Source organism: Lactuca serriola, chromosome 4 (genome assembly GCF_051521515.1).
Source record: "Lactuca serriola cultivar US96UC23 chromosome 4, Lser_US96UC23_V15, whole genome shotgun sequence".
NCBI classification, from domain to species: Eukaryota; Viridiplantae; Streptophyta; class Magnoliopsida; order Asterales; family Asteraceae; genus Lactuca; species Lactuca serriola.
This window is the reverse complement of record NC_136411.1, coordinates 19646237-19718325: the sequence shown is the minus strand read 5'-3', so window position 1 is coordinate 19718325 and position 72089 is coordinate 19646237. Positions and strand designations below refer to the sequence as shown.

The window sequence follows — 72089 nt, the reverse complement described above, 5'->3', positions numbered from 1 at the left end:
CCAAGGCATTTTCCATGGCTTTCCTTCTCCATTTGATTCTCAAATCATCAAGGCATCTTCTTAGTGTTCTTGAGTGGAACACATCTTTTCTTCGACATTCATCCACTAAAATCACACAAGGTGAGTTCATAACCCTGTATTTTCATGCTTTCTTAAGTTTTAAGGGGAGAATACAAGTTAAAACACCAATAACACAACTAAATCCTTCTAACAGCTTTCATCAGAAAAGTTGGACTTCATTCACGGACTATTTTGGTAAACTTAAACATTTTATTTTTCAAAACTGTATTAGGTGAAAATAGTTCAGGTTATTAGCTTTAAAATGACTATTTGCACATCTCCATACGATTTTTCTACGATTTATGGCGATTTTTACAAAAATACCTATCATTTCATAAATGAATTCGGACCAGTCTGTGAATATGAACATTTTAACACAAGTTAAAGACTTCCAAAAATCATAATAAAAATTCTGAATAAACTAGACACATTTTATGAACTCGCAAAATTTACGGATTCAGTTTTCGACTTCGTATGATTTTTCTAAAATAGTGCTGAAAGGTTAAAAACTAGTTAACAGCTTACAACTTGCATAACACTTTGTAATATGTTGAGCAAAGTGTATAACCATAAGTTCTAAATATTGAATGTATTATCTCGTTAGTTTATCATCATAAACTGAAATTTAGTCATTCATGATAGGGTTTACTCATTCATTATGAACACATATAATAAACTCCAATAAGCATAGTTATGTTCACTACATTACAAACTTTTATAAACTATAATAGGTATAGTTTATGATCCATTTACTTTTCATACTCATTACACCGCTTTATTCATAAGTGGGTTACAACTATAAAGTGTCGGTTTATTCATAAGTGGGGTGCAACTATAAAGTGCCAGTTTATTCATAAGTGGGGTGCAACTATAAAGTGTCGGTTTATTCATAAGTGGGGTACAACTATAAAGTGTTGGTTTATTCATAAGTGGGGTACAACTATAAAGTACCGGATATTCTCATAAATGGGGTACGAATACAAAGTACCGGGGTACATTACAAAGTACCGGATATTCTCATAAATGGGGTACGAATACAAAGTACCGGGGTACATTACAAAGTACCAGTTAATCTTAGTATAGTTATAGTGACTCACATAAGGAGTTAACAAAACATAAAGTAAACGGGATTTTATAAATCAAAAAGGGTTTTTTATGTTGATTTAAAACCACTTTTAATAACCATAAGTATGGATTTTACTTGTACACTTTCAGGCTCAATACTTGAGATCACATAACACAAAACTCACTCGCACATCCAGTATTGGGTTTTAAGACTACATATCGTTTTATAAGGAAAATATTGGATTTTCTCAGTAACATACAACTCATTACAAAGACCGGTTTTCAAACTCTTACTTTCAAAAGCTTATGAACTCACCAACTTAATTTTTGACACTTTTTCAAAACTAATTGTATTCTCAGGAATTCAGTGAAACAGGAAATCAACAGCGTTTTGAGGATGGGACGATAAATCGTCAAACAATTCATTTTGTCATCATAATGTAATTGATTTGAATCATGTAAACATATACTTTGGTGTAACTTTTTCAATTATATTTATGATGGTTGTATTTACATTGAGCACTATTATACTCGTTGTTGTGATACTACATGAAGTCCTCCACCCCAGACGTTTCCGCCATCCTTGGTTTGGGGGTGTGACATTAGTAATAGTGAATGCGAACCTAACCACTATAGTTGGTAACCAATATCAATTAATTTATCACTTTATCATAACATTAACCATAGGAGTGAATTGGTTGGACCTAAACAAAAACCCTTTATTAAATTTGGTGAGTTTTTACTTGTTTTTAGTTGTTTAGCTAATTACTTGTTAGGTGGTGTGTTTAAGTTTCTAGTCTTGTTAAACTAGAGAAAAACCCTTTACTTTTATTACTTGTTTAGTTAAAATTAGTTATTAGTTTAATTCCTGTTCCATGAGTTCGACACCCTACTTATCCAACTATACCACTAAAAGACAGGTTCACTGCCTTTGTGTCCTAAATTTATATTTTTAAAGTAGGAATAAAACCAGTCATTTTACACACATCACTCGGCGAGTCTGGTCTGGGTTGGGAAACCCTAATTCTGGGACTTGGTACCCTATTTAAGCGTCTAATTCTATTCCCTATGGTTCATTCTAAGCCTCTCTCGTCCAGAACCCAAAACCCTAGCCACCCAACTCCATTGTTTGAGCTTTTGAAGAAGATTAAGGGCCATTGGAGTGCATCTTGGAAGCTTGGAGGGAAAAGGGCAAGGAAGGAAAAGCAGATACGACCTCCATATCAATTTGGCAACTATTAGGAGGTAAAAGTCTAAATCTTGAGCTTTCAGTTGATAGATCTCTTTCTAGATTTTCCTTTTGTCACAATTGGACCATTTCCAAGTAGAATCTGGGTGATAAGCCTTTGAGGATGGAATGGATAGTAGATCTGTACACTTTTGAGTTTTGGAAGCTCAAAGTGGTTGGCTTTATGTAGTTAAGGTTCCATTTCTTGACCTTGACCTTCATAATTAGCTTGGATTTGGTGTTCTATCCTCATAACACCTTGCACGCACGTAAAGCTAGCAACTTTACGTGCAATGCTAGCATAAGGAGTCCAGATATATGAGTTGGAGGTGTTGGGATGGACTAAAATCAACAGAGTAGAGATGTCTCAAGGAGGACTCGACGAGTCAGTTCATGGACTCGGCGAGTCGGGTCGCAAACCTAAATCCTTATGTTTATAAGTCGGATCAGTAAGTGGGGTTAAGGAGGATTCAGTCAGTCAGGACCCATAATGGTTATGAAGATCATAGCACTCGACGAGTTCAATGAGGAACTTGGCGAGTCCAAGACAATCTTCTTAGTTATGAAGATGAACTCGACGAGTTGTTCATACAACTCGGTGAGTCAAAGCCTAGACTTTCATGCGATGATGATGAACTCGACGAGTCGGTTGAAGATGGTCCTGAAGGGTTAGTTGAAGGAGAACCCGTCGAGTTATTGCCAGACTCGACGAGTGGAGTCGGGGTTGTTTTGGAGTTAGAAGGGCATGGACTCGGCGAGTTGGTAGAACAACTCGGCGAGTCAGGTCAACTGGAAAGTTGACTTTGACCAAAAACTTGACCAGAGCTGACTTAGTTGACCTCAGGAGGACAGTTTGGGCTAAGTTTTATTATTTGGTGTTGATAGCTCGTAGAGCTAGGAGAGCAACGCTTCAGAGAATAGTCAATCAGCAACCAGAGTATTATCAGCAGAGTTCAGCAGTACAGGCGAGTCTTCCTTCCAGTGGGAACGGATCTACGGCCACAACGCCGATCCGTTTAGTTAGCAGTAGTTCCGAACTTCGGCCCGATGCAGTAGTTCAGTGTGCTTGATGTCTTTGTGATTCAAGCAAGTCCTTGTGTTATGTGTTCCAGACTTCGGTCCGATGCAGTATGTAGTATATGTGTTTATGCTAGTAGTTATGATTATGCTATGCTATGTTCAGTTAGTTTCCGGAATTCGGTCCGATGCAGTTTCCGGACTTCGGTCCGATGCAGAGGGCAAGGCCCTGGTTAGTTCCAGACTTCGGTCCGATGTAGAGGGCAAGGCCCTGGTTAGTTCCGGACTTCGGTCCGATGCAGTTTCCGGACTTCAGTCCGATGCAGTGGGCAAGGCCCAATAGTTGCTTTATATGTTATTGTATGGTATGTGGTAGTTTGGGGGAGCTCACTAAGCTTCGTGCTTACAGTTTCAGTTTTGGTTTTAGGTACTCAGTTTTCAAAAGAGGAGCTCGGGAAGATTGTTGTGCACACACCATCTGTTCAGCCTGGGGTGTTTATACTCTGATATTTTGACGATTGTTACGATATTTTGAGATACACTGTTTAAGATTTTTATATGATGTTCGATGAATATGGTTTTATTATTAATTTAAAACGAAAATTTTAGACTGTATTTTTGGGATGTTACAACTTAAGCTCAAAATGAAGATACAAATCCAAGTTCAATAAAAAAAATCAAACGCCGCCTGAAAGTCAAATTTGGTGAATGAAGAATTGTGTGATATGATACTTGTGGCTCTTGAAAAAGTAAAAGCATAGAAGTTGGGCCCTTTCGGTGGGCTCGTTATTTCAGCAAAAGCTGATTCGTCGTGACGGGTTCTTAAGGATGTGTCGATTCTGATTCTTGGCCATCTAGTCTAAAGGACATGAGATCCGAACTGTGTTATTTTCGCCCATAAATTTAATTAAGGTATGAAGTTTAAATAAAACTATGGTTGGATTATTGGGTTACACCATTTCGGGTCTTCCTCACTTTGAGAGTCTGTGATATGTGGAAGGAAGCAGGATGGTTGCCTAGGTGTTAATGATTGGAGCCACATTGACGTAAAGTCTGATCGTACTTATATAGATAAATTACTTGTGTTCTTAAATTTCTCTTTGATACATTTTGTTTCTTTTATGCTTTTGTACATATTTTTCTTTTTCATGGTTTTCATTGCATGCATTTATTTCTAACCTTTAGGATCTTTTTGTCCCTTTTTACTCTATGTTTCTTTTTGCCATCTAGAAATCGTCCCGTTCATCTGATTCTTGTTCTTTCTTGAGGACAAGAAAGGTCTAAGCTTGGGGAGATTTGTTAGGTGCATTTTGTGCACTTTTTTTTGCACATCTTTTAGTCCCTTTGTATGCATCTATTTAGTATAATTGTTTTTCATTTGTCTTGCATTTCATCATGTTCATGTTATGTAGGAACCCATTTTTATAACGAACAGTGGATGCAGAAGTAAGATATCTCAAGATTAATCGTGTTTTTGTAAGTATGAACACGAAGAACATATTATGAGTTCATGGAAGAAAGCTAAGAACAAAGAGAGAATAATAATATTCATGAATGAAGAACATGGTGGGAGAGAAACTCTCCCTGGGTGGGAGAACCCACCACTTTTCTCTCTCTCTAGATTACATTGTAAGAAAGTAAACGTAATCACTAACTAAGAAAAATTGAGCTAGCTAAAGTAAGAAATGACCAACTCTCCCTTTATATAGGAGGGAAAGTATTTACACCATAAAATACAATAAAGGGAAAATACAACCTAACTATCACTCATTATTTGTAGAGCATTTCCATGCTCCAACATTCTCTCCCTAAATGCTTACAAATTATGAGAGATACAACAAGTGATACAAGGCTATAATACAGTAATCCGAATAGCAAGTGTGGTAATAAAATGAAATCAAGTGCTGAAATGTCTCTGAAACTCTGAAGTGTCTGTGAAGTCTGAAACTGGCCATGAATCTCTAACAATGAAGGTCTTCGGCTTCAAAGCACAACCAATGAAGCAGAAAAAATAAGATCCAAATCTTCAAACCAGTCATAATCACCCGAAGAAGGAGGTCACCATGAGCAAGTAGAAGATCCAATAAAAGCAACACTTCGGCTTCAAAAAGTCTGAAAAACATCTTGAGTTCTCGAATCATAATACACCGAAATTCTTCAAAGAATAACCTGCTAAAAATGTGAAGCATCCATAAAATGTAGTCCGGATAAAAATAATGTGAGTCCAAAGACATGGTCCAGCAATGTCAAAAATTTGATCCAAGGATCAAAAATAAGTGCCACGTCACATCACCAAAATAATCTTCGTCTTCAACATGTCATAAATCCAAACTCGTGAAACCATAAGATCTGAACCGGATGCGTACACAAAATCGTCATGTGATAGAGTCCGAATAATCAATAATCTGAATCGGAAAACATCAAGTAACGCCAAAAATTTGATCCGTGAAGACCAAAAATAAGTGCCATATCGCATCACTATATAAATAATCGTTTTCTGAAGTCTTCAAAAATGCAAACTCAAACAATCATAATAACCAAATCCGGATGATATTCTCTCCCTATTTTTGATAACCAATGACCGGATATCAAAAATCAACAAATCATCGGATGGAGAGTGTCGGATACCAAGAGCTAAGAGAAGCTCTCCCTAGATGTATGAAGGGTCTCGATAAGAAACGAGAAAGAGTAAAAGAGATACTCCTGCGGTCATGAGAAGGTGGGTGACATAGTTGCCGAAGTTGTGCTGAGAAAATAATCTGTTGTGCCAAAAATAATATCCAAATATCCAAACTGCGGTTCCGGAACACTTGAAATGGTCTTCAATAGAGAATAAATTCCACATGCTCAAGATACATGATTCTGTTGGATTAGTGTCTAAGTCCATAACTATTTTGGTATGTACTTGACCCGATTGTGCATGGTCCTTTTGGGTTGCCTTCACCAAAGCAACTTGATAGGATGAATTATGGAGAGAGAGGATTAATTATGATTTATTAATATATTATGAGAATAATATATTAAAGGAGAAATCATATTGTTTAATTAATATTAGTCAAGAATTAATTTTGTGGCTAAAAAATATTAATTAAATAAAGGGGACTAGAACCGTCAATTGTGTGATAGTTGAATATTGGGCTAATGGACTCCATAAGGGATGGAGTGGACGAATTCTATTGGGAAACCCATTAGAAATCGTCCAAGGCCTTTAAGGAAGGAGTCCATGGGTTGCTTAGGGCCTAAGCAGTCAAATTAGGGTTTCCTTGTTAGATAACCCTAATAGCCTCACTATTTAAGGATCCCTAGGGCACCAAAAACGTGGCCAACTAATTCCTTAGGGTTTCTACACGTTTTTGGGTGCCTCCTCTCTTATCATTCTTCATCCTCTTGCTCTTGGTGTTTGTGAGCCATTAGAGGAGTGACACTTATGACTCTAAGCTTTCTAAAGCCATTAAAAAGGAGGATTTGAGATTGTTATTGCTACATAATAATCAAGGTAAGATCTAAACCCCAATCTTATGTTAATATGATTAATTGTATGCTAGATCTAGGGTTTATAGCTTTGGATATTCAATTGCATGTTCATTAGACAAACTAGATCCAAAAGCTATTAGGGTTTGCATGTACACCATAGGAATGATGTTTTGCTCATAACCCAACATATTCGTCAACCAAAAATCAAGAGCGACAAGTCATAAAATCCCATAAAGTGAAGAATGCAAAACAACTTTGTTGATCAATCGCGGTTGCGGTGCAAACATCACAAAAAATAATATGAAGTCCGACTATGGTAGGAGTATTCTTCCAATAATAACCGACATGAAATGAACCAATGTGACAATCCAATGTTCGGTTGTGGCAAAAATTGGTGTTAAAAAAAATTGGTATTAAAAAAATGGCTAAATAAAAAGATTTGTGTTAAAAAAAATAATTGGCTAAATAACAAAAAATTAATTGGCTAAACAAAAAAAATTGGCAGAAAAAAAATAATAAAAAAAAATGGCTGAAATAATTAAAAAAATGAAGTTAAAATAAAAAAAAAAGGTATATAAGGGGGGGGGGGGTGATGAGAAGGGAGGAAAAAAGGAGGGGAGGGGAGGAAAAAGGAGGGAAGGGAAGGAAGGGAAGGCTAGAAGAAGGAGGAAGAAGGAGGGAGTTGCAGGTCAAGGGAGGGTGCGGTCAGATGGGGGAGGCGGAGGTGGAGTTGCGGATGGAAGGGTTCTTCGGTGCGGACGGTGACCTGGGTGCGGATGCAAAGGAGGACAAGGTTGTCGTATGCGAAGATCAGGTGAGACTGCGGTGCGAGGAGAAAGTAAAAGAGACTGCGGGCCTAGCACAGGTGCGGTCCGAACCGAGAAGGAAGCCTGCGGTCCGAGGTTGCGGTCCGAGCCAGCAAAGATCCGAACCAAGGGCAACATAAGAGGTTTGATTGCGGTGCTAGGGCTGCTGACCGAGGCTGCGGATGGGACCTGAGAGGACTTCGGATCAAGGCTTAAGAGGGGTTGCGGGGAGGTTTCTTAGGAGACTCCGGTAGGCAGTTTTTGGCTGCGGTTCGGGGCTCCGAGAAGGGTTGAATATATGACGAAAAATGCTATTTTCCATGAAAAATGGTACTGCAAAGGCCATTTATTCATATTTTATTGAGTGAAATATTTTTTACAACATTTTAAGTCAATAAGTGGTATTGGGAAGGCAAAGATAAGGAGTGTACATGTGGGTTTTAGGGACAAAAGGTGATGGGATTGGACAATGTCACATGGTTTTTGTCTTTTTGAGGGAGTAAATAGTGGAGTACTCTTTACCCAAAAGAGTAACAAGGACAATATGCTTTATGCAAACACTTAAACACGTCCATATGCACTAATTTGAAGATTCACAACAACAAATAAAAGGTAGAATGTATGAATATCATAACTTTTTTGATGATCATAATAAACATGCTGTAGAAAAAAATTCTTCTAGAAAAGGTTGCTTTCCTCCACTATCTTCAAGAATAATAAGCCCATAATTTTTGTGTCTTCACTTCCAAGAAAAAGAACCTCCTGGAGAATATCTTCAACATTTTAGAGACCACAAAAAAAATAATTTCTTCTCCTATTTTTTTCTTTATTTCTTCAACAGCAAAAATAATAACTTTTTAAGAGCATTTTCTTCCAGCAATAATAGAACGAGCAGCAGCAATAATTTATTTTTACTAAGATAGAATCACCCAGAAGATAGAACTAAGAGTGAACTTCATAAAAAAATTCCGGTTTAAAACCCGAAATTTTTTCTTCCAGAAACATAGAAAAATCACAAGATAATCACCGAACGGGAGTCGTTCCCTTGAACTAATCGTGAGATCTTCAAGGTACGGCTCTGATACCAATTGTAGGAACCCATTTTGTAAGTACCTAATTTGCTTGTGTATCAGTCAGATCCGTTTGATGGTGTGAAATCCCAATCAAACGGATGATGCCAGATCACAATAAGAAGAGAAGGAGAAGAAGAATATTAAGAATCTTGATTGTATAATGATATGAATGAAATTCCTTACAATAGATTCTTTCACACAATATGCTCTCTCTTCCTCTCTCTCTTGGCCATACAATCTCTAGGGTTTTTTAATCTCTACTCCTCACCCTAACACCTATATTTATACTTGGAGAACATGGGCCGGATAACATGGGCCGTAAATGGGTTTACGGTCGTAAGGTGTTTACGACCGTAAACTCAACCGTAAACATGACCGTAAACTCCAAAAATATTACAGAAAAATATAATTGCCCAGAAAAGCAAAGTATAAACCATATTTTGACCCAACAATCTCCCCCTTGGTTTATAGCTTTCTTTTCTTAATTGACCCAACAAGCTCCCCCTAAAAAGTAGCTAGCTTTTCTTGTTAATCTTCATTGGAAGCTTGGCTTCAACATTTATCATCAATGAATGACTTCATCTTGATCACTTGGGCAATTCTTCAAAATTTGGCATTGAACGCACGTTAGGTGAGGAGGTTTGACGTACTCATTCTTGAGAAATAGCGCTTTCAGCTTGAGAGTCTTCAGAGAGAACAAATCTTCTGGATCACTTCAACAGGTACAACAATAGCAACAGACTGATTGAGGAGGCTTCAATGCAATCTGTCACATAATCTTTAATTTATGCTTCACCTTGCTTCTGGGGTTGAAGGATTGAATGTCGAAAGAATAATATTCATTTCTTTCTCCTTCGAATGAGAATTCTTCGATGCTCACGGACGAAGCCTTTGGCTCAGAAATCTTCAACACAAACTCCATGAGTTTCATCTTCACCTGAAATCACTTTTCAATACAAAACAAAACTAAAAGAAAACTTAGAACAAAAGTAGAACAGAAATAACACTATTTTTTTGATTTTGAATTTTTTTGATTTTTTGTTTTTTTTTTGAATTTTTGTTTTTTTTATATTTTTTTTATATATATTTTTTTTAATTCTCCCCTTTTATTTAAATTAGAAGAACACTATGAACAAACTTAACAAAAACAAAAATAATAGCTGACTTTAAGAGTGATTTGGGATCAAAGTTGTTGGACAGCCTTATTCCACTTGTCGGTACCCTTATATTCACATATTCGTTTGATCGATCGTCAGTATTGTGGTCCACTTAAACACGAAACATTTGTGACAAGATTTGGACAATTTACCAATGACATGATACATTCATATATCTAATTATAACTTTATTATCATGATTGGCCCTAATTATTAAATAAATTTTTCTTATGACCATTTAACTAACTACAACCAGGGATATTGTTGTCCACCTAAATCGAGCAACGAGATCTACAGACAATTTGTATGTGTTCAATTTTAAGTGTACCAGAACATGTTTCCCGCTTCCTGATATGCCCCAGCCATCAAAAACTTCCAGAGTACTCCTTACACCGGGTGAGCAGACAACCATTCAGAGAGAGGATAGATTCAGAATTCTATTACTTATTGTTTCAGAGGGGTTGAGAAGTAGAAGGTTGCATATGTTGTGTTCCAGGTCGGATTGGAAGTCACGCAAAGGAGACAGCATATGGCTAACAGATAAGAGGAATTTCATATATAATATGCAGAGAAATAGAGTTGCATATGTTACAGTCCAGGTCGGATCTCCCGATCATGCAGAGGAGGCAACATATGACTAACAGACAGAAAGAAAGAAAACAATTTTCTACAGACCTAATTTATCGGAATTTACCAGTCGCCCCATCAAACCAGAATTAAGGACAGAATCCGCACATCAAGGAAAAGTGAATCCACAGTTCTAGATACAGGTTATTTAATGTGACCGGTAGATTCCCATGTATATCTCCCTGCTCAACCTATCTGAGCGTCGTGACATCAGGTTAAACGAATCTAACTACGTCAAAGTTTGTTAAGTCCTTAAATTCATTAGGTTCAACTCTCCTAGTCAAGTCCATTTAAAATTTTTCGTGCCTACCAGCGCATCGAACACAGATCATAGACGATTCAACTTAGGTACGTTACGCCGATTCAGATTGCCCGTTTATCACTTGCTAATTTCATTTCCCAAAACATCACCCTCAAGCACATTTCATAACCAACATATATTTTTTTTTATTTTTTTGATTTTCTAATGTTTTTGGATTTTTGAAACTTTTCTTTGAAACTTTTCTAATTTTTGTTTTGTTTTTATTTCTCCCTCTAAATTTGTGCATAGGAGAGAAACGAAAGTAAATGCGCAAATTTAAACTATCCTAAAACAAAAATTTGTCTTTAAAGTGAATCAGCTTAAGAAAAACTCAGGAGTATAGAGAAGAAAACTCAAACCGTAAGTCACCGATTGAATTTGCATCCAGAAGGTCTGAGAATAGCACGCGTAATCTCAGAACAAATCCGAAAATTCTTCATGTCATTAAGCACTAACCCCATTTGTGATCTCTTCCATTCTTCCTTTCCCGCAAAAGGACACATACTGTCAAATAATGTTCTGAGTGTTGTACAGTTGAGAGATGTCCCCTATCATGTGCCTGGAACAGCCACTACCAACAAACCAAAGTCTGATGATATGCCTCCATAGCTGCTCCGACACAGAGCGGGATCAGTTGGTCTTTGGAACCCAGCCCATTTTGAAACTGGGTCGACCTTTTTCATCAACACACGGTACTTTCTCCCATGACATATCCTGCTTATCACAAACAGAAGACGATGAAATATAAGAATCATTAGAAGATTTTGGAGTTTTCACCTTTGGTACCCATCTATATTCGGGTTTAACCCATTTCTTGTTCGATCTGATGAGTGCCTCAGTACTTGCTTTTGAAATCGAAGTCGGACGTTGAGATGACTTTGACTTTGGCTTTATGGGAGCATCTCTAGGATTGGGCTTGTTGGCTGACATTTCCTTCTTGCCCTTGGGATTTAGATTCTTGGCCTTATGGGATTGATTCTTAGCCTTCTGCGCATTCCAGTCACCATTGTCTGAACGTGACCTGGAAGGGTTTCTTTTGAAGTATCTCCCACTTGGCGCGTTTTTCCATCCTTGTGCGTTGTAGGGAACGTAAGCGCGATTTGGACAGTTTCGGGCAATGTGTCCAGGTGTTCCACAGTGAAAGCATGTATTTTTCTTCACTGTAAAGTTACTTCTTCCTGCCCCTGGTGGCGTATCCTTGCCTTGTCTCTTATTTTTCCCACACGCACAGTTGCAACAGGCACTTTGTTTAGCTTGAAATGGTGGCCTGTATTTACCAACGGCAGGTTGATTAGAAGCAATAGATTTAGAGTTCAAGGGGTCGTTTGTTTGTTCAGAAGAACTCTCCTTGTTCTCATCCTCTGCTACTTTACCTGCACATGTAACAGAAATATAAGTATTTTCAACATTAATAACTCCTCCTGACACAAATCCAGCTTGTTTGCCATATCGAAGATGTGGCTCCCTGTCAGTTTCGTCCTGTGTCATAGGGATGGATGTGTAGTTATGATTATAAGGAGGAGGTACACTATCATACCCTAGACCCTTGTTTTGATTTTCTTTGAATTTTAATTGGGTTTCATATAAGGACTCGACTGTCTGACTTGACGCAGTATAATTTTTGAAACTGACATCAGTTTTTCCACACTTAATTTTAAAGCGTCAAGTTCTTCAGTTACAGCAGCAAGTTGTCTCTTAACATAATCATAATTTTCACACTTGTTGTTATACTCTTCCTGAAGTTTCCTAAAGTCCTTGGTTTTTGCTTCTAACTCAGCGTTCAGGGGTTTCTGTCCTTTCCTGAGTTGATATCCTGCATATCTCAGGTCCTCAACTTCTCTTTTAAATAAATCAATTTGTTCCCGAAGAAATTTAATCGTAGCTTCACAAGCTGGAGTACATGTAACTTCAGTGACCGGAATGTTTTCAGAACTCATTGTTTCTCTACATTTCAAAGCATCAAGTTCTTGAATTACATCAGCAAGACTAAGATGATTGAAATCTTTTGTCTTCTTGATGATAGCCACGTTCATATCCCACGATTTCGGAAGTGAATTTAGCAGCTTTTTGTTTATCTCGGACTTAGTCAAGAAGATCCCGGCTATATTCATCTCAGTAGTGAGTGTGGTAAATCGCTGCAACTGAGTTTCGAGGGTTTCTCCAGGGATATAATCGAAAATGTTGAAATTTTGTCTTAACATATCCTGACGACTCTCTTTCATGTTTCAACTCCCTCGTAGACCTTAAAATCAATTAAAAAGCACAACTAGAAGCTAAGAAAAAATTAAACGTCAAATTTAAAATGCCCTTTTTCTCAATAGTCAAACTTAAAAGTCAAACCGAAAAGTTAAATTTGAAAATTTAAAAGTTAAACGAAGAAGTCAAAGTTTAAAATCAAAGGTCAAACTTGAAAGTCAAGGTCAAAATTTGAAATAAAAAGTCAAAAATAAAAGTCAAAAATAAAAACAATTATTTATTATTATTATTTTATTATTTATTTTATTATTATTATTATTATTATTATTATTATTATTATTATTATTATTATTTATTTTGGATGAAAATAGAATTTAAAACTAAAAGAAAGTGAATTTTGGGTTAAAAGTGTAAAAAGTGTGAAACTTGAAGCGAAAAAGATGGATTATGTTTCAAACTTCGGAGGAATGACACAAGGAGCTTGCTAGCTGAGATGGTAAGACGCTTGGTTGAAGACTTTGAGGTCACAGGTTTGAAACCTAGCAACCTCAAAATTGCGCCCCCTTTTTTTTATTGAAGCACTGATGCGAGCTGCTGCTTAGCCGGCCACTGATCCGAGTCGCAAATTCCGAGCTGTGATCCGAGCTGAGCCGAGGCCGCAAGCCGCCGGCGACCGTGAACAGTTTTCGACCGCAAATTCCGAGCCGTGATCCGAGCCAAGCCGAGGCCGCAAACTCCGGCCGTGAACTGTTTCCGCCAGTAATCCGGCAGTAAGCTCCGACCGTGAACTCCGAAACCCTAGCCGCCGGCCGTAAACTCCGATCAAAAACACTGATTTTTCGACTTTGAAGCTCCAAAACTTGATCAAAAACCTTTTTTTATGAAAAACACAAAGAACAAACCCCCTTATTTTTCAGAGATCTATCCAAAAACGCAAGAATATTTCGAAAATAAGATCAAATAATGCTCCAAATCTGACAAAATTGACTGATACAACTTGGCTCTGATACCAATTGTAAGTCCCTAATTTGCATGTGTATCAGTCAGATCCGTTTGATGGTGCGGAATCTCAATCAAACGGATGATGCCAGATCACAATAAGAAGAGAAGGAGAAGAAGAATATTAAGAATCTTGATTGTATTAATGATATGAATGAAATTCCTTACAATAGATTCTTTCACACAATATGGTCTCTCTTCCTCTCTCTCTTGGCCGTACAATCTCTAGGGTTTTTCAATCTCTACTCCTCACCCTAACACCTATATTTATACTTGGAGAACATGGGCCGGATAACATGGGCCGTAAATGGGTTTACGGCCGTAAGGTGTTTACGGCCGTAAACTCAACCGTAAACATGACCGTAAACTCCAAAAATATTACAGAAAAATATAATTGCCCAGAAAAGCAAAGTATAAACCATATTTTGACCCAACACATTTTTATAATGAACGGTGGATGCGGAAGTAAGATATCTCGAAATTAATCGTGTTTTTGTAAGTATGAACACGAAGAACATATTATGAGTTCATGCAAGAAAGCTAAAAACAAAGAGAGAATAATAATATTCATGAATGAAGAACATGGTGGGAGAGAAACTCTCCATGGGTGGGAGAACCCACCACTTTCTCTCTCTAGATTACATTATAAGAAAGTAAAAGTAATCACTAACTAAGAAAAAGTATGCTAGCTAAAGTAAGAAATGACCAACTCTCCCTTTATATAGGAGGGAGAGTATTTACACCATAAAATACAATAAAAGGAAAATACAGCCTAACTATCACTCATTATTTGTATAGCATTTCCATGCTCCAACATGTTAGTCTCTAGAACAACCTTATTTGCACACTTTCATGCCTTTTCAGGTAAACCGGAGGTTGGAACGCGCTTTGAGAGGTGCCGGGAAGCATTGGTGAAGATTTCGGGATGATCGGGCGAAGAACATAAAAGTTGGAAAAATCAAGTTTGGATTCGGAGTCAGAGGAGTACACGACCCGTGTTGGATTTACACTATAGAATGGACACGAGCTGTGTTGACCAGATTGGGAGTTGTTGACTTCACTGAACACGACCCGTGTCAGTTTAGCCTAATTTGACACGGGACGTGTTGGTCTTGCTGAGCAGTTTTGAGCATCAAACTTTGGATTTGGAATCGAGGATTGAAGACCATTTTCCATTCAACACAACCCGGGTTGATTTACTCTATTTTGAAATGGGTCGTGCTCGACCCAAAAACTGCCTTTTGGCAGTTTTTCCTATTTTTCATATCTCGGGATTTGGGTCATTTAGGGGGACACACAACATATCAGAGCACATTTTGAGAAGGGATTTCGAAGGTTTTTGCAAGGGTTTGATCAATAATCATTTGGAAACATTATTTCTAGTATTTGTAAGTTGTAACTGCACATTATTTCCATATTTTAAACTTGTGATCTTGTTATAGCCATGTGTGGCTAGGACCCTAGTTTCTCCAATTTCATGTTTTGACTTCTTGGTAGTGACTTCAATCATATAACCTGATGTTTGTTCTTAATTTTTATCTAGTGAATTTGATTTAGCTTTAATCGAATGTTTGATTCTAATTGTGATTCTTATTGGCCATTTAAATTAGGGTTAGGTCATTCAAGTTATCTCTTTTACAAAATCCGTAATTGTTTTGTGAAATTGAACAAGTAACAAATATTAAATTGATCTCTATTGAATGAATTTAGTGTAAATCTTATTCATACACTTTTACACTCCCAAGCTTGTGAGGAGTATTGAATGTTGTTGGGAACATTCACATAAAGCTTCATGTAATCTTTTAATCTGATTCTAATAGCTTGTTTAGATTAGGTTAGTAAGGTTAGGGTTAATCAAAGAGCTTGTTTTAGTTAATTAATGTGGTGAATGGGAAGTGTTGGAGCTTGTTAACACTTTCAAGTACCAACTTATATAGAACTGAACGAATATTGTGTCATCTTTGAATCACAACTGCTAAGTTGTCATACATGAAATTGGAGCCCTTACAAATTATGAATTTAATTCACTCATTTAGCTGGTTACTTGTGTTTTTAATTTGTTTGTTTAATCATCGCATTCAAAAACCCCCCTTCTTTAATCTTTTGTGAACAAATACCTTGCGCAAAGAGGTATTAGACCAATTGTCCCGTGTCTCTGTGGATTGACCGTACTTGCCTTGTACTACCTTTTAGTGCAATATAGTAGTGTTCTTAGGAGTATATCATACCCCCTTATTTGTTGGGTTTGACACGCCCAACAATGGTTCAAAACATGGTCTTTTTACAGAAAAAAATACTCACTATAATTGAAATAGAAATCAACATGAGTTTTAGCAACAACAAAGAAGGAAATGATTCCAAAACTTTGAGCATTTCATGGACTTGATTAATAATCCTTTTGAGAGTGTTCATGAACATATTTTGGCTGCCATTAAATCACCAAAACACACTCATTAAGATTGAAAAATTAACCACACATAACAACAAGAATCAAGAGTAGAAAGCATCATGATCAAGGATAGAGAATAGGAAGCAATTGATCTCCACACATAAAAAAACAAGCAATCAAAATAGAAAACATATTCTAAGTTTCATATTTTGAAGTTTCATAGCCCGACCCATGCTCAGTGTTTTGAGCATAAAACAGAATATACAACTTCAAAAGGGTGTTATCAGACTTTCTGGAAACTAGACTCGATTTCATACAATTTTATCTCTCTAGGGCATTGTCTAATTCGAACCAGATCGAGCCCTATATCGCTCGCAAAACAGATCAACAATTTTGTCCAGATTTCTAACTTTGACAAACATCAACTAATACTTCAACGATTAAGACAAGGACTCGAAAAATAGAGATGGATGGTAAGAAATTCATTTATACCTCTGAAATGGGACGAATTTCTAGGAGAATAAATAAGGAAGAAGTCTTGAACCCAATAAAAAAGTATCTCTAATTGAAAGCACTAAAATCACCACCACAAATTCTTATATTTCCACCACGACGTCAAGAAAGGAAATGTTCTCAAGTAGGCCTGACAATCGTGTCGTGTTCAGGTTGACGTGTCACGGGTTGTCGGGTTAGCGGGTCAAAATATACTAACCCAAACACGGCCCATTTAAATATACAGGTCACGGGTTGGCGGGTTTGGAACATAAACCCATATATGACCCGCCAACCCATTTATTTATACGGGTTCACAAGTTGGCGGGTTCGTGGGTTAGATTCCATAAATAAAATTGACAATTAAACATGAATAAATTCTTGATGGTTGATGCAAACATATCGGAATTTTAGATACTTAAGTCTTAAACATCCAAATGAAGATTAAAAACATTCATAGAAACATGTTCAAACTAAACATTAAAATAAACATAGATAATTCAAGTGCTAAAGTAATAGCCACAATTCCCATTTTTTTCTCCCAAAAAACAAAGTCAATTCACCAACACCATATCGATACTTGATTTCAATCACTTAGTAATAGAGGGGAGAGTGAGAATGTGGGAGACTGGAAGTCTGGAAGAGGGAGATACGCTCATACGCGATTTGATTTTGAGATATTATTTAGGGCAAATGGGCAAAATGGTTACAGACTTAGCCTTACAGGTTATGTCTTATGACCTTAGGCCATCCACCACGAGTCAAAATTTCAAAACAGTCAAATGGTCTATGAATCAATGGAATACATTATATAAGACTTATTAAATAATAATACTTGACACATAAATACATTTAAAAATAAATTAATTGTAGCACCTGATTCCTGGTACGTAAATCTTATTTGAGTATTTCTCTTCTTTTAGCCTTGGACTCGGCGAGTCACAGGTCCGACTCGCCGAGTAGATGCGGGACCCGGGACACGTTTAAGTTGTCGACTCGGCGAGTCCATATCCTGGACTCAGCGAGTCACAGCTGTTGGATGAAACCCTAAGTTTCAGGGGTTTGCACCCTATTTAAGCAACACCTCCGCCCCAGGCCAGCCCCCATTCTCTCCCCAGAGCTCCCAACCCTCGTTTATGTTTTTTCTTTGAGGAATTGAAGCTTTGTTGTGTGCTTTTGAAGGTTTTAAAGGAGGAAGGAAGTAGATCCAGAAGAAGGGAAGCCATCCAGGCATTATTGTGTTCTTCCAGTAGTTCCTTTGAGGTATAACCCGTTTTCCCCATGATTCTATGCTTAGTACTTCATTTAGGTCTTTCTTGGACAAATCCCCAAGCTTGTATGTGCATTATATGTCGTAATAAGATGTTTGGCCTCTGGATCTAGGCAAGATTGAGCTCCAGGAGCTCAGATCTGTTAGCTTTATGGCCCCATGTTGCTTGTTCACCCTAGATCTACCCTTTTGAGGCATTTTGAGCCCTAAAATCCATATTGGTGAATATCCACACATAAAGTTGGAAACTTTACGTGTGATTCGTGTCCTAGAAGTCCAGATCTGTGAATGGCATGGACTAGAATCGAGCAAATCTGTGTATTTAGTGGGTGCATGGCAACGACTCGGCGAGTCGTTCATATGACTCGGCGAGTCTGTTCGCGAGTCTCCGAGTTTGTCCCCTTTTCGTAGTGTCGAGTGAGCAGTGGGTCACGGGGTGTGACTCAGTGAGTCGGAAGCTGAACTCATCTATGGAGGTACTCGGCGAGTCAATGCCCTGACTCGGTGAGTTCAAGGCAATCTCCTTAGATCAAGAACAGACTCGGCGAGTTGTTCATACAACTCGGCGAGTCTTAGCATAAGTGTTCATCGGATGAAGATGAACTCGACGAGTTGTTCATACAACTCGGCGAGTAGGATGAAGGACTTGAATATCAGTTTAGAAGGAGAACTCGTCGAGTTGTCGCCTAACTTGACGAGTAGGAACGGGATCCAGGTCAATCGTTTGGGTGGTGACTCGGCGAGTTGGAAAGCCAACTCGGCGAGTCGGGTCAACTGAAAGTTGACTCTGACTTTGACTTAGGGCATGGTTAGGGGTAAAATGGTCATTTTACCCAAAGGTCAGTGAGCAGTGTTTGATTGAGTATGTTGTGGGAATTGCAGCCGGAGGATTTCCGGAGCAGCAGCAGCAGCAGTAGGCAGTCAGTTCCCGATCAGATCAGCAGCTACTTCGAGGTGAGTTACCTTCCAGTAGCGGTGGGTCTTCGGCCACAATGCCGGCCCACCAGTAGGAGTTGTATGTTAGATGATTTTCTTTGTGATATCATCTAGGTTTGCTACTACCTGATATGTTGTATGCTGGCATGATATGTATATGTGATAGTTGTATAGTTCGGTTGTTAGGATCGAAGGGTAGGTCGGACACCCCATATATGTTTGACAGTACGTGATGATATGATTGCATGCTGGCTTGTTATGTTATATGAGATAAAGGTGGTAAGAGGGGACTAGCCCCCGAAGATCGGTTGTTAGGACCGATGGGTAGTCAGCACCCCAAAATGGCTTGACATGGGTAGTCAGCACTCCAGAATGGCTTGACACGGGTAGGACGGCACCCCAGAACGGCCGTACCGGGTACTCAGGCACCCCAGAATAGCCTGGCAGTAAGTATGTTATGTGTTTGTATGGTATGTGGTACGATGGGGGAACTCACTAAGCTTTGTGCTTACGGTTTTCAGTTTTGGTTTCAGGTACCTCCTCAGCTAGGGGAAAGGAGCCGGCGCGGTAGCAGTATGTCACACACACACACACACTCTGGTTTCCGCATTTACGAGCTTCACTGGGATTTGTACTCTGATATTTTGATTGGTTGTATGTTTTGGTTTTCAGACATGGTTCACTTTATGTTATGGTTGATCAAACGATGTTTTTTTTAGCTATTTTCTAAAGTAATGTTTTTAAACAAAATTTTTGGTCATGAAAATTTGGGTCGTTACATTAATTTTTTTTATTAAAAATATAAACGGGTTGGCGAGTCAACCCGTTTATTTTTTGAGAAACCCATATATGACCCGTTTAATAAACGGGTTGGCGGGTTGAAAAACTAAACCCAAACCCATTTATTTCGTGTCGTGTCGCGGGTCGTGTCGAGAATTGTAAGCCCTATACTCAAGAACTCACTTCAAAGTAGTGTGGAGGCTGCCAATTAGGGTTTATTCTTGTCTTTAGGGTTAGGGGTTACTTAAATACATCATAACTTTCATTATTGGCCCTCAAAGTATCACAAAATGACTCCTAGACCCATATACATGATCAAGGTTCATTTTATTACGCTTTGGCCCTCCAAAGATAAATTTAAACAATTGAAAATGTTAGTTTAAAAATAAGACTTAATGTGACACTAACAACGATGGCGGATAGAAATTCGGGTCGTTACACTTTAAATTGATTTTAATATTTAAAAAATTAATTAATTTGTAACAATAATACACATATCCAACAATCCTAAACATAATGATTGAAATTTGATGCAACTAATCAATTATGGTTTATATCTTCATGAACTTGCCCAATAATATCAACGGATTGAAATGAGTTTGAGTCCCAAATTCAAAATCCGACATGGAACTTCCATGAATCTAAACACATTCATCAACCAAAATATATTGTCGACATTGATATCTACTTCCAACATGTCGGTCGATAATAAAATTATGGTTGATTGAATTCACCTATTTGGAATTGCAAAACCACCATTACCTATCCATTTCATAACAAAATCTTTATATGAGAATCATCAGATGTCTCTTAAATCGGTTGTAGCCTTGTAGGAGATGAAATATATTATTTAGCAAACGATTACGAATATATAATTGTCAAGTTTTGTTAACCGATTATGCATAATGTAGAACGAAAAATAATTAGGTTGTGAATAACCATATCAGAGTAAGGAGATCTATTATGAGAAAGATTGCAAAGGGGTATTTTAGTAATTTAGTTATAACCTAATTTAAAGATGATTCTTAAAATTTTAAATAGATTAATGACAATTAAATTAAGTATTCGGTATATATGTGAGTTTATTGGTTTTATACGATATACATGTAATTTAAGGTTTTACAAAGATATAAACGTAATTATGAAAATTTATAAAGAGATAGACGAAATTCACCCAAAAACTATAAAGTTTCTTTTATTTTTCTACCATGAAACAATCAGTTCAACAAATCCAAATCATGCTAGCAAATATGTGCTTAACAATTGTGTTTTATCTTTCTTGCCAAGTTGAAACGACGTGTCTTCGTCTAATGTGCATAACATTCGCGTTACGACAATAATTGACTAAGCTACAATACTTCTTCTTCTGGATACTGCTGTAATGACCCGACTTTTCTTAATAAAATATTTTGGGGTTTATCAAGTTTTACTATAAACTTTCAAAAAATCCAGAGTTTTAAAAACTTTTTACATCCCATAATACATTCGGGTTTAGAACATATCTTAACCATGATTTAAAGCAACAAGTATATACCAAACAAAATATACATCTAGTCCATGTCCTTGGTGCTATTGTCCCCTCTCGTACTTTGACTACTACCTGAACCTACAACACATGACAAACTATAAACATTAGACAACACTTTCTGGTGAGCTATAAAACACTTTATTCTCGTCTTCTCATGCTCTTCCATTTTCTTTTCTCATTAAGATCTAAATGGTCTAGTCACATAAAATAATTATGTTTATCATGTAAAGTGACATCATAGTTCTAACCTTACCGGTGTACAATCATCCAAACTCAGGCCCCTTACTTTGATCCCTCGTGAATCCTTTGGCAACATTTCTTTTCTATAATCCCTCACGGATTCCAATGATCGCTCATGGAGCCACTACGTATACCCCTTACAGATTAAAATGATTCTCATGACTCCACTACTCTTTCTGACTTGTTTTCTTTCTCTCTTTATACGTCATTATCTATTTTTGTATCTCTATCTTTTCTCAAACTCTTCTTATTCTTTCTATCTTTATCTTTTCTCATTATTTCTCTTTCTCTAACTCTTCTCATTCTCATTCTCATTATCTATATCTCTTCTCATTATATCGCTATCTGTAATTCTTCTTATTCTCTATTTATATATTTTATTATTATCTCTTTATCTCTAATTCTTATAATCCTCTATATCTTTATTTATTCTCGTTATCTTGCTATCTCTAACTCTTAACATTATCTCTTTTCATTATCTCCCTATCTCTAACTCTTCTCATTCTCATTCTCTCTACCTCTTATCATTATCTCTTTATCTCTAACTCTTCTCATTATCTCTATCTCTATCTCTTCTCATTGTCTTTTTATATTTAACTCTTATTATTATCTCTATCTTCTATCTCTTCTCATTAAACACATACTCACTTTCCAGAAGGACTTACATATCTTTATTTTCGAAGGAATCACAAATCTCTATTCCAGAATGAATCATATATCTATATTCCTGAAGGAACCAAATATCTATATTCCCGATGGAATCATACATCTCTATTCCCGAATTAAAAAATAGAATAAATAAAAAAACTTCAAATTGAGTTTAGTTTTAATAAAAAACAAAGTTTTAAAAAATTAAAAAGTTTCAGAATTTTGAGTATAATTTAATATGATTAAAAGTTTAATGGTTAAATTAAGTCATTTTATTACCCTATTTAGGCCACATAGGAAGGAAACATGTTAGGTGTATGAGGTTGGAATCACCAAAACCAAAAAAGTTCATACTTTAAGATCTAAATTTAGCTTAATGAAATCAAGTTTTTTTCTTTTATTTTTTTATTTTTATTTTTTATTTTTGAGAGTTTGATAGTCCTTTAAATCAAAACTTAATTATTTTAAAAACTAGCTTATAGATTATTTTTCGTTTTATAAAAGATAACAAGCTAATAAAACTCAAAATATAAAACTATCTTATTTTTGGGATATTTTAGATTTCAACTTGATAAAGAATTGTTTTTTGTTTTTTTGTTTTTGTTTTTGTTTTTTTATGAGAAAAACATTATAAATATAAATGATTTTTAAGAAAAAAATAATAGAATAATTTTGATAAAATATTAAAGATATATTGCTTCTATGAAAAACTTCATTTTCTAAAAATGAAAAAAATAATAAGCTGGGCATAACAAAATCCATAGAGACGTGATGAAGACTACAACAGTCGCCAATGAAAATCCAAAACCCTTTGCCAATTCGATGCAATCGAATGTGGGAATGAATGTCGACGGCGACGGCGACGGCGACCACGAAGTAGTCCAATAGTTTTTAATTGGTAGTAGAATGTTCAGAACTCCGACAACTAGTGTTGGCGGCAACGGCGGTGGTATCCCGTTAACTACCACCACCTCCGCTCAATCACCAAACCCGTCGGACACGGGTGATCAAAGCCACCATCGGTCTGCTGCTTCGAGAGCTATCCAGTTTCACCCGGCCAAACCCGCCATCATCGACCTATTCAACCTCTATCTCGGTGTACGTTTTATTTTTTATAAATCAAAGTATCAAACGACCGTTCGACTTCGCAATTCACGAAGGAAAATGTTCATTCGCTTTAGAATAGTCTTTTTCTCACGTTTTCGTCTATGCTTTCATCTACGCATTTTGATTTTCGTCTGTCAATCAATTATAATCTTTGCAGAGAAATGGCCGCCATAAGTCAGACGATTCGATCCGAGAACCTCCGTAAGTCAATACGCCGCTCATCTTTCTGTTTTTTGTTTGCATTTGAAGAACAGAGGATTGCGATAAAGCTAGAAGTAATTTATTGTAGCACATTGATGATTTGTGATAAATGTTCACTATTTATGAAAATCAACTACAGGAACAAGACACAAAAGCGAGTTATTGCCCTCAATAGAGACATTCACATTCCTCCGTGCGATGGACAGTTTCTTTTAGACTTTGAGCAACTTCAGAGTCAGTTTCCTGTAGGTTTCTAACTACAGAAAGCATTTTCATTAGCATCTAATTTATCTTATACTGTATAAACTGTGGTTGTTTATGGTTTATCTTTCCAGGGCCAAGAACAACTGCGTGCTGTGTTGGAGTCTGTGTTTGTATCTATGATTATCCAGTGTAGTGGTCATGCACCAAGATCAGAGTTTCTTCTTTTTGCTTTGCGTAGTTTGTACAGTATTGGGTATATATATTGGGATTCTTTTCTACCGTCTCTTCTTTCTTCAGTCACATCTGCAGAAATGTCTCATATTGAGTCTCCAAATCCGGAGTCATCTTTGATTTCAGTTCATGGAATTGGATCTCCATCTCAATCAGCAAATGAAACATCTTGTACAGCTTTGTATCCTGTCAAATCATCAATAAAAGATTCCCCTATTAGCAGTCTGCGTAAGTTATCTTGTGAGATGATTATTTTTGCCATGGAAGCCAACTTAAAGCCAAGTACATATGCTGATATTTTCTACCACATGATGAAGTGGCTGGTAAACTTGGATCATAAGGCCTTATTTGAATGGCTACAAAAGTGTTTAGATGTGGTTTGGATGTTGGTTGATGAAAAGAAATGCCATGTCCCCTTCTATGAACTATTGCGAAGTGGACTACAGTTTATAGAAAACTTACCTGATAACAAATCACTATTTACACTCATTTTGGAGGTTCATAGGAGACGAGATATGATGGCCATGTACATGTTAATGTTAGATCAACATCTTCATTGCCCTACATTTGGAAGTCAACGCCTTTTGTCTCAAGCTGCAATTAACATGATTGGTGAATCAGTCCCACATCCAAGATACTCACCTATTACATATCCAAGTGTTCTTGGAGAGCCATTGCATGGGGAGGTAAGCATATGCAACTTCTCCCAAATCTTTCATTGTGAAATATATTCCTCTGAAAAGATATTATTAAGAACATTTCAATGATCTAATATTCTGGTACCTCCACTTATACGTAGAGTATGAAACTGTCCCTTGAGATACAACAGATTAAGAGTTTTAGAGTTTTTTCAAACATTTGGCTTAATGACATAACAAGATTGAAAATGATGTATTATCCTAGAATGAACATCTTGAATGATCATGTGTATGTATGTAGGATATTGCTTTTTCAATTCAGAGAGGAAGTGTTGATTGGGAGAGAGCTATGCGATGTATTAGGCACGCCCTTCGTAATGCTCCATCACCTGATTGGTGGCGGCGTGTGCTTCTGGTGGCACCTTGTCACCGACCACAGCCACAAGGATCAATAGCAGGTGCTGTCTTTAGTTCTGACATGATTTGTGAGGCAACCATTGATAGGATTGTTGAACTCTTGAAGCTTACAAATTCAGGTAAGCTTATAAACTCATGACATGATTTGACATGCATACGGGTTCCTAATACAATCATTCCATCTTTTTACATGCCCAATACCCCAATTTCTAAACCCTAATTGCATTTCAACCTTTTCAATAAGGTAAATAGACGATTATACCTTGATATGAGATGATACTTAATAATTATATCTTCTATTCTTCAATAATTTATCTTCAAAGCTCAAAGATGAACAAAATCGCACCTACAACCCTTTTTTAAGCTTATGGAACTGAGAATGTGATAAATGACCAAAAATCCTTTTTTTTAGTTATTTAAACAACTTGTTCAACATTATGTTGGAGTTGGAGTTCAACGAGAAAAGCAATTGACTTCTCTTTTCCATGTTGCAGATGTAAATTGTTGGCAGGAGTGGCTTATCTATTCAGATATCTTTTTCCTTCTCATGAAAAGTGGTTGCATTGATTTTGTTGATTTCTTGGACAAGTTAATTTTATGCATAACCAAAGAATATAATCAAGAAATTCTCAAGACAAATCATGTCACGTGGCTACTTGCACAAATTATACGTATTGAGCTTGTAATGACCACTTTAAGCACAGACTCAAGAAAAGTAAAATTGTTTTTCTTTATATTATTCAATCTTTTATGATGGTCAATTAATACATAACATATACTTAAACATGTATAGTATATATATTTGTAGGTGGAGACAACCAAAAAGGTTTTGTCATTCCATAAAGAAGCCAGACCCTCGGATTCTAATAATCCCCAAAATACCCTTCTTGACTTTATAACCAGTTGTCAAACCCTTCGAGTATGGTCACTCAATTCATCAACAAGAGAATATTTAAATAGTAACCAACTTCTTAAAGGAAAGCAAATAGATGAATGGTGGAGGCAAGTAAGTAAAGGTACACCATATCGTATATACAAGTTGCACATCACTAGGTTCATTTCGACACATGGCTGATTTTTTTTTCTGACGATTTTACCCTTTCCTTCCAGGGGATCATATGATGGATTATATGAATTTGGATGACAGATCCATTGGGATGTTTTGGGTTGTATCTAACACCATGGCACAGCCTGCTTGTGAGATGGTGTTGACTTGGTTGACTTCTGCTGGACATGCAGAATTACCAGGTCAAAATAATGAGAAAATTACAGTCATGAGGGAGGTTAATCCTGTCCCAGTGTCACTAATGTCAGGATTTTCAATTAATTTGTGTCTGAAACTGGCTTTACAGATGGAAGATGTTATGTTTTTTGGACAGGTAATCTAATCTGTATGACTTTTTGCAAACATACTATGATTATGATTGAATTGAACATATGTTTTTCTGATATTTAATTTATGACATTTTATTGCAGCATGCACCTAATATTGCCATGGTGGAAACATATTGTAGGTTGCTTCTTATTTACCCTCATTCGTTGTTTCGTTCACATTTAAGTGTAAGTTCTTCTCTTTTATTGCTTTTCTAAGATATTAGTTTTTATTCAAATTTGTCTTAAATTTTGCAGCATTTGCTTCAGAGGAATCCTGAAACTTTAAATAAGCCTCCAGCCACACTTCTAGTGCTTGAAATACTCAACTACCGGTTATTTTCATTGTACAGGTAATTCAGACTTATGCTTTTTTTTTTTTTAATCAATATCGACAACATACTTTATTATTATTATTATTATTATTTTTATTACCAATTTTCTCTATTTAATATTATTAGTACAATTATAGATACCAAGGAAAGAGCAAGCCATTGATGTATGACATCACCAAAATTCTGTCTACACTAAAAGGAAAACGTGGAGATCATCGAGTGTTTCGATTGGCTGAGAACTTATGCATGAATCTCATTATGTCATTAAGAGAATTTTTCTTCGTGAGGAAGGAAGGGAAGGTACTAGGGGCATGTTTGTCTTTTCAAGTATATATATTTTTTTCATTTTTCAGTAATATCAACCATCTTCATTTAAAAATCTTTTGCAGGGAGCTTCTGAGTTGACCGAAACATTGAACCGTGTAGCTGTAACGAATCTTGCTATTATTATTAAAACACGTGGAATTGCTGACGTGGACCACCTTCTATATCTTCCAACAATGTTGGAACAGATTTTGACCAATAGTCAACACACATGGTCAGACAAGACCTTATGTTACTTTCCAGGTGTCCTACGTGAGGCCTTGATTGGGAGGGTGGACAAGAGAGGCCTTGCAATCCAAGCATGGAAACAGGTTACTTTCTATTTGGCTATATGAAGATATCATTGATGTGTTTAGAACTTTAGATAGTAGTAAGGGTATTTTTGTAATTTTTACAGGCAGAAGCAACAGTTATCCATCAATGTACACAGCTGCTATCACCACCGGATGATCCAACTTATGTCATGACTTATATAAGTCATAGTTTTCCTCAACACAAACAATATCTATGTGCTGGTGCATGGGTACTAATGCGTGGACACCCTGAGAATATTAACAGTGCAAACCTGGTAAAATAAAACAAAACAGCTGTCCACTTTTACTTTATACTTTCTTCAACAATTTTTTTTTAGTATAAGTCAAACCTCTCTCCTTTGACTACAGGGACGCGTGCTTGGAGAATTTTCCCCTGAGGAAGTGAGTGCAAATGTGTACACTCTGGTGGATGTCCTTTTGTGTAATATTCACTTGGAAATAAAGCATGGACATTCCTTGCAGGTTTTATAATTCTTTTTGATTTTTTTTCCAATTAATTGGCCTCTAATAGTCATAATATAATGCCTCAGTTTGGTTTCAAATTTGTAGGATGTTATATCAAATGTGTGTGGAAATCTTGCACATTTTATTTGGAAACACGAGTTGCTGCCTCCAGATGTTTTACTTCTTGCACTAACTGATCGTGATGATGATCCCCATGCATTGCCTATTGTGGTATGCTCTTCAAGATGTATAATCTTTTCAAATCATTTTACATTTGTTAATGATTTTTAATGTCAGATAACTAATTATATATTTTTTTAAGGTTAATTTACTTGAAAGACAAGAGCTTCAACAAAGAATAAACTTTTATGTTGCTAATTGTGGAAGCAGCCCCGAGCATTGGCTTCAAACTGGAATATTTAATCGTAATGAATTACAGAAAGCTCTTGGCAATCATTTGTCATGGAAGGAAAGGTGATGTGTTACTAAACCCAAAATCAGTGTAAAGACACATTTTTTTTTTTTTTTTTTTTTTTTTGTTCTTTTCTGTTAGTAAAACACCATGAGTTAATTGTTAGTTAGCCTAAATTATAGACATTATGTTACATTAATAAACATTATGTTACACTTTTTACAGGTCTCCAACATATTTCGATGACATGGCAGCACGTTTACTTCCTGTATTCCCATTAATTATTTATAGACTTATCGAAAACAATCTTACAGATTTAGCAGATCGTCTCCTTCAATTCCATTCATCTTTCCTTCATTTCTACCCTTTAAATTTCACATTTGTTCGTGACATACTTTCATATTTCTACCCCCATCTTCCCCAAAACCTCATTTTCCGTATACTAAGCATATTAGATATAAAAAAGGTAAAAAAAAGAACATATATTTTCACTTTTTTTTTTCCTTACATCTTCACTAACCATATAACTACTTTTTATGTTTTACAGACACCATTCTCTGAGTCATTTCCTCAACATGTGAATTCATCAAATAACATATCTCCACCATTGGAGTACTTCACTTCTCTTTTAACAAATCTTGTAAATAATGTTATCCCACCTTTATTATCTGATAAAACTAACCAATCAGAATCAACTTTCAAACCCCAAAACCAAAAACCATTCTATCAAATTCAAGATCCCGGGACACATACACAACTCATTCTCGAAACCACAGTTATAGAAATTCTATCTCTCCCCATAACCCCAACACAAATTATCTCATCATTTGTACAGATTATTATTTCCTCCCACTTTCAACCAAAATTTAATCAATCATCTTGTTTGATGATTCAAGCATGTGGGCTTCTTTTAGCTCAGCTTCCTGTTGAGTTTCATACACCGCTTTTTGCTGAGGTGGCACATGTGATTAAGGAGAGTTCGTGGCATTGCAATGGTTATGGCTATGTTTTGTTGGATCCAACATGGGCATGTGAAGAAAATACCTCAACTGCCCTTGGTAGGTTTTACAAAATTATGGTTTCTTTTGAATCCTTCATGGGGTGATTTAGTCTTTTTGGTGTGTAATAATGATAGGAAATATGGTGGCATTGCTTCATGCGTTCTTCAGTAATCTTCCACATGAATGGCTGGAGAAAACACATCTTCTTGTGAACCAATTAAGACCTGTTTCTTCTGTTGGAGTGCTGAAAATAGCTTTTCGTATAATTGGTCCTTTGTTGCCAAGATTAGCAAATGCTCACAGTCTGTTTGTTAAGGTATTCTACTTTCAAACTTTTTTCTTATTAAGACATTCTACTTTGATTTTGGACTCATTATGTTTTAAACAAATAAACAAATAAATGAAAGTAGATTGCTATTTTGAGTCGTTATGTTTTTTAATTAAATTTCCAGACTTTGGAACTGCTTTTGAGCATGATGGTGGATGTGTTTGGGAAGAATAGTCAGCAGCCATCAAATCCTGTTGAAGCATCAGATATAACTGATCTTATAGACTTCCTGTAAGAATACGCTTATTTAATCATATAATCAAATGAGTAACTTTATATACTATCTTATCTGGGTAACAAATTTATAAAACTCTGATTTTATTTATTTATTTCTTTATTTATAATTTTGATTACAGTCAGCATGTGGTGCATTATGAAGGTGAGGGGGGACCTGTACAGACGAATTCTAAACCAAAAGCAGATGTATTGAGTTTATGTGGAAGAGCCATTGAGAACATGCGTTCAGATTTGCAGCATCTTCTTTCTCACTTAAAAACTGATATTTTGTAAATTCTTCTCAAAAATCCCTCTTCAAGTTTCAGGTTTTACTTCTTTTTACTTACATTACATGCTTTCTGAATATATATATATATATATATATATATATATATATATATATATATATATATATATATATATATATAGCTTATAGAGTCTGTATAGATGGACTGAGTAATGTGTTTTTGAGATAACTGAAGTTTTCATATAAACAGAAATAATATAAAAGGCACCAAGTTAGTTATAAACAGTCAAATTGCCAAAAAAAAACTTATGTAGTTTAGTAAATGTTGAAACTTTCCTTTTATTACACATATAAACTACAAAATAGAATTAAGAACATAAAACTTGTCCTTGTAACACCTGAAGCTTTACAACATACAGTTACAATTTCTACTGGGAAGAGGAACAGGATCGAGCTTAAAAACATGCTCTGAATTACTCCAAAAAATATGTAATGTTTACTTCTTATCATCTTTATTCATTCTGCTACTTGATCCAGGTAATGTACTTTTACCAAGGTTATAAGGTGCTGAAGCCATCACTCTATATAAAAAAAGTACAAAACATATACAAAAAAAAATCTTGTCATTAGTTTTTCCAATATGACTTTTGAGGCCAAACAATCAATTAATTAAGCAAACAAAATACACAAATCGTACCATACCTTTCCTTTCGCTTCTCAAGAAACCGAGCCAAAGATGCTCCCCTCATCTGGGGAACCGCTGCATGGACAAAGTCATTATCAGTGTCAGTGTTAATCTCAGTGTAAGACTGTAAGACTGACTACTAATAACTTTGATTTAAATACCTGACTGCATGACTCGTCGAAGCGAGCTCATGGCTTTTGTAGCATCCATTGCCGCCCTTGAGCCTGTGCCAGTCGATGGACTGATCGACACTGGGCTCGAGGGGGCGGTGGTCATTGGTTGACTCACGTGGACCCCGTTTCCGGCTAATAACATTATGGCTTGTGCCTAGACAAATGAAAAAAAAACAAGATTTTAGGGTTTTGTTTTGGTTGAAATATTTAAAATTAGTAACAAGAAATAAATTGATTTGAGTGATTGAACCTTTTCAGGGGACATATCATCGTACACGTTCACAGTACCCTTGTAAAAGATGGTTAACTGAACCGGACTACGTTGTTGTACTTGTACACCAGAATGATTTCCAGTCCGCCTACTATCACCTATAAGTTTTTAAGTAAATGATACTAATTGGATATAATTTTTAATTGTTAAAATTAATCTAAAAGTAGTAACTTAAACAAATACGCACAGAAAATCGCAATAACAATTTCATTATTTAAAAAAAAAATAAACAGAACTTTGAGAGAAGAAAAGGATTTAGAAAAAAAATAAAAAATAAAAAATAAAAAAAATTCAAACTTGTTTTGATGAAGGCATTTCTGAAGTTCTGAATCACGTAAATTAAAAAATAAACCTTCAAACTCCATTAGCAAACATACTTCTTGTTATATCCAAAATACTAACAATTAAAAGGTTCAGAATTAAGTCAACACATGTGATAGCTTCATAAAACCACTCATAAGCACCATAAACTCAGTTAAGCAATAAAGATTAAAAATTATCAAACAATGGGTCAAAACTTGATTTATTTTTTTTATTTTTTTTATTTTATTTTTTATATAAAATACCCATCATGAATTAAACCACCAAAATCCCAATACACAAACGTATAACATGATATTTTAAGAAAATAAAAACCCCACGAAAATTGAAGCTTTAATACTTTGATAAACCACAAATAATAAAAGTAAAAATGGATATTACTGGAAAGATGTACCTGCTTCAATGGCTTCTTCCTTAGAATTCAAACCCATGAAATCCCTCTCCATTTTCACCTCAAATTCCAAGATTTAAAACCCAAAAATATCTTCACAAAGTTTAAAAAAAAAGAAAAGAAGATGAGAGAGAGAGAGAGAGAGAGAGAGAGAGAGAGAGAGAGAGAGAGATTTGGAAGTGCAGCGAAATTTAGAGTGAGAGGGAGAGGGTTTTTTAGTCCTGCTTGTTCTATGGAAAAATATCGCAGCCGTTGATTACATTAAATAGAAAATAGCATGTTTATATCACTTCCCTAAATAAATACTATATCATTTTCTTTCTTATCCTTCCTTTTAAAACTACTAATCATAAGTTTTTATTTATAACTGTAGTGGCAAGGTCCTTTTACCTTTTTGCACCTGGGGAATATCTTATTGTTACAGAAAAATTTCAATATCTATTATATTATGATTTTTATTTATTTTACTTTATATAACAATAAAATCACATAAGTAACTTCATTATGGGTTAGTGGAATATCTAATATAAAAAATTACACAAACAATCTTATGGTTTGGTAACTTGCATGTTTGGTCTAATTTTTTTTTTTCCGAAACTTGCATGTTTTGTCTAATTTTTTTTTTTAATTCGGAAGGTCTATACTGTTTGTTTTTGTTGCGTGCTTTATCTCTAATTTAAAAGATTATTGTGTCCTTATTCATTTATTTTTTTTAATTAATTTTGTTATTTATGTATTTCTTTTTTAATTTATTATTATAAATTTATGATTAATCTAAAAAATTACACACTGCCCTTTAATCCATTCTAATCTTTCATCTAGTTTCTTCTCTTGTTGGAGTAAAATAGCACCGGAAGAAACTACCACCATCTATCCATCTCTGACATTGAAAAATAAAAACCATATTGAATCCATTCAAACTAGAAATAAAATCTAAAATTAAAACTAGAATAGTTTTTTTTGTCAGACAAGGACCGAACAGACAAGGACTGAACGCGCAACAAACAATAAACAATATGAACCTTCCGAGTTAAAAAAATTAAAGATTAAATGTGCGAGTTATCCCAAACCATATGCACAATTCCTGTAATTTACTCTAAAATGTTTGAAGATTTAATGATAACCATTGAAAACCAATATTCTTGTGATTATTACAAATATGCATATTTAGATAAATTTTACAAACAAGAAAATTACTAAAACTTGTAAAAAAGAAAATTATTAAGTCAACGACATAAGAGATTACCGAAGGAGCAATGAGCAGGTCGGATGACTGGCTACGCCGGTAACAATTCACGTGCGCGCCATTTTTAAACGTAAAACTCACGCCCACTAAAAAAAACAACCAATCATCTGTCGGTTGCCCATGAGACCCGTCACTGGATTTGCGGGCCGGTTAATTTCTTTTTACAGTCACATCAGATGTATTTAAATCCAACAGGCAACAAAAGCTACAAAATTGTACTATATTTTACAAAAGGTTAATAAGTATCAATTAAATTGATTAAAAAAAAACCTCGTAGCTTACAATGATCACAATAACCATTTACCCTAAATTTATTACAAAGTAGCTGCATCTCGCGATATTGTTATTTTTTATTTTATTTTATTTTTGACAAAAGATAAATCTATCCACAATTTTCTAGGATTTAATAAAAAATTAGTCTAACCACTAAAATAACCATGATTTTCTAGATTACATCCTATTTAAATATCTGTTATCTGCGAAAAAGTGAAAGAAAGCTTAATTGACATGCAAAAAAATGGTTTATCACCTTTGCAAAATCTTGAAATCAATCCGAGAAATCGTCTGAAAAATGATGAGAAATCCCAATTTTTGTTAATTTTATAGGTCAAGATACAATCTTAAGATTTCTTTTGCAATATTTGAATATTTCAAACACAAAAAACTTCAAATAGATGATTTCTTTTTTTGAAAAACTTCCCCGATAAACTTGGATATTCATCCGAAAAAAAATGTTAATTTTTTTTCAAATAGGACCCATCATTTTTCGCAGAAAACCATCTGCCAAAATATCAAAACGAGATCGTCTTGGAAAGTGATAGATAGAATTATTATGATTTGGTTTTTTTTAACTAATAATAATTATCATAAACTTTAAATGGTACATTATTTTATAAAAGTATAATTAAAACTTTTACTGTTTACTGACAAATTTGTGTTTGATATTTAATAGTGACTACTAATGCGTTGTAAGTATCATTGTTTATTGTTGGAACTTTTCTTATAAAATATAATTTTAGCGAAAACGAAATTAGTACAATAATTTTTCAGATGATAAGTTTAAAATATAATATCTTTAATGAAAATTTCTTTATAATTTAATAAAATAGATTAATGATTTGATTTCCAAAACCTGAATCCACTTGCATTCGAATGAAGATTTCCATGTTTGAAAACAAAAACGTGAAATGTGATTGGGACCAGTAATTAAAAAAAGTTTGGACAGTTGTGCAATACATTAAAAAGGAACCTTTGTGCATGAAGTATTAAAATCAAAGTAATGCAACACATGTCAAAATAAACTATTCGTGGCGTGCTATCTGCCCAAAAACACGTGTCTTTTTTTGATTTGATGAGTTTTAAACGTTTATGACAAAACAAGATAAATGCTAACAGCATTAGGTTTAGGTGCATTAGGTTTAGGTGTGGGTAATTAGATGTAACACCATTTTGGTGCCACATCACATGCCACATCATCAATGGTGTTATAATACCAAGTGGGGAAATGATCACCATGTTGTATCTTGTTATGACACCAACTATTTTTTTTCTATTTTATAATTTATTTTTTATTTTTAAATTTAGACAAATATTTTTTAAATATAACATAATAAATAAAACATAATGTTTAAAAATTATAAATAACATATAAAAATTTTAAAGATTAAAATTAACATAGAGACTAAAGTGCACATAATATCAAAAAAAAACATCTAAATTCAAAAAAAAAAAAATACAACGCTATTCGTTATCGTTATTGTTACCATAGAAAATATAATCCACTAAGTCCTCTCGAAGTTGTCTGTGTTTATTTGCGTCCTGAATGTCAACAATACGATGCAAATAATCTGCTGTTCCTGGTTGAAACTGAACGTGTCTGGGTTCCGTTGGGATATAGTGTGCAATATTTCGCCCTTTATCTTCTTCTACCATGTTATGCATTATGATACATACATACATGATATATCGTAGAGTTTCTAAATCCAATGGTCGTGCTGCATGTTCGACTATATGCCACTTCACCTTCAGCACTCCAAAAGCACGTTCCACATCCTTACGTGCTCCTTCTTGTCTTCTCTTAAAAAATTTGTCTCGTTCTTCAACCGGGTGGCGAAATGCCTTCACGAATGTGGAATACTGAGGATATATTCCATTTGTAAGGTAATACCCATATTTGTATTCGTTTCCATTCACCATGAAAGGAGCATCCAGAGTTTTTCCATTCAAAAGATCGTCGAATATTAGCGACTGATTAAGAACGTTGACGTCGTTGTTAGAACCCGCAACCCCAAAAAATGCATGCCAAATCCATAAATCTTGAGAAGCATCAGCCTCTAAAACCAACGAAGGTGATCCGTGATGACCACTTGCGTATTGCCCTTTCCATGCTACCAGACAATTTTTCCATTTTCAGTGTGTGCAATCAATGCTTCCGATCATTTCGGGAAACCCATGGCATTCTTCATGCGCCACATACAATTCTTGCAAATCATGCAACGAAGGTTCCCCGCAAATACACGTCTCCAAAAGTTTCAACAACACCCCTCGATAATGTATACAAACTCTCTCTTGCGGTTCTTTCGGACATTCTCATATAGTCGTCCATGGTGTCAGGTGACTCCTCCATAGCCATCAAACAAATGGCCGCAGCATATTTCTGCAACGTTGTAAACCCTCGTCTACCTCTAGTATCATATCTTAATTGAAAAAATTCGTACCTAAACATAAATTAACTACAGTTTAAAAATATATTGCATATGTTGTAAAATTAAAGAAACATGTAGTACATTTTAATTTATTTTGTATAAAAGTATCGTAAAGAAGCGATATCGGCTTTCCAAGCCATTGACGATTTGTAAGAACACATCTCTACTCAAACGAAATCTTCTTTTGAAGTCCTTCACCCCGTATACACAATTATCCGCAAAGTAATCGCGATATAGATATTCGTGTCCTTCCTCGCAAATTTTGTTTAACATCGCACGTCTTGTTAGTAGCGGGGCTGGGTCTGGTTGTAGTAGGTCGGTAGTGTAATAATGATACATCATCCTAAAGAGAATATCGTCATCTGAATCATCGGACGAGTCGAAAGGATCCATATTTTTTTTGAAGATAATTGAAAGTATGTAGAGAGGAGAAGAGAAAGTGTGTGAAATTTTTTATAAAATGGTAGGTATTTATAGGGTAAATGATTTTTTTTAATAGTTAATTTTTTTTATAAACCGTTGCCGTTTAAACGTTTAAATTTCACTCGTTACATCCAGTCGCAACGGCCATGCGATTCACCATCGACGAGCAAAAACGAATAGGGGGGGGGGGGGTGTTCCCCCGTCACGACGCCGTTGAGGAGTGTCACGTCAGCACCGTTGCTTCTCGTTTTGTCCATACCGCATGCTCTAAATGAATACCTTAGTAGAACTAAGGTAGACTCGTGGATTGCATCGGTAACTCTTTTGTAATTTGTATACATGATGTAATTTCAAATATTAACAATTTTAGAGCAATTTTATCAAGTGGAATAAATATATCAAAATAAAGTTTAGACCCGTACAAATATATATGAATAAAACAGAAAAAATAAATTGATTTTCTACCGTTTGGTTCGTGATATATACATCACGAGAGAAACTTGGTGATGATGGTTTAATCTTGTGAAAACGAGGGTTCTTTTTAACATCTTGGTCAATTATGGTATTTTTGTTTTCATCGTGTTTGAATCTTATATGCATTATATTATTATACACATCTTTTATAATTGTTTTAAGTTTTATCATTACTAGCTCCGGTTGTCTTCTTTTACGATTTTTATTTTTAGAATTCTTGGAGCATTTTATGTGTTTGAGACTTTGAGTGTATCTAATTGTTTGAATTGTAAATAGTTTGATTTATGAAAAATGATTTTAAATAGTTTGATTCAAGAATTAATATTTTACATGTTTATGAATTGATTTGTTTCTTAATATTTTACATCTCCTATAATAAAGGAAGGTTTTTTGCCACAAGTCTTTTTCTCTTTTATTTGGACACATGACATTTTCTAGAATTTTTAAATTTTCTATTTTCTACTTGTCATTTTATTGTATTTTTCATTTTATTTAATTAAAATTCCACATTTAATATGTAAGGTAATATATATATATATATATATATATATATATATATATATATATATATAAGGTATTTATTAGAAAGGGTTTATATATGTAATGTATTCAATACATTAAAACCTTATTAATTTTAATAATTCAAAAAAAAAATTCATTTTTCTTATAAATTCAAAATTTTCAAATTGTTAAAATTTCATATTTAACTTTTTAAAAAATAAGCCCATATAATACATGAGTTTCACACCTAATGTTTATGAATTAATTTGTAGATTGTTCAATTTTAGGAAACACACGTATTTTGTATAGATATTGGTAAAATGATTTTAGTGGTAACTCCTTTGATATTTGTAAACAACCTTGAATTATAATTGCTTTTGTATTATTTATCACCAAATGAGTAAATTGACTAGTGGAGTTTATACAGTTCATTGCGTCGAAAAAAAGTTTATATACTAATTTTTCTATAGATATTTAATTACCTGTTTAGTAATATAAAAAATGACAGTAAAATAATATGAATTAACGAATATATTTGATATTTATTGTAGTTAAAATGAGAATATATTACAAAAAAATCATTCGAACAAAAAATATTAATCATTTTAGTCGTTTTCGATGCTTTATGAATTGCGATTGGTAATTTTATTTAACTGCACAACAAAAAAATGTTTTTTAAATTGAAAGATGTTTAAAGAGGTTATATGATTTTAGTTTACATTTGCACCAAGATGGACCTAAAAAACAATTTGTGAATGCTAATGTTTGCATGTTGTCTGCATGGTAAGAGACCAAAAAAATTTCAAACAAAAAATAAACACCAGCTTACAATAAATTAAATAAGAATATAATTGCCCAATCATTATTTTTAGATTGATAAAAAACCCTCTAGAAAAATCAAGACCCTTTTTTTTGAACCAACAAATATATAATCTACTCCTAAATTAACACCTAATTCTATCTATGTTAATGACGAGACTTAAACCCACGATCTCAAAGAAGATGAACACCACTTGATACCGCTGATCTAGAAGCCCTTTGATAAAAATCAAGACCCTTAATAACTAGATTGTATAGCCCATATTATTAAAAAGTTATTAATTTAAATAGTAAAGCTTATGTAGAATAACATTAACATATTCAGTTTTTAACAAATTGATAACAATATATTGCGATATCAGTTACAAGTTCTTAGAAATTTCTAATATAATGCATCCTCTTTTTTTTTTTTTTTTTTTTTTTTAATTTCATGTGGGTTATGCGATTGTTTTTTAAATTATTCGGTTATAGAATATCAAATTAAAAAAAAAAATCAAATAAATATTTTTTTAATGTATATAAAAATAGCATAATAAGTTATTTTAAACATTGGAGAATGATAACTATATATTTTTTTTGATTATTTCCCACATAGAATTTTTTTTGGATTAATACTATTAATTAAGCGTTAATTATAGATAACAAAAGTTTATTTTAATTAATTTCTATTGATAAAATTTTAACAAAGTTGTTTAAATCTTGCAAAAAGTTAATTTAAATAGTTAACATGAAATTGTTTAAGTCTTATAAAAAATTAAATTTATTAATTCATTCATCCAAATATCACTTTAGAATAAGAACTACTCGTAATTATTATATGTCACTTCAATACCTGTTTCTTTGATAGTTCGGCACAAAAATAAATAGTTCGAAATTACGTTCCGAACCAAATGGTCACTTTTCGAAATCTTGAAAAAGTTGGTCATTTTGAATTATGAATTCGTTCCCAATAATCAATTTATAAGAGAGGTGATATTAACACTTATCTATTGATTCATTCACTTAAAAATATTTAAATTTTTATATGTTTCATTTTAATCAAAATGAGATTATCATGATATGAAAGTATAAAAGTCAAAATACTTTTTAAAAAAATAAATAAATATATGGATAAAAAAACATTCAACATACTTCTTGTAAATATCCCCAACGATTAACGTTCTTATCATAATAAAACCTTTTTAACATTATTTTTTTTTTTGTAAATTTTAAATTACGATAGCCACATGAAAATTAAAATAATGTTTAACTATCATCGTTTATAATTAAATATTATAGACCTAACATGAACATGACCAATTCGGTCTTGAACTTATTGCGGGGGGAAATATTTTTTTTTACTCTAATAAAAAACTACTCCCTCCGTCCCAATATTATTGTCCACAGACAAAAAACACAAAGATTAAGGAAAACATTAATTACCACTAACTTTATATAATAAAATGACAGTTTTGTCATTACTTTGCATTTAATGTTCTATTAAATGCTTAGTTGGTTAACTAATAATAAAGGGTATTTTGGTAAAAATGTTACTTATTTTTAGAAATAGACTATTATTTTGGGACAAACCAAAAAGGAAATATGGACTATAATATTGGGACGGAGGGAGTATATTATTTTGTATGATATGAATACTTTTATTGAAAAAAAAAAGATACAATATTCAGTTGCTTTCTTGTAATTACTAAAAATATTTTCTATTATTTTTTAATTTGTATATCTGCAAATATTTTTATTAAACTACGATAAAACTTTTATTTATTTATTTATTTATTTTTTATCGTGAGTCTTATCGTGAGGAACTCATGGTTACCACCAAAAAGATTTTCAAGAAAAAGAAAAGCCTTTCATGTGTGTCTTAAATGGTTCTTTTGATCCGATCCTAATATAAAACATCTGGTAAATTTCCGTAGTTATTATATCTAATCATTTGACCAATTTTATCTGAGTCAAACATCATATGACTTAAAATTCTCCATAAAATAATTGATAGCCAATACAAAAAATAAACTAATGGAGTTATGGTTTATACCTAACACTTGTGATTAAGACAAAAAAATACAAACCCAAAAGTCAAAGAGAGATACCCAAGTCCAATTACTACTTTCGGTTAATTTTGGGCTGATAAACAGTTTTAGGCTTACATATATATGCCCACTTTACCAAGATAAGATCTTTAAATTCGTATTATTAAACTACTAATTTATAGAGAACATTAAAAATTAGCTAGGTTGATATAACACTTCTACAACTCACAAAAATATAAAAACTGTTAATTTAAATCTAAAACATTTCGAGATTTTTGGGAGCAATATGTACGGAGACACAAAACCTCATCTATCCGTTTAACTACTGCCGAAATTAACGGTGTCTTCTTAGGATTCTCAAAAGTGCAACATATCGCAAGTTCTAACATTTGCACCATTTGCACCCGGATCTTTTCCTTCTTGTACACACGAAGCCCCTCATCAAAAACATCTATCATTTCCTTTTCTTGGAACATCAATCTCACCCATTTCGCAAGGCTAAACCCCTCTTCTTCTTTAACCAAATCCTTACCCGTACAAAGTTCAAGAACCAAAACCCCGAAACTATAAACATCACCTTGTTGGTTTGCACGTTTGACTTCTGGTGCAGAGTATTCAGATGATAAATCGATATTACTAAATAGCTGAGATATTCCAAATTCAGATATCTGGGCAACATAGGATTTATTTAAGAATACATTCGATGATCTTATGTTTCCATGACAAACACCACGGCCTCGTCCATGGATATGCTCGATACCACGAGCTACACCATAAGCAACCTTCATTCGAGTCTCCCAATGCAAACCCATATTACCTTTACCTCCTACACCAAAAAGATGAAAAACAAAAATTCAAGTTGTTGTATTCTATTTAGAATATCTGCTTGTTTAGCTGCATTCTGGACACAAAAAGCAAGATTTTGGATGTATTAGCTGCATTTAATACAATCCAAAATCATATTGTGGTCGAACTGAATGCAGCTAAACTGTTTGAGTCACAAAAGAGAAAAAGTTGGGGTTTACCATGTAAAAGAGAATACAAACTACCAAAGGGCATGTAATCATAAACAAGAAGGTGTTCATGCTTTGAAAACATGTATGCTTTAAAAGGCAACAAATTTTCATGAGAAACTTCTCCTAGTTCTTGAAGATTTTCTTTGCTTATTCCATAAACAAATTGTCCTCTCAATCTCTTGACAACCACAACTTCACCAATCTTCAAGAAAACCTTGTAAGTATTTCCTAGATTGCCCTTCCCAATCAACATAGCATCAGAAGACAACAAATCATGCAAATTATACGTTTTGTTGTTTTCTTGAATGAACTCCAGATTATTTTCTCTATCATCAGCCATGCTTATTGTACACAAACTTCAAATTTCTGACAAAAAACGGCGTCTTTTTAAAGAAAATTAAAGAATCTCTCATGTTGACTTTCTTAAATCAAATAGAGTTAGGTGGTTTATATAAAAAATAAGGAATAAAAAAAAACACACCAAACTATATATGTTAGATGAACATGAACCCACGTTAGGGAATAAAAGGAATAGAAATTCAATAGGTTTTAAATTAATCTGCATTACTTATCCTTTTATACGAAATGAAAATGAAGATGACAATATCTACAGAAAATTAATGAAGCTTAAGAGTTAAAGATCTATCCATATCCATTATAATAACTCCAAAATCAAACCATATTCTCTTCTTGTAATAATAAACAGCAAATTTGGAATGAAATCCGTTAGATCGATCGATCAATCCTTGTTCTTCAATTTCTCAATCCTGGCATTCAACTGTTCAACCGTGACGATCATATGAGTGACGGAGTACAACAACCAGTAAAAAACCAAAGCGGAGATGATCAACAAAACGTTACGCTGGCTCTTCATGAAAGATTTCTGTTGATGCAATTGCTCTGTTGGGGTACAGCTGGAATCAGGCGATTCACAAAGCTGTCTGTAGTTTTCGTATTTGTAGTAGATATCCATGAACAGAAACACGGAAAATGGGACGACGGAGAAGAATGGTTTCAGAAGGCTGTGGATGACGTGGACCAACCCTTTTCGGAGCGGACCAAGACCTGGCATCGTGAGAAGAAGGACCATGATTGCTTCTGCGCCTGTAGCGTACCCTAGCACCACCCATTCTAACGCCATTGTTGATTGATACTGTGTGAAAAACGAACGAAAAGAACGAACAAACCCTAGATCTGGTGTGTGTTTGATTGGTTATCGTGAAGAAGAAAGAAGAAGAAGAAGAAAAGGAGAAGGCATTTTAGTGGATGGTGGTTGGTTATTGGTTTTACGGGAGCTTCTGGTGAACACGTGGCGTTTTGCTAGCGAATTAAGGAAAATCTAATAAGGGAAATTGTTTGCGAGAATAAATCACGAATTAAATAACCAAATATTTTCTTTTTCTTTCTAAAGAGCAAACATTTATAAATCACACATATGGGAGTTCAAAGCTCCGTATATATGAATACCATACAAGTCTGTCTGTCTTAGAGTGTGGACGACAAGAGCGAACAGAGTCTAAAACCAAAATATATTATAAAAAACTGGATGACATTTGTTTATTTTAAAGGTCCATTTTTTTTCTTTCGTCCTAAAACCAAAATATATTTGAAACCACCATGATACCATGTTAAAACATCAAAAATATCACCTCACATAAACATGCTATAACATCCATTGTGTTATAACATTATTCTAGGAAATGACCACCGCTAAATAATTTACATGTTACCATTTTTTATATCTTTTTAATTGTTTATTAATAATTATAAAACCAAATACAAATATATAAAACGTACTATTGTTTATATATATATATATATATATATATATATATATATATATATAATTGTCTCCCCTTAGGAACAGTAAAGTTCCTAAGGTGTTGGCAGAAATAGTCCCTTCTCTTATACAAAGCTGTCAAATGTCGTAACTTTTCAAAAACATTTTGTTGGAGTGGGATGGTCAATGGTGGTGGCGGCCGGAGAGTCTTACTCACAGATACGTGTCCGCTTCTCCTTCTTCACCGTTTTGTTCTCCAATCAAAGTGTTACATATTGTCATCTCTCTCTCGATCAAAAGTATTCGCTACCTCGAGCCGCTTTGCAATTAGAGCATCGTTCCTTTTTCCTTTTTTTCTCTATCTCCACCCGATTGTTCACTTCTACATGTTCCTAATTTTCCAGATATCACCAACGGTGGAGCTTCTCTGAAGTCACCTTTTGACTGATGTGTTCAATCAGTCGGAAGGAAAGGGAGCCAGAGGCCACCTCCTCGCCACCGATTGTGGCTGCACCGGAGAAATCAACTGATAAGGTCGACTTCTACTACTATTGGAAGTCTCGAAGCCGGCGCCTCCATCGACAGCCACCACAGTTGGCATCGCCCAAAGAAAATCTCCGGTTGCTGACCTTGCCTCTGGATTTCGGTTCTGTAAAGATATACAAACCGTCGAAAATACCTTCCTCCATTACCGACTCCTCCGTTTGTCACCAGGAACTGTTTCCTCATTTATTAACTTCATCTCAATTTTGCGTCTAATATTTGGTTCATTTTTGTTTTGGGGAGAATAACTTTCATACTGTTTAGCGAGTTCAGGGTACCTGGGGAGACATGATGCATTCTAGCTGCTTGATGGAATGCTTCACCTAGGTTTCTGCATTTTTCTGTCTAATCTTTTTATTCAAGTTCATTTTTTTTGAAAATTGTGTCAACACTCCTCTTGATTGGTTCCTAATTTCCCCATAATGCACAAAACCAAGCGATTTTATCTACTAACTTAGCCATTGTAGGGCATTTTCATCTCTGCTATTGGTTTATAGATTGTCGATAAGTAAGTTGGACCATGTTGGATAAATAAGATAAACTTTAGAACGCTAACTTGCAGGTGAATTTGAATTCGAACTTTGGGGGATCAAGAAGAGTGACAATGAAGAAGATTGGTAGACATGTTGAGTTTGGTGTTAGGTCAGTTTCTTCTTCGATTCCATTTGATGTGTCGTTTCTTGGTGATTAGGATGAACTTCTCACGTGTAGGTAGCGATTTGAAGAAAGAGATAAAGTTGTTTTCCGAGGTCACTGAAGTGATTCTTCTAAACATTGAAGTTCTTTTCTTCTAAATATTGTTATACTAATGAATATTTAATAATTTTTTACACATAAATAGCCTTTTAAGAATTTTAATTTAAACAATTGCCTCCTCATACATGGAAACTTCATCTATGAAAGGTGGCCAGAAGGTGTTTGATGAAATGCCTATCCAACCAGATGTTTGGGTCTAATAGTTAACATAAGTAACTTGAGAGGTATGTTCTCCCTATATGAAGCAAAAAATGAAGAAATTAAATGGGTTTAATTTTTTTAGTTACAGGTTTCAGATTCATGGAAAGAACCCATATACATTAATAGTATCTTAAGATCAAGAAGAATCATTAAAAGTAAATCCTTTTACTTTTACTTCACATCCATAATTTTCCTTAGTGTAAGTAAATCATCTGATGCGTTTCATATATTGTTGTCGTATCTATAGGTAACATAAGATATGTACACTCAACTTGTGGCCTCGGTATGTGAAGGGATAACTGCTACAACTGAACATGGTGACGGAAATGCTTCAGGGGTACAACTTGTATTATTGATTCAGTTCATTGACTAAATGGGTGTTCCTTTTGCCTTAATAGGGATAGGACGACTTAATAGACAGGGAAATCAGGCTTTTCCTATTAAATCCCAATTAATTATTATTATTATTTTTAATACAGTCTCACTTTTACTCAGGCCAATGAGAGCAAATCAACAAAGAGATTTCTACACATGGCACAACAGGCATGCTTCATACATTTAGTGTTTTCTTTTTCTCTTTTTTATTCTCTCTTTATTAAAAAAAAAAAAATCCAATTGCCATGTATGAAAATATTTAATTGGTCAATTTTTGACATATGGCATGCTACAAGCTGAAGTTATTTGTTTCTCGTATAGTTAATGTTCTAGGGGAAGAAGCAGGAAGATAGACGAATGATAAAATATGTTGTTGTCCTGCCATTTATGAGAGCTACGCTTTATGCCAAATGGATTGTGAAAGAGATGATTTTGAGGACGAAGTACAGTTTAATGAGGAAGATGGAGATGCAACAAAGGACTGGTGCCTATTTACCGGTACTAACTTCATCCTTATATTTGTTGTTTTATTTAGTTATTTTATTGAATAGTTTATTATTATTTATAAAAGACTGGTCATTTGTAGTTTGACAACATACTGTCTGTGTACTTGATTTACAATTTTACATCTGAAATCATGCTACTAGATAGACACTGTGAGCCACCATCCATGTTTACTGAAAATAAATAAAAATAATTAATTACTTTTAATTTTTCATTATTTAATCTTTTTTTCCATTTACAGATGTATTACCTCCTAGACTCCATGCTACATAACTTCTACGACTATGCAACCAATGATCCAAAATTTCACCTTCTTATTCCAGAATTCGTGCATGTTTCTTTAATTTATATATATTATTTTCTATGACTAGATGAGCATTTTCGTCATTTGCACAAACAAGAAATCAAAAGCAAATCACTCTCTTACCTTTTTTAAGTGGGGAGGAGATATTTCATATTTCCGGTTGTGTTTTTGAATGGTCCATATGAAAAAAGATGTTTTTGACTTTTATACCCCTCATTTTAATTGAAGAGACAGACAAACACGATTTGATACTTTTTTTTTTCAAGAATGTGCTTCCAAGGTTAGGAATTTTTGAAGCTCATGGTGTGTAAGCCTTTCTAGAATGTTTTTGGTTCTTTGTAATTCTCTTTTGTTCGATGTATTTTTCATTTTATTTATTACCAAGATTAATTGAGTATTTTTCTTAATATGGGAAGATATTCTTAATATGAGAAATTCTTTTAATTTTCTTATAAGTGATTGTGGCTTTAGTTGATGTAAAGTTTTGATATGCTACTTTTATCTGCAAACAAATTTGTTTTTGACATTGCTAAAAAGTAGGTTGTTATCTATAGGATGATATTTCTTAATGCGATTCTTTTTTCTAGATTGATTTTCATTTGGTGGGTTTTTTTTTTCTCTTTATCTTTGAAGAATAGGATGATATTTTCTTATAATGACATTATTCTTAAATGAAAAGCCGAAATATAGTAAATAGCAATGTACTTTACTCTTTTTTAACAATACGGTCAACATACTTTATTTTTTCCCAAATCTGAGGTTCAATTTGCTGATAAATTACATTGCCAGACTTTCCCCGACCCGTACCGAACCGAGGGCACACCTCTAGTTTAAATTGAAAAAAATATATTACAAAAAAAAACATAAAATTGGAATTGTATGAAATAAACCATAATTCTTTTTTGAAGATGTATTGAAACTGTATAAGAATATGAAAAAGTAAAGAGTAAATTACTGAAATCGTCCCTATGGTTTGGTCAAAATTACACGTTTAGTTTCTAACTTTTTTTTCACTCGGATCGTTCCTATGGTTTGATTTTGTTGCGTTTTTTGTCCCTTACATACATAAAGTTAGAGACCAAACGTGCAATTTTGACCAAACCACAAGGACGAAAAATGCAACAAAATCAAACCATAAGGACGATCTGAGTGCAAAAAAAAAGTTAGGGACCAAACGTGTAATTTTGACCAAACCATAGGGATGATTTCAGTAATTACTCAAAACAAAAGAATGGGGTTGGATATATATATATATAGGGAAAAGTGAATATACCCTTAAGGGTATATAAGCTTAGGTACCCAAACTCACTATCTTACGTCATTTTGTATCATATATATATATATACATTGTAATTGTTCAGTGTTCTTATAATTCAACTTCTAACTTGATTTACTTCGAAGATTTTTATAAATTTCACATTTATTGTCCTCTTACATAATTTTCATTTTTAACTATAATATATATAGCTTAGTAATGTTCGACAAAAAGATGTAATGTAAGAGGAAGATAATGGTGGAATTTTGGAAATGTTGAACGTAAATCAAGTTAGGGTTGAAGTTTAAGAACATTATAATGAATATATCAAGCAAAACATTATATTATGGTGGGTTTGGGTACCTAAGCTTATATACCCTTAAGGGTATATTCATTTTTCCCATATATATATATATATATATATATATATATATATATATATATATATATATATATATATATATATATATATATATATATAAGTTGATTGTTCGATGGTAAAGTAATGTGATTGGTTGAATTCTCCGTTGAGCTATGTCTTCATTACCATGGCTTATAACACAACGAGTTTTGGGGGTGATGTTTGTTCCTCCTTAACGACGTTGTGGAGGTGCCATGTAGGCTTCTCCACGCCTTTGAAAGCTCATACCCAATGACCTTATAGGAGTAATATGGGTAAAAAAAGATACTCTAATCCACCACGCTACTATAAAATAGTCTAGGATGACAATGTAATTTGTGACTTGTGAGGTCATCATCAAAATGCAATATACTTTAGGAATATTCTAGGATGAAAATGTAATTTGTGACTTGTGAGGTCATCATCATAAGACAATATACTTTAGGGTGGAGGTATCTATATCACTATCACATCATTTTTTTCTCCTCTCATTTTTATTCCTTAATCCTACAATACATATAAACCTATATTTTTATCCTTAGTCCAATCAATTTTTATTTTTAAAATAAATGAACACTAATTAAAATCATATAAAACTAATTCATTAAATATTAAAAACATACAAAACTTATTCACAAACTAATTACAATCATACAAAACTATATATGATACAAGTGTTGAAGCCTACTATACAAGTGATGAAGCCTTAGAGAGAGTAGAGAAAGAGAGATAACTAGTAGCAAGTTAGCATACCCGCTTGCATACTCTTTAGCGGTACCATAACAGCGACGAGACCGTGACCTTGGAGGTATCAACGATACATCAATCCTTTTTCCCCAACCCGCTTCCCACTCCGTCCACCTTACATCGAACCCAACAACGAATATATAGAAAAAAAAAATATATTTTACGATTTGTTTTCTATTTAGATATATTTTTTTATTTAAAAAACCTTATAGTTTTTATTTTTTTCCGTTATGGCTTTTTTAGCATCAAGTAGTTCACTAGTAATATTATGGGTTTATATAAAGAGTAAAAAAAACCTTTTTACATAATTTTTTTTAGAAACCCTTATACTTTTACATAATTTTTTTAGAACGATAAACTCCACACAACCTCTAGTTTTATATGCCCAATATATATATATATATATATATATATATATATATATATATATATATATATTGTTGATTACGAGACTTGAAACTATTGGAAATGGTGTCTAAAATCATTAATTGTTTTAATAATATGTCTAATAATAGCATGACCATTTTGGGTTGACATCATAACCCAAATATCATGAGGAAATAGAGATTAATAATGTGTTAGTTTCTTAAGGAATCAATAAATTAATTAAAAATTATTTTGGTAATTAATTAAAAGGATTTAATTAATTAAAGATGTTGAATATTAATTAATCATAAGGATTAACTGGAATATTCCAGAAGTCTCTAGAGACATGGAAATGGACGGCTTCTAGATCCCTAGGATATGAATAAAGTTGGTTTGAATCTGATACGGATAAACACTAGAGTTTGTATCCATCCGGGATTCAAACAACTACCTATAAATAGACTGTTAGGGTGTACCCTAGAGCCAATAATTCCATTTCACAAAATTGTCCATACTCTGTCTCTCCATTTACAAATTTGAAATCTCATCCCCTCTATAGGGTTCTTGTGTTTTTGTACAAACCCTAATTTGTCGGTTCTTTCTTTTGCTATTTGGTGTGTGGGTTTGATTCCAATAGATGAGTTCCCTTTTGGATCCTTCATCTTACAACTAGCTGACACGCACGAGATGACAAACAAGTGAATATGAGGTTAGTAAGCTTACTTTTTTTTGTTTTTTTTCAAAGTATGTTGCTATGATAGTAAAACATCTATTCTAGGTTGCATGTGCACTTAGTTATATCAAATTTTGATTTTTCTGTTACATATGAGTTGTGTACTTGATGCTAATAATCCCCAATAGTGGTATTAGAGCCTATTTTTTTAATTATAAGCAAAAAATTTTGTAAAAGCTAAAGAACAAATTAAATCTGTCTAGTTGCAAGCGTTGCACGGCAACCTATTGGCCGCGATGCGCCAACAAGCTGGACATATTTCAAATTTAGCTACATTTCAAATGTCCGGGGATAAAGTTCTATCTTAAAATATTATTTTAACTGGATAAATCTGAATATTTAAATCTAATAATTAATTTGAAATATTATTTAAGTGGAATTTTAAATTTGAATATTTAATTAATTATATTTAAATATTTTTTAAACCAGATTAAAATTTGAATATTATCTTGAACCTTATTTAATAATAAAATTAAATTAGAAAGACAAGATTATAAATTTAAAAGTTTCAATTTATTATACAATATTATTTACTATATGTAAAATATTAAATACCATATGTGTCCTCACATGTTAATAAAAACCTTATTGTAGAATCGAGACTAAGCTCACCCACTCTAATACTTGTTTAATGAGGTCTTTTTGATTCCTAATGAGGTCAATTTTTAATATGCTTCATGCTTACCTCCTTCACCATCATTTGTATTTTGAGAGTGGAGTTACCGAAAGGGTTTGATCGAATTTTGTCTTTTAAGATTAAAAGTATTAATCAAGAAATAAAACAAAATATTCCTGTTTTATATAAATAAAAAACACGAGTCTTGTGCTACCCATGAAAAATAAAATTTTAGTTATGTCCTGATGATTGAGCGTGTGTGGTAAACTGACACATCATTTGGTAGAATGCAATTTTAAATAATGAATCGCTCATGAAATTCCATTGATGGTGAGTGTGTGGTTAACCAGCACGTCAATACGAGAATAATTTTATGTCGAGGTTCAAGTGATTTTGCATGGTTGATTCACCATCTATTTAACGGTTCACAACAGGCCCACATTAAATTTGAGATGAGCACAATCAGATTAACATGCTATTGAGTGTCAATGGATCTCAAATGTTATAGGACTTTCAAAAGCTTGAAACTAGCAAGTTGCTTTGCCTACCTAAATAAAATTGTTGTGTGTTTAACACATTCCTTTACACATCATAAAGTGAAATATAGATCCTAGCCTTGTTAATAATTCATTTAGTGTAACATCCCAAAATTCAAGACCAAAAATTTCTTTTTAATAAAACATTACTTTAACCAAAGACATCATTCCAAAACATAATCTGAGTATAAGTTTTCAAAACACATATTTATTATCAGAGTAAACATTCCCAGGCTGACTAATCTATGGTGTGTGCCATGCGATCACCCCGAGCTCCTCCCTCCGCTACCGGAAGTACCTGAAAACAAAACTGAAAACCGTAAGCACGAAGCTTAGTGAGTTCCCCACCTTACCACATACCATGCAAAACCATATACTGCACATACTGGGCCACGCCCGCTATCCTGGGCCTCGCCCTCTACTTCGGGCCTCGCCCGCTACAACGGCCCCGCCGCTCCAGGCCCCGCCTGGCTTCGAGCCCCGCTCGGATACAGATCTGTTTCACTTAGGCCTCGCCTACTAACATATAATAGCACATAAACATATCACATAACATTACATAAACTAAACATATACTAACAACTCTTGCTCTAAGGCCTCACCTATCTCTGGGCCCCGTCCGTGTCCTGCTACTGATGAGTCATGGAACCTCGTCCATACTCCTGCTGATAGTGAGATACGGGCCCAGCCCACCCTCACTCCTTTCCTAACTTGGGCCTCGCCCCTGATCTGCTGCTACTGAGATGTGGAACACCATCCACACTCTGCTATTGGTGAGATACGGGACCTCGCCCACACTCACCTCCCTACCAGGCACATACAAGTATCACACAGACAACAAGTATAAACTATCACATAAACCGCTCCTTGGGCACCCGCCCTCTATCATTGGACCTCGTCCGAATATCATACTAGCATACTGTGCCTAGGGCTAACCCCCGGGTCTTCTACTCATAACTACATGGGCCGACATTGTGGCCGTAGACCCATTCATACAAAGGGAAACTCACCTGATACTGCTGAACTGCTGCTGCTAACCCCTTTGACCGCTACCTGACCACTGACTCCGAACTGCTGCTCCGCTAGCTCCCCGAGCTACCAATATCAACATAACACTTAGTCTAAGTGACCTTCAAAGGTCAACCAAGTCAACTCTGGTCAAAGTCAACGTCCTGGTCAAAGTCAACCTTCCAGGTCAACCCTACTCGTCGAGTCACCCTACTGACTCGCCGGGTTCATAAGTCCAGAGTCCTTCCACTCGCGACTCTACTCGCCGAGTCAGCCCCTGACTCGCCGAGTCTACTGATTCCCGATTCCTGTCCTGTCCAACTCACTGAGTCCTGGCTCGACTCGCTGACTCGAGACTTAACTCGAAGGGTTTGGGACCACGTGACCTGACTCGCCGAGTCTAAGAACAGACTCGCCGAGCACACGGCAATCTTCATCCAACTCGCCGAGTTGTTCATCCAACTCGCCAAGTTCATGCCTATCTTCATCCGACTCGACGATCTGTTCATCCCACTTGTCGAGTTCCTCCTCATCTTCAAGCTACTCGCCGAGTCCACTCGAAGGACTCGCCGAGTCCAACAAGATCCACTTACATGCAGAGGACTTCCGAGTCATGCATGAACTCCAAACTGTAGATCTACCCTTCCCAAGCCTATTCCCCACGTAAAGTTGCAAACTTTATGTGTAGAGAGGGAGATCTAGGCAAAATGCACCAATAACTAGGGTTTAAGACCAAGAGGCTCCAAAATCCACCCAAGGCTGATACTTTACGGGATTCTAAACCAACACAAGCATGGATCTGAGGTAGCAACCTCAGATCTGGACCTCAAGCTTGAAATTGATCTTAGGCATGGCTTAAAAGCCCCAAAACTCATAACCAAAGAAGATCTAAAGGAGGGAAACGAATTGATACCTTCTAATGCTCTGAAATGCTCCCCAAACTTCAGATCCAAAGCCACTCCTTGATGCTTCAAAGATTCCCACTTCTTCTTCTTCTTCTAAATCACTCAAAAATGGCCAAAAGCATAAATCATCACAATGGAGGCTTAGGGTGCGGCGTTCTGGGTGTGAGAGGCAGTAAAGGAGCCCTAGGAAGAAGATTGAGACGTTTAAATAGGCTCCAAGCCCCGGATTTAGGGTTTTCCTCGCACAGACCAGACTCGCCAAGTCCACTTGGCCGACTCGCCGAGTTGGTCACTTACTCCTCGACCCGGATCCCGCTCCGACTCGCCGAGTCCTTCCTTGGACTCGCCGAGTCCCTCCTAAATTTAGGGTTTCCTTTACTTTCTTGGCTTTCAAAATCTTGGGTGTTACAACTCTCCCCCACTTAAACTGAACTTCGTCCTCGAAGTTTACCATGGCCCACCGCCTGCGATCTGCCTCCAATACCCAACACCAGCCGCCTACCTGCGCTGGTCTTCCACCTGGTCATTCTGACTAACATCAACCTCGCGGGTAAACCTCGGGTCAAACCTGACCCTGAACAACTTAGAAACAGAACTTACTCAACCGATAATCCTTCTGGTACTCACCGAGTACTGCACTGAACCCGCAGAGGTTCTCCACTTCTTTCCTTGCGCAATTTCCTTGCCTTCCCAAGGCAAAGCCTCATAACCGACTTTTCCTCTGACACTGTGAAGGTCCTATCCTTCACTAACTCCATCACCCCCCCCCCCCCCCGCTATTCCCAGAACGGGTCATCACCGTCAGTACTTACTGACACTCCTTTCTGCCAACACTTGGTGTCGAGCACCCCTCGACTCAACTAACTGAATTCCACCATACGCTGCATACTCGCACTGCCACCGACTGGCAATTCTGCTATTCCTCGTCTGACTCCCTGATAAACTGGGACCGCCCTGGTCCCTACCAACCTATCAATGACTGGATTACCGGCTCCCACCGGTAGCTAGTCCCAACACCATCACTGGTCGCTCTCAGCGACTTCCAAAGAAACCTCGACCACCTATAACTGCTCAATCAATCCTGTCATCCAGGCACTACAAACCTGGGATCCCCGATCCCCTAACTTGACACTAAGGTACCTACTAGGTCCCACCTGCACTGCTAAAACTCACGGGCCCCGCCCACGGGTCCCACCCGCCTCTATCCTTCTAGTCTCACTAGTCTAGTCACTCTCGCTCGGGCCTCGCCCACGGGTCTCACCCAACCATACTACTGAGCAACCCTGCTCCCAGGTCTCATCTACACTGCTAATCTCATACGGGCCTCGCCCACGGGTCTCACCCAACTATATCCTGGAGCGGCCTCTCCCAAGGTCTCACCTCTCTAGAGCTATACAGGCAACTCCCTATCATTCTCATCCACTACTCAATCTTGATCCCTACCTGATCACTAGGAGATAAGGGCCTCGCCCCAACTCCACTAACGGAACTACTAAGGAATGCTACGGCTTACCCATAGGCTTACATCACCATCCATTGCTGACCTCTAGTGAATGCTACAGCTGCCCTGTAGTCTTACAACACTTCCACTACTGACTGCTAATACGAAGGCACCCACGTGCCATCAGCTTCTCAAGATCCTTATTCCGACTCCCGCGAGTCCTTCGGGCGATCCACAACCTGAATTCTCAACCATAACTAACCATTACCATCACACGCACTAGCTGATATGGAGTTTCTCAAACTTCCAACCCTGAAATCCTCACTCCATCAAACGTTGAACTACTTCTCTTCCCTCTCGGAGGTTACGTACTCATTCTGGGTCTGCGTGCTCCTCTCTGGGCACACCCGGAGGATTCTCCCCCACTTCGATCCTGCTTACTCCCTTGCTGCTCAATACTCAAAGAGATCCCGATCTTTGCTACCATTCCATAACCCATCTACTGAGGAACCCAAGCCCGCCATAGCTAGGGATTTAGCCAATCCATCACAATCACTGCACCACTCCGAACTAGCGAAACGTACCAAATCCCTCCCAAGCATGCTACAGTTATTGCATCCTTCGAAACCTTCTTCAATAGAGCACATCCCCTAACTACCATACAAATATCCAAGGTATGCAGATGGCATATAACTCGATCACCATCAACCAATCAAAATAAAATACTTTTACCGCTAATGATGCAGAACCATAACAATGAAATCATGCACAAATAAAAGAACTGAAAATGAGAAATTGCATACCTGCAACGTCCGGCGTTGCTTGCGTCTCCAAGGTCGTCATCTGAAAAGCCCTGCTCCCCGCCGCAGGTGCCTCTACCCGGCCCTGACGGCCATCTGTGATCCTCAAAGTTGCAGGGGCGGGTGCCATCACCCGTCCTGCCGAAGACAAACTGGGGCACTGGGCCTTCTTGTGGCCCCGCTGGTTGCAATGAAAACATATCAAGTCTGATCCCTGCGCGGCGGTAACAGTACAATCCCTGCTGAAATGACCAGTCCGACCGCACTTGAAACAGCCAGACTCACCACCGCTACCAACTCCTGCACGCGCCCCCGTGCGCCCTACCACACTTTCCGCACCGACTGCGGTCCTGATGATCCCTCGATCTCGAATCCGATCCCTTGGGCCTTTTACCCGAACCCGTAGCTACCTGACCCTCATCCGACTTCCTTTTCCAGATCTGCTCCAAATCAATTTCCCTCTCTCTAGCCCGAGAAATCATATCTTCCAGCGTCTTACAGTTGGATCTGCTCATGAACTCCCTGATGTCATCCCTCAACATCTCATGGTACCGAGCCTTCTTCATCTCCTCATCCGCGACATACTGCGGTACAAGTAGAACCCTCTCCCTGAACTTGGCGGTGATCTCCACCACAGTCTCAGTAGTCTGCGTCAAATCCTGAAACTCTCGTGCCAGCTGCTGCACCTCAATAATCGGCGAAAACTCCGCCCTGAACCTGGCCGAGAAATTGCTCCAAGTCATCGCGTCCAACGCGGCATCATCCCCCAAAGCATGACCAATATCCTCCTACCAATCCCTCGCTCTGTCCTTCAGAATATAGGAGGCGAGTCTAACCTTGTCCCCCTCGGGACACTTGCTTGTACGAAAAGCGTTAGCAACATCAGCCAACCATCTGCTGCTAGCAATGGGGTCCCTACCCCCATGATAATCTGGTGCCCTGCAGGCTCTGAACTCTCGAAACGTCAAGGTACGCGCTCCCATCAATGCCATCATCTCAGTACGGAAGGCTCCCAGCCTCTCATCCAAGATCTCCAGTATGCCCTCCTTGACCGTGCCAAAGATCACAGGAGTCTGAGCTAAAATACTGCGCGTAACCTCAGCTGATATCAACTCTCTCATCCGCTCCTCGAGCTGCTCGGCCCCTGAACCCGAGCCTGATCCCTCTCCGGCGCCTGATCCGCCCGCTGGTCTCTCTCTCAACGTCACCATGTTGAAACATATAACACAATCACTATCAGAAACTCATCACCGCTGGGAGACCAAACACACTCCCTACTAGGTTCCTGGTCTTGTCTTGGCCTTTCCCAAATCGAGTACGGATCCTCTGCTTTCAGTAGTACGGGCCCATACTACCTTCCACATCTATCCGTACTTTCCTCAGGAATTGCTTCGACTCCACCAGGTCCCTTATCCACTACTACTGCTCCCAACACTATCTCATCCTAGGCTTACCCTAGAGAAACCTCCGACTCAACTCAACCAGTCCTCAGCTGCTGAAGGTCTCCTTGTGATGCCAATTAGCCATCACCTGGATACCATCACATGTGACGAGGCTCAGATAATCCTTCGAGTAAAAGACTCGTCCCTACAACGGTTAGACTCAAACGAGAGCTGCGCAATAGGGCCAATTCCAGTACTCTGAGATTATTCAACCCTGATCACATGTGACGTAACGTATCCATCTAATGGCTAACTCCCATCACTCAAAATCCCACAATGCACAAAGCAAGCAACATTCAGACAAGGGAAAAATCTAACCACAACATACTCAAGCAATCATATCCACATAGCAAGAATCTGAAGAATCTGAACTAGCCTGCATCACAAACTCATAAACCCAAGCATAACCTAAACAGGCTATCCTACTACTATCTAATCAGCACTATCATGCAGCTCAAAAGCACAAATAACAGGCACATAAGGCATCATCCCTAGATCCTTAGTCCTATTCTAGCATGCTGTTCTATCAACTGATAATCGTAACATAAACTTGTATGGGTATTTTGGGGTACTTACTTGAGCTCGGTTGATTGCATGCACCACACCTCTTTTCTCTTTTCAAAGTTCTTTTCTTTCTGAATTTTTTTTTTTTTTTTTTTGCTTTTCTAGAACTGTTTTTCGTTCTCAAAATTCTTTTTACAAAACTGTCTTCACTTTTGAAAACTTTTTATCCGACCCCTCAGTTTGAGTTCAGGCACACCCGAGAGTATGCCCGAATCCCTCAAACCAAGGCTCTGATACCAACTTGTAACATCCCAAAATTCAAGACCAAAAATTTCTTTTTAATAAAACATTACTTTAACCAAAGACATCATTCCAAAACATAATCTGAGTATAAGTTTTCAAAACACATATTTATTATCAGAGTAAACATTCCCAGGCTGACTAATCTATGGTGTGTGCCATGCGATCACCCCGAGCTCCTCCCTCCGCTACCGGAAGTACCTGAAAACAAAACTGAAAACCGTAAGCACGAAGCTTAGTGAGTTCCCCACCTTACCACATACCATGCAAAACCATATACTGCACATACTGGGCCACGCCCGCTATCCTGGGCCTCGCCCTCTACTTCGGGCCTCGCCCGCTACAACGGCCCCGCCGCTCCAGGCCCCGCCTGGCTTCGAGCCCCGCTCGGATACAGATCTGTTTCACTTAGGCCTCGCCTACTAACATATAATAGCACATAAACATATCACATAACATTACATAAACTAAACATATACTAACAACTCTTGCTCTAAGGCCTCGCCTATCTCTGGGCCCCGCCCGTGTCCTGCTACTGATGAGTCATGGAACCTCGTCCATACTCCTGCTGATAGTGAGATACGGGCCCAGCCCACCCTCACTCCTTTCCTAACTTGGGCCTCGCCCCTGATCTGCTGCTACTGAGATGTGGAACACCATCCACACTCTGCTATTGGTGAGATACGGGACCTCGCCCACACTCACCTCCCTACCAGGCACATACAAGTATCACACAGACAACAAGTATAAACTATCACATAAACCGCTCCTTGGGCACCCGCCCTCTATCATTGGACCTCGTCCGAATATCATACTAGCATACTGTGCCTAGGGCTAACCCCCGGGTCTTCTACTCATAACTACATGGGCCGGCATTGTGGCCGTAGACCCATTCATACAAAGGGAAACTCACCTGATACTGCTGAACTGCTGCTGCTAACCCCTTTGACCGCTACCTGACCACTGACTCCGAACTGCTGCTCCGCTAGCTCCCCAAGCTACCAATATCAACATAACACTTAGTCTAAGTGACCTTCAAAGGTCAACCAAGTCAACTCTGGTCAAAGTCAACGTCCTGGTCAAAGTCAACCTTCCAGGTCAACCCTACTCGTCGAGTCACCCTACTGACTCGCCGAGTTCATAAGTCCAGAGTCCTTCCACTCGCGACTCTACTCGCCGAGTCAGCCCCTGACTCGCCGAGTCTACTGATTCCCGATTCCTGTCCTGTCCAACTCACTGAGTCCTGGCTCGACTCGCTAACTCGAGACTTAACTCGAAGGGTTTGGGACCACGCGACCTGACTCGCCGAGTCTAAGAACAGACTCGCCGAGCACACAGCAATCTTCATCCAACTCGCCGAGTTGTTCATCCAACTCGCCGAGTTCATGCCTATCTTCATCTGACTCAACGAGCTGTTCATCCCACTCGTCGAGTTCCTCCTCATCTTCAAGCTACTCGCCGAGTCCACTCGAAGGACTCGCCGAGTCCAACAAGATCCACTTACATGCAGAGGACTTCCGATTCATGCATGAACTCCAAACTGTAGATCTACCCTTCCCAAGCCTATTCCCCACGTAAAGTTGCAAACTTTACGTGTAGAGAGGGAGATCTAGGCAAAATGCACCAATAACTAGGGTTTAAGACCAAGAGGCACCAATAACTATATATGTATGAGTAAAAGTCAGTCTTACCGTTAGTAGGCCTCATTCACGAAGCTAGTCTATAAGGGGTGTTTAAGGAAATTGCCTATAAAATGGCGATTGAATGGGTATCCACTCTTACCCACCGCACTCTTGACTAGTGGAGGGTCGTTAGCCGAACGGGTAGGATGGGACAAAACCTTCCATTATAAGTATAATGAATTACTAAAGTAACTAAATGTTTTCATAAAATTCCCAATCTTAGTTACTTAGGCAAAAGTGAATTGATGCAATTCCATGAAATTATACTTTGTGCCCTTGCGAAGACGTTAGTGGAGCGTGTGTGGTTTACCGGCACACTAAATGGTTCTAAGCAAAGGTAGCAAAGGGTGACTCAATGTTTGTCATAGTTCGGTGGAGCGTGTGTGGTTTACCGACACATCGAATAGGTGACTGTAACATGTGAGGGGACCATGTAAGTTTGCATGGTTATTCACACCCACTTTGTGATCCTCGGCATCCCAGTCACAAACAAGATGGGCATATCAAGATTTAAACATGCCATTGAAAGTTCAATGAATCTCAAAGGATCTAGGAGTTTTCATAGATTTAAAACTTAAATTTTTTTTTCGTGGTGGAAATTAGTGAATCGTCATTCACTTACCTTCAAATATTCTGCAATTAGGGTTACGGCATCCCTCTCCCGAGTTGTAGAATATTGTGTTGGGTCCTAGCCTTAGTATTTCATTTGGGTGATTTACTAAGGACTCAATCTATCAACTAACTTGAATTCGTTTTCTCCTATTTTTGTAGATGTCAGAGTTCGACAACTATGGTTTTCCCAAATCCCGTGGAACAAGCCTTCCACATGAAGATGATATTCCACGATTCGATCGAAGAACAAGAAATCATGCTTCACTTCCTCCACCTCCTCCAATTATTCTCCCTAACCCACAAGTTCAAAGGCTTGAAAATTTCAAGATCACTCAAGCCCTTTTGGCAAGTAAACATAAAGAAGGAAAGCCGGTGTGTGCACACGTCCTAGGGATGAAGTCACACATTGATAGGTTAAGAATCTTGGGATCCGTTGTCTGTGAGGAAATGGCTGTTGATTGGGTTCTTCAGTCACTTCCTAACTCATATAGTGAGTTCGTAAGAGAGTACTATATGATGAACCGCGACGTGACCCTTATAGATCTCACCTATATGCTTATTGCTGCTGAATCAACAATGGTTTGGCGCAATAGAAAAGCAAAGTTGATTGGTGAATCTGCCTTCAAGACCTGTATGGATATAGACAATGACAACGAAAGACATGCTATGATCGAAAAGTTTGATCATAAGAGAAAGGCAATGTCTGAAGTAGTTCCATGTCATGTTCCAAAAGAGTCAATTTGCTTTTATTGCCAAGAGAAAGGGCATTGGAGACGAAGCTGCTCCATTTACCTAAGAGATCTAAGAGATGGGAGAGTCGAAACGTATGGCTCTAATATAGGTAAAATCCATTAACTAACTCTTTTAAGCTTCTATTCTAGATTCTTAATACATAATGTGATAAGATTACAATTGATGTTTTGTAGGATCGAAGAAAAGAAAGGAAGCTTAAGGGAAGAAGTGAGCAGAATCTAACCGTAAAGGAATGGATTTCGATCGCATTTCTCGAAGATTAGATTCTTGAGCTACTACTTAGAGTTACAATTAGATTGCTAAGAAAGATGTATTAGCATAGTTTTTCAATGAATTGCATTATAAGGACAAATTTTTTCCGCAATAAAATAAATTTTGATTTTAAATTTTATTTATTTATCCTTGCAATGGCGTGTATGAAAAATTGATGTTAAAATGTTTCTATAATGGATTTGGTTCTTATTATGTTATTTATGGAATGTCGAGAATTTACCAAATAGGGAGAGTTTCTCATCGCCCAAGTTTCAATTGGACAGAAACTTGGAATCATGCAACTTGGTTGTACGATGAATGAGAAATTTCATATTTGGAAAATAGACTAATTCATTGACAAAGTGTCAAGTGAAGGAGATCGAGCACACAAAGTTGCGTGTTGATCAAGTCCACCATAAGAGTAACAATGATATTCGTCATGATTTACTAAAGGTTTAATAAATATGATTATACTTACAAGATTAAGTGTAATTATGAATTGATTGTAAAAGTTTAAATCAATAGCAAAACAAATAAGAAGAATCAAGTAGGCAGAAAGATAAAAGTTTCTCCATTCTAAGAAGAAGGGAGATTAGCTTTTATGCTTTATGATAGGTCTTAATGATTAAGAACCATATCTCAATTGATCCTCTAAATGAGTCTTAGTACAATTGTATGTCTAAAAAGAGGAATCAAGAATTGAAGAAATGGTTAAATCAATAAGTCAATCATACTTCGTTCCAATAACAGGTCTTAAAGTTAAGATTGTGACATCGAGTGAAAAAAAATTAAGGTTTATAACATTCATCAAATGTTGAAAGTTGTGATGTCTTGGATAAGACAAAGACCAACTAGGACCAATTTATGAAGTATTTTTAATATGAGCTACACTAACTCTTGGATATTTGTTTGTCAAGAAATGTTTATTGACAAGAGAATCTTATATGTCAAGGAGTAAGTGGGAGTCTTAATGGTCTTGAAAGGTTTCAAGAACAAATCAAATAAACCTTATCGATCACCACTAGCACACGAGTTGAGGTTTACAACCTATCGTGTTGACATTCTTTTGTTTCTATGCCAATCCAATCGAGTTAATTATGCATGTGAGTTCTATGAGTTCTCATTTTGAACGCATAAAAGGCAAAGCACCTTAATCAATGAAAGGTACATTGATATGAAAGGGTGAGCTGCTTAACTACTTGGAAGACATGGTGGGCAGCTGTGTTACCATAAGGCAAGAAATCAAGATTAAGAAAGTTCGATCCATATGAGTTTGAATTTGTCGTAAACTTTGGTTTTAACAAATTCACATGGATAGGAACACATACATTGTTTAAAATCTAAGTGTCATAAGATTTCCTCCTTCATGAAAATGATTGTAGGGAAATGCTTTCACTAAGAAAGATTTTAAGAAGATAGTAATTGTAAAATTGCATTCTCGAATTCAATCATGGTTACGGTATCCCTTTCCATAATTTGAATTGTGAGGTTTGGCAATTGTTTACACACACATATGAACTATCTAAGGCAAAGGTGTATAAGTTCAAGAAGCCTTGATAAAAGATTATCAAAGCACTAAGTATTAGAAACATGGACTTAAGAAATTAAATAGGTATTGTTTTTCTGAAAGTTAAGATGTTTATGAATACATGTCGAAGCTAGTGGGAGCATAAGTGTTATGTTTTATAATAATCATCATGATAGTGGGAGCATAAATGTTATGATTGTATGATTATTAAGGAAAGTATTGCAAGTTGGCAATATTAATTATAGAAAACAAGAGTCATTCTTTGCAAAGTTGTAAGGTTGGAATAGTTGTTTTGCTATAATTAAGGGAGAGAATATTATGCTTCATTTCAAATCTACAGGTTTAGGTTGAGAAATGTTAATAAATTTAGTCAAGGATACATAGTGTGTTCTTAAAATTTCGATTATGATTATGGCATTCCTCTTCACAATTCGAATTTTGAGAACATAGCAAATAAAACATTATGCGTCGTGTCCCATACACTTCGGGTATAGGATCGATTGCAAATGATTTAATATTTGCCCATTCTAAAATTTTCCAAATGTCTAGCGCATTTAGAGGGAAAAGGGATAGAATCGGTTTTGACTAAAATAATTAAACAACTATCAAAGGACAATCCAAGTTCGACGAGGATTGGTTGCTTGTGAGTAGTTGGAAGCAGAGTATTGGAAGATATGGAAATGTTTTCATATTGGATGGACCATATCGACATTATTAGGAATAGATAAGATTCTATTAAGAATAAGTTGTCATATGGAAAATATGGAAATGTATCCATATTGGGAATTGAATATTGAAAATCTATGACTAGATTAGAAACTTTTATGCAAAAGGATGTTCAAAGGAATGTACTTCGAATGAGAGACATCACATCTAAGAAATTGTATTGTAACAATCTCCGATAGAGAACTTTGTAATATCATTGGCAATAGTCTTTGTGACTTTGGTGCAGTGACATTACGAAAGGATCGTTGCATAGAATGTTAGAATCTAGCATATTCTATAAGTAGCAAGAATTTGATATTCTTTCACTTATGGAAAAAGGATTTGGAGTTGTGAAATGAGAATGATTGGAAGTGTGTTCAATTTGATCTATTTTACAAAGTAAGAACCATAGGTAAACATTGTGTGCATGCTAGGAGCATGGGACAAGTGTTGTAATTCAAGGAAGAAGTTGATTACCCGAAACAAAAAATAATGAGTAATCAATATGGTGATAAATAAAAGGCGTTTTATTTATACTCAAAGGTTTGAGGCCATATGGGATTAGTATTATTCTTGTGTTTCACTTTGCATGTTTTGACTTCCAGAATAATTGAGTTTATTAAGAATAATCGAATTATTCGAACGGGCCACAGTCGTTCATATGTTGGAAGTAGATATGAATGAAGACTGTCGTGAATTGGTGTGTGGATTGTCTAAAGAGCATTAGACATAAGCAAATGTTTGCTGCAACGTTCATGAGTGCTTATGAATGTGATTTGAGCATTGGATTAAACCCACGCTCACTTGGATCACTCCATGAATTGTATCACGAGTGATTGGTGAGACGATAACATCTTATATTCTTGAAATCGAGATGTGTGAGTTGTATCTTGCAAATCGGTCGCACATTGATAATATGTAAACGCACTAGTAACTTGGTGTTATAAAACATATTGTTGTGTGTAATTCGGTAAGTGAGTGCAAGCAAGCATTGTATCAAAGTTTATCCGTTCCTTTTATCCAAAGAAGGATAAAAGCGATATCTTTGGGCCCCTCGATGATTTTGTGATGACAAACGTAAATGCTCGGCCGGGCTAGGGCTAATTTGATTTGTTCAATTAGTCAGTTGTCATAAATCAGAAATCGAGATATAGTACAAAGAGAATGACTTGAAATCATATCTTATATGATATCTAGAATGGAGGAATATATGATCCCTTATCTAAGGACACGCGTATCTGATATGATCAGAGTTGACAGCGGCTTTGGAAAGCTACGATTGCAGATCAGGATCTGAAGTCATACGCATAATAGTTATTAGACTTATCCAAGTGGGAGACCGTTGGATTAGTGTCTAAGTCCATAACTATGTTGGTATGTACTTGACCCGATGGTGCATGCTCCTTTTGGGTTGCCTGCACCAAAGCAACTTGATTGGAGAGATAACTAGAGAGAGAGAGGTTATTATGATTTATTAATATGTTATAAGAATAATATATTAAAGGAGAAATAATATTTGTTTAATTAATATTGGTCAATAATTAATTAAGAATTAATTTTGTGATCAAGTGTAATTAATTAAACTAGAGGGGCTGAATTGTAATTATGTGATAGTTACAAAATAAGGTAAGGATTACCTTATTAATAGGTTGGACGAATTTAAGGTGATAAGGCCTTAGAATTCGACTATGATAAGGATTCAAGGCTTATCTTATGGGTTGCTTGGTAAGCAAGCAACTAGATAAGGATAAGGACTGAAACCCTATCTCTACACCTATATAAAGACCCCAAGGCTCATGAATTCGTCCATGCCTTCCCAAGAGGTCCTAGAGACGAATTCTATACCTCTTCTCTCTCTTTATATCTTCTCCATTTGCTCTTGGTGTTTGTAAGCCATTAGAGGAGTGACACTTGTGACTCTAAGCCTTCCAAAGTCAATTCAAGGAGGAATTGGGATTGTTATTGCTACTTAACAATCAAGGTAATATCATAAACCTAATTATATGTTAATATCGATTTCCATATGCTAGAATTAGGGTTTATAGTCTTGGATTCAAAGCATGTACAATAGAGAAACCTAGATCCAAGCATTAGGGTTTGTATGAGCACATAGGATGTTCTTAGGACCAAAACCCATCAGTACTTGCATTTTCTTGGATTTACAAGGACTATTGGAAAGCAGAAGACTGAAGCATGGAGAGTTAAACCTAATCATGGGTAACCGAGGGACTACGTCTATTACGAAGATTGGAAAATACAAGCTTATGTTAAATAATGAAGTTTCCATTAGTTTAGTTAATTGTTGCTACCCGCCAAATATGGAAAGAAACATAATTTCATTTCATGCATTGTTCAAGGATGGTTTTCATTATGGTTTTGATAATAATAAGTGTGACATTTTAGTTTACAAACATGTTATTTTATTTTTAAATCTAGTTCTTGTAATGATGTTTATGAAAGTGTTGTTTGTGTTGTCAACTCTAATATTCTAGTGTCACACCCCCAAACCAGAATGACGGAAACGTTTGAGGGTGGATGACCTTCATGTTGTAACGACCCAAAAATCAAGGGTAAAAATTTCATTTTTTGATACAGTCAAAACACATATATATTTTAAATCCAAGCTTTCCAAAACATTGCTAATTAAAAACATTTATCAGAGTTCATCCCAAAATCGAATATTGCGGAATACACAGGTGTGTGCGTTGTGATCAAGTCAGATCCTTCCTTTCCAAAACGATGTGTTAGGAGTGTCAAACCCAACAAATAAAGGGGTACGATATACTCCTAAGTAACACTACTCTATTGCACTAGAAAGTAGTACAAGGCAAGTAGGGTTGATCCACAAAGACACGGGACAATCAGTCTATACCCTTTTTGCGTAAGGTACTTGTTCACAAAAGATGAAAGAAAAAGGGGGATTTGATTGCAATGATTAGAAAAATAAAGTAAAATCACAAGTAATTGGCTGAATGAGTAAATTAAATTCTGATATTATAAAGACTCCAACTTCATGTATGACACTTCAACAATGTGAATCCAAGATGACAAGACCTTTGTTTCATTCTATCTAAGTTGGTACTTGAAAATGTTAACAAGCTCTAACACTTTCCATTCACCACAATAATTAACCAAAACAAGCTCTTTGATTAATCCTAACCTTACTAACCTAATCTAAACAAGCTCTTAGAATTAGATTGAAAGATTGCATGAAGCTTTATGTGAATGTTCCCAACAACACCCAATACTCCTCATAAGCTCGGGAGTGTAAAAGTGTATGAATAAGATTTACACTAAATTCATTCAGTAGATGTCAATTTAATGCTTGTTACTTGTTCAATTTCACAAAACAATTATGGATTTTGTAAAAGAGATAACTGGAATGACCTAACCCTAATTCAAATGGCCAATAAGAATCACAATTAGAATCAAACATTCGATTGAAGCAAAATCAAATTCATTAGATAGAAAGTAAGAACAAACATCATGTCATATGATTAGATTCACAACTAGAAAGTCAAAACATGAGTTGGAGAAATTAGAGTTCTAGCCACACATGACTAGAACAAAACCAGAAATCTAGAAGATGAATTCAAGAATTAAAATGCTTACAAATACGAAATCAAAATGTTTCCAAATGCTTAACGGACAATCCTTGCTAAAAACTTCAACTCCTCCTCAAAAATGCTTTTTTCTGCTCTCCCCCCCCAAAAATGACCTCATTCCCGAAATAAGAAAAGAGGAAAAACTGCCAAAAAGATAGTTTTTTTAAGTCGAACATGCCCCGTATCGATATAGAGCAAAAAAACACGGGCCGTGTTGAGTGTGAGTACGATGCCCAAAAATGCCCAGATAGCCCAACACGCCCCGTGTCCATATAGGCTAAATGAACACGGGTCGTGTTCATCGAAGTCAGACGATAAATGTTTGATAGCCAAACACGCCCCGTGTTGGATTCTAGGGAAAACCCAACACGCCCCGTGTTGCCCTCTGGATGCTCGTCCAAACTTGATTTTTCTAATTCTTCCGATTCTCGTCCAATCGTCCCGCAATCTTCATCAACGCTCCCTAGCACCTCCAAAAGCGCGCTCCAACCCCCGGTTCACCTGAAATTGACATGAAAGAGTGAAAATAAGGTTGTTCAAGAAATTAACCTAGATATGCTAAAATGCAATAAAAACAACGAAATTATTTTAAGGATATACATAGAAAAAGGGCTAAAAGTTGTGCAAAAAGGGTGCACAAAATGCACCCAACACGATGATACCTGAAACCATAAACAAAATTGTAAGCACGAAGTTTAGTGAGTTCCCCACAGCGTACCCCACACAATCCACATAACCACATAATCCATATCAGCTATAACAACTACATAAACCATATCAATCACATAAGCCATATCAGTCATATAAGGCATATCAATCACATAAGCATATAAGGATGTCGTGGGCTCCTCCTAGGGTCTTAATCCAGGATGCCATGGGCTCCTCCACATGGTCTTACACCTAAGTGCCATGGGTTCCCCCATGGTCTTTACTTGGAAAGCCATGGGCTCCCCTACATGGTCTGACATCCAAGCACTATGGGCTCCCCCCATGGTCTTTTATGCAAGTATCACAAAGACAACTAGCATATCACATATAACATAAACAACGAGTATACCACATATCACATAAACAACTAGTATACCACATATCAAATAAACAATGCATATAACCATATAAGGATGTCGTGGGCTCCTCCCAGGGTCTTACTCCAGGATGCCATGGGCTCCCCCACATGGTCTTACACCTATGTGCCATGGGCTCCCCCATGGTCTTTACTTGGAAATCCATGGGCTCCCCCACACGGTCTTACATCCAAGTGCCATGGGCTCCCCCCACATGGTCTTACTTCCAAGTGCCATGGGCTCCCCCCATGGTCTTTCATGCAAATATCACATACACCAATAGCATAGCATATAACATATAACCAACTGGCATACCACATATCACTAAATCAACTAGTGTACCACATATCACAAAATGGGTGGCCCAACCATTTGGCATTCCGATGGTCCAATATCTCATAATCATCAAGTCCTAATTATGGCCCAACTATGGCCCAATTTTCCAAATCGGGCCCAAGCCTCCCCAATGGGCCTTATCATAAAGCCCGATAATTTCCTTAGTCCATAAATATGTTTCTAAATGGGCCCATGAAGGCCCACAACAACTTATTCCAAGAAATGGCCCAACAAGAACCCAAAACTAATTAGGGTTCTCCACATAAAATGACGATTAGGGTTATGTGTTCCTACTTAACCCATTAAGGACTTAATCCATTAAGTCCACCACTTCACTAGTCCAAACGTACAATGTGGTCGGGTGTAATTCAAAACTCCAAATCCAAGGGTCCAAATGCGGGTCCTGACTAATCCAAAATACACATTTCTAACATTAAGGTTTTCTAAACCCTAATTAGGATTTTCAACCTAATCATGTGCCCATTAGACCATCGATTAAGTTTTTAGGTCAATTTGTGTTACATAAGTTGGGTGCCACCTACTACCACCTCGAGCAGTGGTGGTCAACGGCGGTCCGCGGCAGCAGCCACCATCTTGTGGTGGTGGTGGTTGTGTTTAGAGGCCAAGACAATACCAAAAGTACTCCAAATAATAGTCCAAACGCACCCAAATGCACAACGCCACCGAAGATGGTGGCAAACGGTGGTAGAATCGGGACAGTATTTGGCAACCACCACCTCACGGTGGTGGAGGTTGGCCTTCCTTGATTTTTTCCTGGCCAAATGTAGCTCATATAATAATCACGACACAGACAACACATATATACTAGACAAACACCTACCCAACCACCTTCCATGCGACTGTCGTTATCGGAAAGATACGAAAATAGTGGCCAAAGGCCACTGACGGTTACAATGATGATACCGGCGTCGCACCCACAGAAAAGAATGTGAGAGAGAGAGAGAGAGAGAAAGAGAAAATATGGGTTATGGGTGGACTTACTGTGCGTTTTCGGTGGTTCACGACCCACACATGATGACATAACGCCTCCTTCGGTCTTTGGTGTATCTCCCAGCTGATCACGACATCGTTGGCAGTGGGTTGTGGTGGCGGTGCTTCAACGACACGGTAGCAAGTGACGGACGACACAACAAGGTGGCGGCGACTGAGAGAGCTCCCATGGTGGCGGCCGATGAAGATTAGGTTTAGGGTTCATATGTTCCAACGAGAGGGAAAAGGAGTTACCGGGTCCAATCCCGTGTCCATACAAAATTCTTATGATTTTGACACTTCCAGTCCCTCCTACCCATAAACTTTTCAAAACAGATCCTTAAGTTACCATATAGCCCCTCCATGACAAATTCTTTTCAACTTAGGTACATAATTTACCATTCGGCCCTCCGCATTCCAAAATCCCTTCAATTTAAGTCCAATAATTACCAAACACACCCTGACTTCTGAAATCGTTTTCAAATTAAATCCAGAACTTACACTTTTAACCCCCAAAATCCAAAATTATATCATTTGGCTCCCCGAAACCAACAACCCGCTAAATATTATTGATTTTGGCTACCATTATATAAAATAATAATAAAAATTACATCTCGGGGCTTTAGAGTTTATTATTTGTTTAATTAATTTTAAACGGCATGTTACACATGTATTGTACCATAACATAATGAATAATAGTGATCAAAGGAACAACCATCGTTATATAATTAAGGAGATTACATTGTATCCAAAACATTGTTTGTTTCAATACCAATTAAATATGAAAAAAGTAATTAACATGATGTTGTGACGCCCCATTCTCAAAACCTTTTTGATTATCTGTTTACTGATTTCCTGAAAATACAAATAGTTTTGAAAAAATGTCAACAATTAAGTTGGTGAGTTCATAAGAGTTTTGTATGAGAAAAATCGGTAACTTTTCCTTGTAAAATGATAGAGTGTGCTTTTAGAAAATCCAATATTTTCTTTAAAAATGAGCTGTAAGTCTTAAACCCTAAGACCGAAAATGTAAGTACTGTTGTAATGGAAAATATTATCATGTAGTTTTATCATTATATAAAACCATTTGAATGTATGTTAGCCCCGTAAACCAAATGTATTGTTAATACCCCATATGAGTTATTATAACCGTGCTAAAAGACATAGATGGGCTGTTACGACGTTCTTCAGGCTTCGGAATTTCAGACGTTTGTCACCCTAGACCTGTCAGTCTAACTGTAGCTAGTAGCTTAGGTGCGAGATTGTCAGTCCCGCATAGATCTATACACAAGTATCATGCTCTCTTACGGGAGATTCTGGTTATAATACATGACTTTTGTAGGTATGTGAAGAATATGATTCACAAAATTGTATCAACAAGTTTATGTATAGTGTAATGAAAACCCTTTTGTAAGTGGGAATATTGCCTTTCCATGGTAAATACATAGTGTAAAATAATTATACATTTAAATAATTATATGTTTCGTCCAAAATGATAAAGTAGTATTTGTGACCCATAAACTATACTAATTATAGTTTATTATAAAAGTTCTGTTAAGTCCATGTATATTCGTATATAAATATATAAGTTAACATGTTAGATGTTTTAAAAAGATTATCATATAAATTTACGTCTAACACAAGTATAAGAACATTTAGTACGATAAAACCAATTTCTAGTTATTGGCATTTTTAACGACATTTACCGGTAACTAATAAATTATAACTTTGTAAAACTTATTTTTACCTTTTTGGGATACTTAACTCAAGTTAAATTTATATATTAAAACCATATATTTTTAGTCAAATCCCACAAAAACAGTGCCATAAACTAGTTAGGACCATTTTTACTAGAAAAACTCATTTTTACATAAAATGATAGATTTTTGCGGTTTTCTTTTTTTTTTTTTTTTTTTTTTTTTTTTTTTTTAACTAAATCTTTGATATTTTTGACTAGATTTAAGAAATATGTCCCAAATAACATTTTTTGATTTGTTTCTCACAAAAATAATGTAATAGCTTGGTTAAAATCATTTTTGCTAGAAAAGTCATATTATGTTCATAAAAACCATAGTTTTTATAGTTTTGTTTTTGTGACCTTTTCTCAAGAACATATAATATGTTTATACTCACTATTCATAGATTTTTTTATTTTTTTTGTATTTTAAACAACATACCACACATAAATATTCATAATACTAGGTAATAACATTATTTCATGTAAATAATACTCTTACTCAACTTGAAGACTAAGCATGCATAACAACTAGTGTTATTACACAAGTTACTTGTATCCCCCTCCCCCCTCCCCCCCCCCCCCCCCCCCCAAAAAAAAAAAAAAACTTGGATAAAACGAAATGGAAGGGGTATGAACTCACCTTGAGTGGATTTCTTAGTGGTTAAAGATATGAAGATGCAGATTTCCAAACTTAGAACACTTGAAGATACTTGAAAAACACTTGAAGATGGTATTACCCTATGAATATTAGCACGTGTTAATATATGTAATTGTAGAAAAACTAGTATATTTGTGTATAGAATTACTAGATTAGTGAAGAAAAGCTTACCAAAAATCTAAGAACCAACTTGTGGAGAATTATCCTTGAAAGACCTTGGGCTGTTCTTGAAGAACAAGATGAAGAGAGAGGAATGAAAAAGAGTGAAGAAGATGGAGTGGGGGGTATCTTTTGGCCGCAACTTTTAAGGGGGAGGGGAAAGACGGTGCGTGGAGGGTGGGGTGGGGTGTTGCATGGTTACATGTGGTGTAAAAGCTTGGTTATTTGATGGTTAAAGACTTGGTTGTATGTTGGATAAGGATTTTGTTGGGATGATGGAAAACATCATGTCTAGTTTATGGATTCCATAACCCACAAAGTCAACCCTTTTTATTTTTATAAAATGTTGACAATTTTTATAAAAAGTGTGATATTTTTATAAAGAAAATATGGGATAAACGATGTATAAATATTTAATTTGAATTATAAAAATTCAAATTGTTAATAAAATCATTATTATCAAAAATAATAATACGTTACACGAAAATTAGGTTGATTCCTAAATCTTTCCGTTCAAAGTTGGGCGCTTTAGGCCAGGTATAGAATTTGTCGCATTCGGTGAACTCCACTATATTGAGTTATGAATATTATTTATACGAGAATACTATAAAATTGAATTACCGAATTATTACGATACTAACCTTATTTAGGGCTTATATTTAGATATTTTCCAATAAGAGAGATACTTTGTATTAGAATTTGTCAATCATACATTGGACACATTAGAGAATATCACAATTCACCTAAAATTCTAATACAAGTTGAGTTGATCTGGTTGACTTTGTTTGACCAAAATTAACGGTTGTCACATCTAGTGTTGAATGTTAGGCACTTCCAATTCTACTGTTTTGAAAAAAAATCATGTTTATGACATTTTCGACTTAGGCATATACAAGAAACACATCGCCAAGCTCCAAAAGGATAGGATATTGGAATCATTCGACTTGGAGTCGAATGATGTATGCAAGTCTTGCTTACTTGGCAAGGTAACAAACGCACCTTTCACAGGAAACTGTGAATGAGGCAAGGATATATTGGAACATATCCACACCGATGTATGTGGACCGTTCAGCTCCGACACTATACATGGTGAACGTTACTTTGTGACTTTTACTGATAATTTTAGTAGATATGGTTATATCTACTTAATGAATTCTGACCAAGACATTTCCATATTCCCATATGACCATCAATTCTGAACAAGAATCATCTCAATCCAAAACATGTCACTATGGTCCATTCCAAATAATATCATACTTCTAACTGTCTACAAGAAACAAATCTTTGGTAAAACCTTAGAATGTTATTGGCAGTTGTTTAACAACTTTAGTCACATAAAATTCTAATCATTTTCTCACAATGC

At 36.1% G+C, this 72089-nt stretch overlaps 5 protein-coding genes and 1 long non-coding RNA gene across 15 annotated transcripts; 2 read left to right on the top strand and 4 right to left on the bottom strand.

Annotated features, from left to right (window-relative positions):
- The first annotated feature begins 23020 nt into the window (after positions 1 to 23020).
- Positions 23021 to 32040, top strand: LOC145101144 (mediator of RNA polymerase II transcription subunit 23-like). Of its 2 annotated transcripts, XM_079038316.1 has the most exons (22): positions 23021 to 23384; positions 23551 to 23594; positions 23734 to 23839; positions 23930 to 24715; positions 24969 to 25203; positions 25579 to 25799; positions 25893 to 26100; positions 26195 to 26463; positions 26561 to 26644; positions 26714 to 26808; positions 26928 to 27090; positions 27180 to 27425; positions 27512 to 27682; positions 27777 to 27890; positions 27978 to 28103; positions 28195 to 28346; positions 28510 to 28750; positions 28832 to 29342; positions 29420 to 29601; positions 29738 to 29844; positions 29970 to 30155; positions 30496 to 32040. In XM_079038316.1, exons 1-21 carry the CDS (start codon positions 23193 to 23195, stop codon positions 30121 to 30123), a joined length of 4407 nt encoding a protein of 1468 aa, XP_078894442.1. In that variant the 5' UTR covers positions 23021 to 23192; the 3' UTR covers positions 30124 to 30155; positions 30496 to 32040. The 2 variants fall into 2 exon arrangements, with proteins under 2 accessions (XP_078894442.1, XP_078894441.1); XM_079038315.1 differs by lacking the exon at positions 30496 to 32040 and having other exon boundaries at positions 29970 to 30175.
- LOC145101145 (protein TIFY 6A-like) lies at positions 30368 to 32058 on the bottom strand. 2 transcript variants are annotated; one of them, XM_079038318.1, is made up of 5 exons: positions 31921 to 32058; positions 31185 to 31303; positions 30923 to 31088; positions 30774 to 30836; positions 30368 to 30657 (listed from the first exon to the last, which is right to left on the bottom strand). In XM_079038318.1, exons 1-5 carry the CDS (start codon positions 31970 to 31972, stop codon positions 30653 to 30655), a joined length of 405 nt encoding a protein of 134 aa, XP_078894444.1. In that variant the 5' UTR covers positions 31973 to 32058; the 3' UTR covers positions 30368 to 30652. The 2 variants fall into 2 exon arrangements, with proteins under 2 accessions (XP_078894444.1, XP_078894443.1); XM_079038317.1 differs by having other exon boundaries at positions 30779 to 30836.
- Positions 32059 to 34903: 2845 nt separating this feature from the next.
- Positions 34904 to 35789, bottom strand: LOC145098097 (uncharacterized). The gene is made up of 2 exons (XM_079035773.1): positions 35726 to 35789; positions 34904 to 35550 (listed from the first exon to the last, which is right to left on the bottom strand). Exons 1-2 carry the CDS (start codon positions 35787 to 35789, stop codon positions 34904 to 34906), a joined length of 711 nt encoding a protein of 236 aa, XP_078891899.1.
- Positions 35790 to 40169: 4380 nt separating this feature from the next.
- Positions 40170 to 41501, bottom strand: LOC145099981 (putative inactive receptor kinase At1g48480). Its single transcript, XM_079037435.1, has 2 exons — positions 41138 to 41501; positions 40170 to 40938 (listed from the first exon to the last, which is right to left on the bottom strand). The coding sequence occupies exons 1-2, from the start codon at positions 41466 to 41468 to the stop codon at positions 40358 to 40360; spliced, it is 912 nt and encodes a 303-aa protein (XP_078893561.1). The 5' UTR covers positions 41469 to 41501; the 3' UTR covers positions 40170 to 40357.
- A 174-nt stretch (positions 41502 to 41675) lies between these two features.
- LOC145099980 (uncharacterized) lies at positions 41676 to 42442 on the bottom strand. The gene has a single exon (XM_079037434.1). The coding sequence runs from the start codon at positions 42267 to 42269 to the stop codon at positions 41868 to 41870; it is 402 nt and encodes a 133-aa protein (XP_078893560.1). The 5' UTR covers positions 42270 to 42442; the 3' UTR covers positions 41676 to 41867.
- Positions 42443 to 43102: 660 nt separating this feature from the next.
- Positions 43103 to 46001, top strand: LOC145101143 (uncharacterized). Of its 8 annotated transcripts, XR_013705495.1 has the most exons (8): positions 43110 to 43778; positions 44014 to 44093; positions 44163 to 44200; positions 44355 to 44563; positions 44656 to 44745; positions 44904 to 44951; positions 45105 to 45281; positions 45529 to 45999. It is a non-coding gene; the product is annotated as an uncharacterized LOC145101143 (long non-coding RNA). The 8 variants fall into 8 exon arrangements; XR_013705493.1 differs by having other exon boundaries at positions 43106 to 43778; positions 44014 to 44431; positions 44491 to 44563; positions 45529 to 46000; XR_013705490.1 differs by having other exon boundaries at positions 43107 to 43778; positions 44163 to 44563.
- Positions 46002 to 72089: the final 26088 nt, after the last annotated feature.

Coding starts and splice junctions, on each gene's coding strand:
- LOC145101145 (XM_079038317.1), bottom strand. CDS start 31,972: ATGGAGAGGGATTTCATGGGTTTGAATTCTAAGGAAGAAGCCATTGAA. Junction 31,304..31,920: donor GGAAGAAGCCATTGAAGCAG/GTACATCTTTCC, acceptor AAAAACTTATAG/GTGATAGTAGGCGGACTGGA. Junction 30,658..30,778: donor CTTGAGAAGCGAAAGGAAAG/GTATGGTACGAT, acceptor TTTTTTATATAG/AGTGATGGCTTCAGCACCTT.
- LOC145099981 (XM_079037435.1), bottom strand. CDS start 41,468: ATGGCTGATGATAGAGAAAATAATCTGGAGTTCATTCAAGAAAACAAC. Junction 40,939..41,137: donor TTTGTATTCTCTTTTACATG/GTAAACCCCAAC, acceptor TTTTTGGTGTAG/GAGGTAAAGGTAATATGGGT.
- LOC145101144 (XM_079038316.1), top strand. CDS start 23,193: ATGTTCAGAACTCCGACAACTAGTGTTGGCGGCAACGGCGGTGGTATC. Junction 25,204..25,578: donor CTTGAAGCTTACAAATTCAG/GTAAGCTTATAA, acceptor TCCATGTTGCAG/ATGTAAATTGTTGGCAGGAG. Junction 26,101..26,194: donor GTGGAGGCAAGTAAGTAAAG/GTACACCATATC, acceptor CTTTCCTTCCAG/GGGATCATATGATGGATTAT.
- LOC145099980 (XM_079037434.1), bottom strand. CDS start 42,269: ATGGCGTTAGAATGGGTGGTGCTAGGGTACGCTACAGGCGCAGAAGCA.
- LOC145098097 (XM_079035773.1), bottom strand. CDS start 35,789: ATGGAGGAGTCACCTGACACCATGGACGACTATATGAGAATGTCCGAA. Junction 35,551..35,725: donor CGAAAGAACCGCAAGAGAGA/GTTTGTATACAT, acceptor ATTGTCTGGTAG/CATGGAAAGGGCAATACGCA.